Source organism: Gymnogyps californianus, chromosome 7 (genome assembly GCF_018139145.2).
Source record: "Gymnogyps californianus isolate 813 chromosome 7, ASM1813914v2, whole genome shotgun sequence".
In the NCBI taxonomy this organism is placed as follows: Eukaryota; Metazoa; Chordata; class Aves; order Accipitriformes; family Cathartidae; genus Gymnogyps; species Gymnogyps californianus.
This window is the reverse complement of record NC_059477.1, coordinates 14,597,530-14,669,618: the sequence shown is the minus strand read 5'-3', so window position 1 is coordinate 14,669,618 and position 72,089 is coordinate 14,597,530. Positions and strand designations below refer to the sequence as shown.

At 44.4% G+C, this 72,089-nt stretch overlaps 1 protein-coding gene across 1 annotated transcript; it reads right to left on the bottom strand.

Annotated features, from left to right (window-relative positions):
- Positions 1 to 11,734: 11,734 nt before the first annotated feature.
- On the bottom strand, positions 11,735 to 68,147 carry KLF7 (KLF transcription factor 7). The gene is made up of 4 exons (XM_050899911.1): positions 68,046 to 68,147; positions 37,198 to 37,810; positions 18,733 to 18,856; positions 11,735 to 11,786 (listed from the first exon to the last, which is right to left on the bottom strand). Exons 1-4 carry the CDS (start codon positions 68,145 to 68,147, stop codon positions 11,735 to 11,737), a joined length of 891 nt encoding a protein of 296 aa, XP_050755868.1.
- Positions 68,148 to 72,089: the final 3,942 nt, after the last annotated feature.

The following is a 72,089-nucleotide window of genomic DNA, read 5'->3' as shown; positions in this document are numbered from 1 at the left end:
ATATTTCAGGGTCACAGGAAAGAGGTGGAAAGAAATGTGTATTTTAGGGACCAAAATATTCACCTCAGAAGGCCAATGTTCTCATCACTGAATTTTAGGAACTTGTATTTATTTTGCAGCTTTTTGTTGAAAGGGTAAGAGGCTTTTGTTGAAGGGCAGGAAAGTTCCTATTTCTCAAAGATCCCTCCTGAATATCCCAAAATACTTTAAAAATGGTATCACTCAACCATACTTCTCTTTACTTATGGGATTAGTAATGGTCCTAGGTTTGCTAACACCAGCTAGACCGGATCCTGAGGGGAAAAGTGCCTTCTGATTACCTCAGTAAATTAGAAATACTACATAGGAGCCTTGGACAAGAAGGCGTTTGCCTGGATCGGGACTCTGGTTTCTAGTCCCCACACTCCATATTATTTGGGGAACTCAAGTTGAATTTGAGGTACACCTATCCCGTTCCACCTGTTTGAGATGCTTTTGTTCAGTCTGCACCCCCAAAAAGTCCAGCAGAAATCCAGCAGATGATAGAGGTAAATTTGACTGAGTTTGGAAGAGCCTCCGAAGCCCTGAGGAATTTTAAACTCAAGACTAATTAGGTACAGCACAGCTTCATCTTGCTCAGTTTTATTGCCTCTCCATCATTGAACATTAACCAGCCAGAACATAAGCAGACAATGAATCTGAAACCATGTGTAGGGGTACATGAGGAAGGGTCTCTGAGAATAGGATGTGTCCGTTATGGTTTCAGACAAAAGATCTCCAGAAAACTGAAGTCAATGGGCAAGCCATGGACACAGAAGGCCCCTAGAAGCAATAGTTCCAATAACCCTCATCAGCTCTCAGCACCACAGAGGTACACAATGAGGCACGCGCGCCCTCAGTCAGCAGACATGGCTTGCAACTGGGCCTCTGGAAAGACTTCCAGCCAGGTGGTCAGAAACTGTTCATGAAAAACTGCTTATTTCATATCAAAACTGACTGCCATCTTTAGAAAATAATTAAACCCAGAAGTATTACAAATATTGGTAAAAAGCACTAAAATAGCATAATTCTGGTGGCAAACTCTCAATTTCATTCACTTTTAATTCTGCTCTCATTATTTACTCTCACTAGGAAAAAGTGAGGTAAAGCCAAAAATAATACAAAAAAGAGGGGAAAAAAATCTACATTTGTAAGTTTCATAGGAAGCATTTTTCTTTTTTCAGCTCAAGTAGCTTGGAAAAGAAGATACTTGAGGAAACTAATGCATCTGGCAACCTTCTCTGTTAGAGTAAGCTGCCCCATAAGATAGCCACGTGTTGCAGAGTCATGCCTAGACAGCGCTGAGCTCGCTCAGCCTCCTATAGCCTGAGAAAGGGGTAAGGACTCCTCAGCCCCTCTCTGCTTCAGCTGAGATGCATTTGAAGGAGAGGAACTATATCTGAAAAGTCATGCAAAGTTTGCACATGATGAGTTTGCATCAGATGAGCTCAATAGGCTGGTCATATGCAGTCTAACCCCAGAAGTGAATAAACTTTTCTTCTCTTTCCTTAGAGAACTCGGCACCCCAGCAGTGGGAGTTGCCCAAGGTGTGTGACTGTGTGCTACCTGAACAATTTCAGAGGGAAGGAGTTCTTTCACAGTATCTCTTTTCCCTGGCCTCCCCAGCCTGGGGAAGTGTCTGACAGCTATTACTGCAGACTAATAACCTACTTGCTTCTGAGAGGAAGTGTATGATAGTACAGCACTGTATTTTCTGAAAGTTCGTGGAAAACAAACTGGTTATATGTTTACCTGTAATTGATAATCCTCCTTCCAATTCATGCCAGTTGAATATAGGCCAAAGAACCAGCTGTGCTGCCCCAAAGTTTCCTTCAAAAAGGTTGTTGCAGAGCTCTGTGGAAGTCCCTCTCATAGGTGGAGAGCAGAGGACTAATTTAGACTAGAAGTACCTTTGTCTAGACATACAGATATATAACTGTCAGAAAGTTCAAGGTAGGTGAGATGATGCTAAAAGCTTCCAGAGGTTTTCAAGGAAGAGAGAAAGTGAAGGAACCTGGACCTTGTCTTTACAAGAAAAAAGCTATAAAGTCAAAATTCTATTTGCAGAAAGAATTCTGTGTCGTACATAACTCCATTCATACCTCCATCATACAAATACTTCAATCTGCAACAAAGAGACCATTTTTTTCAGCCTTACATTTTCATGGTGGGATGCCAAAAACTCTATGACAACTGACTGCCTCACTCACTCACGCTCTATATGAGTGACACCAAGATATCACTGCCACACTGAAGCAGCCAGAGCACCGTGCAGTTTTGACCATTTGGAACACAAGCCCAAAATTTTGACCTGTGCTGAAACCTTTTCCAGTGTCCAAGAGCTGTTCATTAACATACATCCAAACACTACAAATTATGTCCATCATCAAACATCTGGTACAACCTGAGTGACCAGAGCAGCCATGGGCATCACTGGAACTTTTGTCTTCCAACTTACCATGTGGCTTTCCAGAAATGCTTGATATCACCTCAGCTCCTTTTGCATTCAACTCATCCCCTGGAGTGAGTCACCTCTGGATATGTCTCTCTTCATTAGCTACAGAGGGAGTACAAATGAGTAGGTTAGAATGGTCATCTGGCTTCTGGATGCAGATGTCAGGAAGGGAATCCTACCCTCTGTCTGTCTGACGTAAACAGTCCTAGCAGGTTTCCCAACAGGGCAAGTGAGGCACGTTGTCCCAGAAATAAAAGCCAGCAAGTTGGCATCAGATGAGCCCTATAGGATGTTCATAGGCAATGCCCATTGAGATTGCTGCAGCGGGTGAGCACAAGACAGCAAAAACCTAAAGGGATACTGGCCTGACTTGAAAAAGTAATTTCATTTTATGCCATGACACTGCAAAGTAATTGTGCTCAGAATGACTGTTTTTACTGCCTAAATACATTTTTAGTACTTGAGCATCCAGGTGGATTCAATTGTGCTTGCAATTTTGCAGACATTAAAAAGGGAGGCTAAATGACTGAGGCGGGGGAAAGAGAACACTACTGCACTCCTGCGAGACAGCCTGATACACGGACTAGAGCATAGCACTAGTGCTCAGGAGCCTCAAAGTCTAGTCCTATTTTGACCACTGACTGACAAATGTTTTAAAGCTAGGCAAGGAAAATGCAATGCAAGTGTTCTCTGTGACTTTTACAAAAATAATACTGGCTGAAATCTTCAACCAGTGCAAACTGTCAAATAACAGAAGTCACTGACTCCAACAGAAGCAGTATTACAAGCCAAATCTGGTCAGCTTTTAAGAATAAGAACTTCCTGCTTGAGCATCTTTTCCAAAAGCAACATGTGATACAATACGAATATACGTAACACTTGAACTGCTATAAATACATTAAAAAAAAAATTATTTAAATAAAAAAATGTGATTCTGATAAGCTAAAGCATACTTAGAAGTTATATATTTTATGTCAATAACTGTTTACAGAACCATAGCCTTAACTGATACTCAAAAGCCATATCACTGTTCACAGAAGTTTTCATAAAGAAATAATATACAAGGCACACTAAAGACTGTCGGGCCAAACACATTCTACTGTTTATTACACATATTACATTCTTAAATAAAAATGCGTCACATAACATTTTTGCATAGATATCTTACAATATACCAATTTAAAAAAGAATTATGAAACAGACCAGTAACAAAAATAAATTTTTTCTTCATTAATAATTTTGTAACATTAACATACCACCATCATATAATACAAATAATATTTTTAAATCTTAAGACTTTTTGTACAGCAAAAAAACTGACAAAGTAATATATTTATATATATATATATAAAAAGCTTAAAAAAAATAAAATGTCAAAAAAAGGCAGAACTGAGGGCTACAAGATTGGGTACTTCTGTGATATATTAGAAATACCAGAGTAGGCCTGAGAGAACGTGACCGAGGGCATCTCCAAAATGCACTTGTCAGACACATCTGGTAAAAGAAAAATTATAGTGCAAAATGAAAGTCCTTCAAGCAATGTTGTTTGTTTGTTTTTTTTAAATAGGGAGCATTCATACTTTTTTTTGTTGTTGCTAAAAAAAATTCCCCCAAACAAAAATCTAATGTGTAGTAGAGAGCAAGAAAGGTTTCAAAGGACAAGAAAGAAAACAGGCCGCTTTGCAAAGCAAGGAAAAACATCTCAGCCTGCATTATTATTTTTTCAACTAGATGAGTTGACATGCTAAACTAAGGCCTTGTTTCTAAGAGAAAAGCTGTCATGGTTTATATGCAGTGATTTCAAAACCAAGTACTTAAATTGGTGCAAGAACCTTCCTGTAGAGGTATCTTAATTGGCTGAAGCATTTCTTACACTTCAGCTTAACTGCATAGGATGCCAATGCAAACTCAATCCAGGCAATCAAGTAATAGGTGCAGCTACAAAGTGATTTTAACTAGACTGATATTTTAACGTAGGGCAACTTCCCTGGCAGAGACATGGCCTTGGTAACAAAGTAGTGTTTAAACCAGTGTTTTGATCTACTTCCAGAATCTGACAGGCCTGGGGTTTAAAATACAGAGCAACGGATAAGATGTATGTTGCAAAATATAAAGTAAATATCAGCCCTTCAGCCATCAGGCCTTCCAGGGACTGCGTGTTAGCTTTTTGTTTCCCCGAGAGCCCAACAATAAAGGCTAAAATTGCCACCTTTCTGTCCATTCTAGTTCACTTTTAGTGGGTACATGCTAAGCCCTCGTCCCCCTCCCTTCCCACCTCCCCTCCCAATGCCCAAATTTGCAGGCTACCCATTCACAGTACACAGCAACATGTATTTCCCAGCATTGTTGAAAACTTCCCTACAGAAGCTGACATGATTCCTAAAACGCAGTGGCAACAGCAAGTGCCCTCCCTAAATCAAAGCAATAGGCACGGTTGGCTACTACAAACTGTAAGTCAGTAGCTCAGTTTCCTCTTCTGTGTAGGTATATACAGTATACTGTTGTACATCCACACCCACACAGAGCCAGGGTGGAGAACCTGTTTTCTGGCAGTATACAGAAGTTAGGACCAAAGCACTTAAAAAAAATCATCAAAGCTTTCATTTTGAAAATCGTGAAGAGTTCCAACTTCAATTATTACACCAAAAATGCCATTAACAAGCATTAAGGAAAACTATAAAACCCTGTTTGAAAAATGACGCCTGCATTTCAAACTTTTCAGGTAGGGAAACCCATTCTTGAGGTGATAAAGGCAGCCTACCCCCCATCTCCACATTTTTATGTATATAATTTATATATACAACTATATCATTATATATATAACTTATATAGCACGAGTATGTCTTGGACTTCTTCCTCTAAGGGAGGAGGAAAGTCTCAGCTTTATGAGACAGATCTTAGTACCTGGTAGGCCAGATCCTACAGTTCTTACAATGCTAAATCTTGCCACTGAAGCCAGTGTAGAGCTGTGGAGGAGAAAGACTGCAGTAGTCATCCCTAAACTGTTAATAAAAAGAGACACAAATGTAACAAAAGGAAGAAGGATATCCAAGCTTTATCTGGAAATTATCATTCAAGAAGGTGTAGATTTAATGCTAGTGAAAGACAGGCAAGACTTGTCAATGAGTAGTTGTAGTATCTTGGGAGGAAATAATTTTTCAAGACAGAGTTAAATAGAGTTATTGTCAACCATTGTTTTTGTTCTTGGTATGTGGGGATCTTTGCAAGTGCAGTTCTATCTGAAATTAGCAAAAAGTACTTTAAAAGAGTGTTGGGTTAGAGGCGTCACCCAGGCTATGAAAGCTTAAAAACAGTCTTACTGGATGGAATGAGCGGATGTGCCAAGTCCTGAATGAAATCAAGAATAAAAGCCCTTGATCCACTGGGTGCTGGCCTAGTAACATTAAATTATTTACAAAATTTTCCTCTTTTTTTATTTTTTAAATTTAAAGATTTTGACACACATTAAGGGAACAGGCAGAGAAAAGGAAACACTTAAGCAAGTTGGATTTTCATCAGTTTTGTCAAAAGCACCAATTATGACCTCTTTTGTACACAAATAAACAAACTATGTTAAATAGGAGGAGCAACCTTTGTGTTAGAGACAGTTAAAAAGCCCAAATTGTCTAGGGCCAGGTAAAAATGAGGGAGAAAGCCTGATTCTGTAGATTTCAGAAAGGTCACAGATAAGATACACTCAATCACTGCAACTATCATATTGTTCAACTCCATTTTAGCTGTACACCCTAGTGATTAGTTATCTTTTTACTCCTGAAGTTAAAACAGTTCCAAAAGCAAGGACCTGGGGGCTCCTCTTGCATTCAGGTTCTTCTTCCCCATCTGTGTTTGGTCAGTGCTTTCCATGTATTAAGTGAAAATGTGCTAATCTAAAAAACCAGTAAACCCAATTCCAAAAAGTCTGAGGAAAATAAGAATGAATGAAAAAAAAAAGATTTAATGTTCACCTTTGTAGAAATACACATTGGCCTATATTTCAGGTCCTGGAAACCATTTTTGAGACATCACATGGGTCTTCCAGGCTAGCAAACTTGTTTCCATAATATCTGGTTGGTCCCTGCAGCTGACACATCTCATGGTATGATATTGCTTCAAACTGGTTTGCTAAGGGGTTTGGTTTTTTTTAAGATTTCTTCCTCTCTAAGTCTCCCTCATGAAGAAGCCTTATAAAGTTTAATAAGGATGAAACTATCAGAGTTTGAGAGAAACCCTACAGATGTGTCCTACAGTCTGTTCTGCTAGCACAAGACTGGGAAGAACTAGAACCAGTACACATTTAATCAGTGAGAGCTCTGAAATGAATCATAGAAACACAGAAAAATTAATGTTGGAAGGTACCTCTGGAGGTCACCTAATTCAACCCTCTGTTTAAAAAACAGTTTATTTAGATCAGGCTGCTCAGGGCCTTGTCCAAGACATTGGAAGAATCTAGGATTTCAGTCCGTCCTTTCTCTTCTTCATTTGCCAATTTATCCAGGTAATAAAATTTTCTAGACTGAGTACTGGCTATTGAAAAAGAACAACTCTGGGATAATAAAAAATACTCTGGACTTTGGAATCCCCTTTTCTGTTAGACCAATCTTTATAAAATACATGTGATATTTTAGGTTGCTCTTTATCTCCTAAGGGGAGAGCCAAACAGAACAAAGATACCCTGAAGTGTTGTTTTGGTCTAAAAAGTGACTAAAATACAGCATCATGTGTCTTCATATTTGATATAGTATGAGTGAAACAATACATTTTTTTAGTTTAAGTTAAAACAGCAATGATTATGTTGGAAAAACATAATTTTGCTTGCCAGGCCTCAAGCTGGCAGTAGAGAAAGCTATTTCTATAAGCATATTTTTATACACAGATTCAGCAAATCTGATTAGAACAATCTTTATACTGGTGCTTCCTAAATGATTTTTCATAAGTCAGTTTTCAAAACAGAATCTTGTCATAGAGTATAGCTTGTCTCAATTAGATAATGGAAAAATCCAGAATAAATAAATTATATCAACACTGTAACATATGAAGTACATCTCAATCTGGAATATTCTGTCTGGTTTTGGTCTCCCCATTACAAGAAAATTATTGACATATTGGAGCGAGTCTAGCAGAGAGCCACCATGGAGATCAGGTTCTGGAACACGATGGATGAAGAGAGGCTGAGAGACATGGTTCAACCTTCGGAAGAGAAGGGTAAGGGTAGATCTTATTGCTGTCTACAAATACCTAACAGATGGTGTAGAGAAGAAGCCAAACTCTTCTTGGAGGTGCATAGTGGAAGAGGCAATAAAAACAAGTTGGAACATGGAAAATTCCTACTTGACACATGGATTTTTAATTTTTTTTTTTTTTACCATAAAGGTGGTCAGATATTGGACCAGCTTGCACAGAGAGGTTGTAGAATTTCCATCCTTGGGGATATTTAAAACTCAGCTGGATGTGGCCCTGAGCAACCAGCTCTAGTTGGAGGTTGGTCAAGACAACCTCTGGAGCCGCCTTGCCACCTGCATGAGTCTATGATTGACCGCTCTGCTCCAAAATATTATTTAGCTATTCACAAAAACACATTTGCTTTAGTTGCTTCCTCTATGTACACTATTTTGTGAGACTTTTGTCTCAATTTGTTCTCATCCTATAGTTCCATGGCCTTGGAAACCACAACCTGACTTTCTTATAATGGCTTCTGTTTTGCAAATAGGCATAAATCTAGCATTAAGCAAACAAGGCTAAGCTTCTCCTTTCTACAGCTGGATAACTCGGTCCTCAATTGTCACCAAATCATCTATTTATGGGTTTGCTTCCAAGAAGCCTTACAGAGAGGATTAGCCTTTCCTCATTAGTCTGTTTCTACTCATAGTTTACAAATAGAGGACAACTGTACAACTTTAGCAAGGAGACACAGGCCCAAAAAGGATCTAGCTATAACAGATTAGACAAGTTTGAAGTGCACAGCTTAAAATAACTGCGAAGAAACAAAATTTGTCATTGTAAAAAACGAATCCCGGAATGTGTCACTAATTATGCCTTTCCAAAATGGAGACTCCTACAGAATACCAGCTATGGTTCAAAATTTTAGTAATGACTAAGACACTTGCATATGAGCACCCAAAAACTGAAGTCCAGAGATGGACTGAGTACACCATGTATACAGGTGAAAAATATTTCCCTTTACAAACAGAAGAGATGGTCCCAACGCTCAAAATTTGGCTTCAGAGTTCAAGACCTGCTACAGAGAGAGACTGAGAAATCTGGAATCTGGTTAACTCTCTTATCCCCCTTTTCTCTATGTTTTTTAGGCTGTTTGGATCCATGATTTAGATGTAGGCCTGCCTCTAGAACAAAATAATCAGACATTTCAGCATGTTTTTTTCCATGGAGCCCTTGTTCTGCCATATTTAAATAACATGTCAACAAGACCATAAATGACCACTGGAAGTAAACAGTCTTGCTTGATTTTTTTCAATTTTAAATAGAGTCTGGTACTTAAACTGTCACTTAATAATTAAGCTTTGTAGGCTACTGATAGCATGTCTAAAGGCAGGTGTGTTCAGAGGTCAAAGGAGGATATTTATGCAGGTTCACAGCCAATGAATATCATAGTGGTGGGTTTGAGAGCACACACTTTAGGACACTACAGTAATGAAATTCTAGGATTCTCTTATCCTTTTTTTAATCTAATGCACTCACTGGATGCTCTACAGTTTCACACAGCTGAGGTTTCAGTTCCCATTAGACATCTGGCGGATGCTCTATATATTCCAACACAAATTGGATTCTAGGGCCCTCAGTCCCAGTGGAACAGCTGGGTGGAATGGCCATAAAAAGTATGCAAATACAGAAGTAGAGAAATACGAGATTGTCAGCAAGCAGTGCTCCGCAATTTTTAAATGTATACATATATATTTAAGCATATATATATATACACATATAGAGTATAGTTAGTTTTAAATCTTTGGAATAAACTCAATTTTTGTTCTCTCTCTCTTTCTCTCTGTCTTTCTTTCTTTTCTTTCTTTCACTCTCTCTCTTGCTCTCTCTCATGCTCTTATCACGAATGTTACATCATTGTCCCTAAAAGATGGTTAGATTTTGGTCCATATTTCATGCCATATGGGCCAGCCATCGTATTTCCCCCCTGTCCCCAAAGCGTTCATTTGACAGTCACAGTGTTTTGTGAAAACTGTGAGGAAAAACAGCATCTTTTGAGTAAATTCAATCTCCCACTGGAACCAAAGGTTGCAAAATGCTGAGAATTCAAGTGCCAAGGATCCCGGTGACGGCTCTTAAACATCTATCGAGTTTCTTGTTTGTTCTTTTTTCCTCTAAGAGTACAGTTTTACCTCCCAAAACATAAATTAAGGGAAATATTTAACAGTCAATGAGTCAAAACAGTCAAAGAAGGGCAGTTGGCTAATACAGTATAAAAGAGCAGCAACCATTTGTGGACCACGCGCCATTTTGTTTCATTTCTAGACACATCTTGTAGGGATGGTCCCAGAATATACAAAATATACAACCTAACGACCACCTGCCTGCTTGCACAGGCCATTTTTATGGTCCTAAATGCAGTCTTTGGAGTCAGGGCCAGTGCCAAATAGTTTCAAATGCAAGTTATGGTAAGATACATGGTTTTGTTTTTCTTTTGTAATGAAGACTTTAATCCACTTTGAGCCAACGAAATCAAATTATCAATAGGGCTGAAGGGTGAGCATGAGACCTCCACTTCTCCTTGATGGTTCACACAGTAGGCCAAAATGGACCTCTAGGTTAGTAATACTTTAGACCAATCATTTGGAAAAGCCTCACTGCTGTATGTAAAATCCAACCCCTCCTTCACCGTTCACACTGTTACATTTTTTCATATAGGAGTGGGCTACAGCATCAACTTGATGAATGGAAAAGGAGGACTTTGATAATTTCTTTAAAAGGCTAATGCTGAATGAAGCCATTGTACTTGGAAGAGGTTCGCGATTTCCCACTCAGAGACTGGAGCAGGATTTTTGGCTTGGTTTTTTTTGTGTGTAGGATGCTCAACAAACATTAGCTTTAAATTAAAATGTCTGCAGGTGCTCTTTACACAAACAAAAGTCTAATGTTTTAAATTGGTTAATAGAAGAACAGCAAGAAAAAGCAACATAATTCACCACTAAGTCACTGTGGGTTGTGGCTAACATGCTCACATGATGTGGAAGGAATCCTGTAGTCATGCCTGTGTGGCCAGTCCCAGACCAATATCCAGGTGAAGACAAGGAGTTCTGAAGATCACTTGTTCGTGGAGAAAAGAGAAAAAATGTTTAAGCTTCCAAATAAGCTTTTAAAGTTTTTTGTTCAACAAATAAACAAGAAGTCCTAACTATGGCAATAAGGTGAGGCCAACAGAGATATTAGGTGCTGTTTCTCAGGGGTTTATCCCTTGGCCACTTAGCCATCATGGCAGCAGCTTCCAGAGTCCCTAGTGCATATGTTGTGCAATAGCCAAAACAAAAATTAAAATAAAAACAACCAACAAAAATATAGTCCTCCATGAAGTCTACATAAACTCAGGCCAAAAAGAGGATATTTGTGTCACAAGTGTCACTCCACAGTCTACTGCCATTAAGGCCACTGGTATTGACTTAAAAGGATCTCAATAGCTCAGTTCTAGGAAGAAGAACCAAAACCAAGACAGGTCAAAGTGTCTGTGAGAAGTCTGACGCACTGAACATTAGGAATTCTCGGACAAAGAACAAATGAACCAAGAGGTTAATTTTGGCTACCAAAATGGGATTTGGTTTTCTAGGTCATTGTTTTCCCCTCATCTATTTAAAAAGAAAGTTAGTGCTACAAATATGCAACTTCAAGACGACATATTTTCCTATTGAGTTGCACTGAGAAGCAAGTTAAATAAGCCCCTCCTACTGCTGTCCACCTGCAGGGAAGCCTCCTCTGTTTTCTTTGATTTCCATTGGCAAAAACAGGAAACAAATCCAAGAGGGACGAAGTACTGTAAGCAATTGTTCCTGCTCATTGACTTCACCTCTATACCATTTCCTCGCCTGCATCGTCTCCCATCCAGCTGGGGCAAGGCATAAAGAACCAATGTACGTATTGAAGTATAACTGGGTGCATGACAGTGTGAGCATGTGGTCTCTGTACAGAGGATTACACGTGATCAAGTTCTCTTCTCCTGCAAGGTAGTGCGTTGTAACTCGAGTTCCACTTTCATCTCACAACATTTAGCTCAGATGACATCCATGCCAAGCTGACTGATATTTAGATGTGTCTCTTCATGTGGAGGGCGAGGTGATCAGACCTGGAAAAACACCTGCAAAATAAAGCAAGTGGGAAATGAAATAAATACAGGATTTGGGAAAACAGGGTTCCTGCTCCTTCCTCCTTATGTACAGGAGGAAATATATATCCAAGTTTAGAGACATTCCTTAGGTTATCCATGGATCACCACCAAACCCTGTGTGATTGACCTCTGTGACAACAGATGGCTAACTATCCTGGCTCTTCGGCAGCTAAATAGCTCTTCTTTCTCTGTTCCTCTCCCTTCCTCCCTCTTCTTTCACTGAATCAAACATCAGGGAAGAGTGCTCATCTATGCACCTACAGTATAAAATGAAATATTTAGTATAAGTGTGTGTGTGCATATAAAAAAATGAAATAAAACAAGTCAGTTTTGCTCAAGTACTCAGCAACACCAGTTTAAAAAACCACCAGCTTTCTCAAGTGCCCAGTAACTGCAACAAACATCGAAGCACGATGCCAGTGTTGAAAGCTGAATTCTCATTTCTAACTCCAAACTGGAAGGAAAGCTGGTTCCGAGTTTGGAGGCTGACAATCCGTCAGGCTACATATCTTTCCCTTTCTCTCTGCTGGGAATCTGGGTGGTAATATGTGGATGTTGATGAACGCTATCTCCCTGAAGGATGTTGAGAGAAGATAAGGTATTATGCCTATTCTGTAAGAGTGAAAATTGAGAGACAGAGAAGGCAAGGAAATTCTAAATCACACAAGAAGTGTGGTAAAACCAGAAAAAAAATGCCAGGACTTCAGCTTTCAACTTCTGTTCTTTATCCACAAAGCCATTTTTCTCCGTCTCATAAGAAAATGGAATGTTTTGACATTCTGAACATGTAGATGGATGCTGATGAGACAGACTTAGAGTGGCAACCCTAGAGAACTAGTTGAGTTTTACGGCTGGTCTAAACATGCAGTTAATTGAGAATAAGGTAGGGCATGAATTTGAAATGAAGCATCTATTCTTGATTAACTGCCTCTCTAAAGGCTTATGACTGCCTTCTTCTGAAATGACTTAATCCACTTGGGAAGTGGGTTAAGATACTCAGAATAAAACACACTTACTCCAGGAGAAGAGCAACCCCACAAAGAGTTAATCAGGAATTACTATTCCAGAACAGCTGCCTTGTAGTAGACGTGCTGCAGGGCACTCACAGCAGCAGGAACAGCAGCCCAAATTCAGGCACTTCACACCACCAAGATATTGTCAGAGTGATCAGGGGAGTAAGTTCTCAGGAGGACAAGTGCTTTTCTTCCCTGTCATTCAATATATACCCCATTTTATCAAGACTGCCAGTAAACAAGAATATTTTTTCAACTTCATACCCATTAGAAATGGGATTGAAAGCACCAACCCATTTCACACCCACCAGCACAGTGTCATTACAGATACATATGGCACCAGAGAGCAAACTGCAGGACAAGCAGGCAGTGGTTCTGGCTGCCTACCCCAAAGCCCTAAAATGGAGCCTGACTGTCAGAGCGGCAGGACTCAGACACTCTCAGAAATTAAACTTCTACTAGATACTTGAAGTTGAGCACTAAAAAATTGGAGGTTTCCAAGTTCCCTGCAAATCTTGGCTTGCCTTCTTTCCACCCTAAGCCACAAGACACTGGCTTATTTATTTTTACTACTAGCAAAAAACATCTATTATAAATATCACACAAAGCCCCACATATCTGGGGCTTTTGAGTAAACTACTTTTGTAGGGTCCAAGGGCATCATGAAAAGCTACTTCCAGAACTGACTTGCCTGGAATATCTTTTCAATGCTCCACAGATTTAGAGTAGAAAAGAGCCACCGATACTGGTCTGAAGAATATCCAAATGGCTTATTGTGAGAATCTGGATAGCTCATACATGGGCACTGAATGCATTTCCAAAAAAGCAGTAGTTAAGTATTTCATATTTTTCAGAAAGAAGAAGGTAAAAGAACGAATTGAACTACTTGGCAAAAAAAGCCAAACCCCAAAGATAAAAAAAAGAACACTCAATCTAAAGGCAAACACCCAGAGGATAAACACCCTAAGCAGAGAAAGGTTGAGAAAGAGAACTATAAAAGTGAAGAGATTTTAAATAATTAGGGGATCTTTTCTGTCCTGCTGGTAGTATTCCCCTGCATGGGCAATCTATCTGCATCTACACGCAGAGATGAGCGATTGAGAGGTGCATTTTTAAGACAAAGAAACCTCATAAGAAGGCAACTATCTGCATCTACACGCAGAGATGAGCGATCGAGAGGTGCATTTTTAAGACAAAGAAACCTCATAAGAAGGCAACTTTCACAAGAAAAGCTAGATACTCATCTTCTGTGGGTGAGCACAGTTCTGCTCAAGTCAGCTGTTCTCTACTGATTTGTAGCAGCTTACAAGGGGGTTAATACCTTCAGAGTGGCAAAAATTAAAAAGAAAGACTTCCAAATAGGATGGAGGCTGCATTCCTCCAAGCTCCTACATGAAGCACAGCAAGACAGACGTGAATCTGACAACGGACACTTGGCTTTCTACACAGCAGGCTCAGCACAGCTAGAATTTTCTAGCCCTAGGGTGCCAAAATACACCCTTGGACCAACATCCCTCTCGTCAGTCTAAACTGAGAAAGCAGCATGCTCTGGCTACAAGGGCTGCCAAAACAAAACAACAGCTTGAGTGGCTGCCAAAAAGACATGCACCAGCTGGCACTTCAGTCTAGGACTAGTCATAAGACCACCACCCAAGCATGGCTTTTCCTCTCCGATTGTCTCTATTATAGATGCAACCCAGGAAAAAGTATGCTGAGTCACAGCACAGCAAGATCTGTTAAAAATATGGATTCAATACATTGTTTCACATCAGTAACCACAGTATTAGCATCTAGTGTATTTTTCAGCCCTAGAATATTTTTATAGCTAATAAAATAGTACCATATTTGCTAGTTTATAGCTAATAAAATGGTACAATACTAATTCTTCACATTCTCCTGCTGACTAATTTGGTTAGTTCTATCTCTTGGTAAGACTGGTGGATGTAGACATTTATTTTCAACAGTAAAACAGTCCCTACGAAATTTTGCAGCTAAATCACACTGCCAAAAAAAGTTATTGATCAGTGGACACATTTTTTTTCCTTCTGGGACTAGAGGCAGCAGTGGAAGAGGCTCCACAGGATAAGCTGTCAAGGGAAACTCCTTTCTTCACAAATTAAGAAACAGCAGCTTGCTGGTCTCCAGTCCTGCCCGTGAGAGAAGACCTTGCTCCACACCTCTGGCTCTGCACCTCTTCCAGTTCCAGACCAGCTCTGCACATTGTACATGGGCCCATCACAATCTTCCCCATTATCCCTCTCCCAGTCCAGCTCTTCCTAGAAAGGACAGTTTATGCTAGAATAAGACATTCTAATTCTGAAAGTCACACAGTCATGCGTGATACATAAATTCCCTGCTCCCAAACACGATTCATTCCTTTCTCTTTTTGCTCTATCTCCTTAGCAACACAGTACTGCTCGGCACTGAAGCCTTTGCAGGAGAAAGAGGGAAGGTAACTATGATGAGAAGAGAATATATTGCTCAGCCATCTTTCTTACCAGCTGTGGATTCTCCACTGTGGGATGTGTTCATTCCGGCTAAGTGCGCTCTTAGCTTGCTGTCAAAAAGGAAACCACGTGCGTGCATGTGCACACACACACAGAGGAATATATACCGCAATAGTCTGGCATTAAGCTGCTATCTCCTAAACACATATTTATGCAGAACAAGCAAGTGCCACTAGTAATTTCTCAAGAGCAAAATTCCTGGGGAATGCTAATAACCAGCATATCCAGCGTGTCTGGAAGGCACTCGGGACTTGTACACAGCTTTCCGCACCACTTTTGCTGATTCTCCTTTCTACCCTGCTGCCACCAAACCACACACCATTTGCAGTACATATGGTGCTACTCAAACCAGTGGTAGTTTGCCAGCTATAACTAACAATGTGATCTGTGGGCTGCATGGTGTTGGGATAGGGCTGGGACAGCAGGAGAAGAGAATCACGCCTTCTTATCTCTTTTGTTTTAAAATTGACCTGTACACAGAGGACATTAATACCCCTTTGATGTCAGCCAGAAGGTCAGAGACACAAACGCATCTGAAAACAGCCTGGGAAGGGAATTGCAGCCAGACTGTGTGCACAACATTCCCCTTTTTTGCTATTTGAATCACCACTTTCATGCTCTGATTGCCAAGGTATGGCCTTCACCTCTGAACAACAACAGGCATATGTTTTGTGCTACATCAGTGTTGTTAAAAGAGCTCCAAAAGGCTCCTTAAAGTTCAGCAAGCCAGGACGTCTGAGGGAGTGACCACAACTCCTGTCAATAACGGTGGGTGCAATAAAGGGTAGCAGTTCAAATACGGAGAAACTGGGAAGCCTGGCTCAGGAAGGAGTGTCTTTAACATTAAAAGTCTGCCTAAATAGCTAAGGACAGATTTAGGCACATGTTTCAGTGCTTGCTTGAGGTGACATCTGCAATAGGTGGTAGCAGAGAGATCTGTGAATGAGAAAAGAAGGAAAAATAGTGGTATGGCAAAGTGGGCCAAAAGAAGAACAGGCACTGTCTCTCTACAAGCTTGCAACAACTGACTGGGTAAGTAAAGACAAATCTGTCTCCTACCACCACACACAGATGGTATGTGCATGGAGTTTAACAGTGCACAATCCCCAGCACTCTTAACTTATTAATAGATATTTTTCCTTCATCTACAGATTCAGCTGAAGAGCAGAAAATGGTGATTGCAGGAATATATCTCTTGACTGCAGTGACTGAGTTGGCTGCCAAAGAAAAAACCTAGGTAGGAAGGGATAATATGTAGAGGGAGAAGAATGAATACTTAACAAAGGGCTGACACAGACTGAGGAGTTGAAAATACTGACTGTATTTCTTTAGATCTCTGCTAAAAATATTGTCTGTCCTGACACAGAAACCCTGGGGCTTTGTGTGTACGTGTGTGTGCGTGTGTGTGTTTGTGGGGCCAGGATGGTTAGTTTGTTCTTCAGAGGAAAGAAAAGAGAAAGGCAATGCCTTACATTTAAAACAGAGAACATAACTGTTATCCTTCACAGAGGTGCTTATACAAAAGCAGAACTCCAGAGGTCCCTACTTGGCTTATCCTGTCCCTCATTCTAAGCAAACAAAAGATAATCCAGGGATAAAACAAAAGATAATCCAAGAGGAAGCCCTCTATGGGGGAAGGGGGACGGGAAGAGGGAAGACAAGGGCAGAAGAGCACTTAAGGAGATGAAGCTCTTGGAAAGGCAGGATGTGAAAATGATCGAATTTCCTTCCCATAAAAGGATAGGGTCCCTTGTTTATGTCCCACACATCCTCTCTCCACGCATGTTCTCTGCTGGTCTGGTGTACCCAGAGGCTTCCTAAAGCCTTTATTGTATTACAAAACGTTTCCTTATCAGAGCAGAGAACCTTAGTGCTGCATTAAAAAGATGGGTAATTTTCTTAAGCCTCTTTCAAAAATATATATAAATAGGATTAGCTGGATAACATGTTCAGATGCAAGCACATTATTTGATTACTCACTAGTGGATCCAGGTTTCACCCAGGGCACTGCCAATCTCCAGCTAGGGGGGTGTGAGGGGGAGAAGTGCTCATTGTTCAATCCTGTCAATGCTGTCAAGAGTCATTACAGGGGTAATTGCTTTTGCTCCACCCTAATTTCTTATCAGTTGGGACTGGGGATGGGGAGGAGGGTTTTCTTTTGGTTTTATTTCTAAATTCAAAGAACCTAGCTTTCAAAAATGCTCAGCACCAAACAAGGATGACCAGATTTTTCGGACGAGCTCATCATTCATTCAAGCAGCTAAAGCAGTGAGGACCGCAAAAAGGAATCGGCAGTGAGCGGCAGCAACCGTGGCTCTCACTGGGAGCTGCTGGGTGCTCAGCTCACCAGGCAAAACTGGCCCCTCATTTCTGAGTGCCCAGAGGAGGACTGTTGCATGACAGTCTCTACAGCAACCCTGGCTCTGGGCACCTATCAGGCTTTTAAATCTGGGCCCACACAGAATGAAGGTGCAGAGTATTTCCCACATCAAACAGATGTCAAGGGTGAGATTTAAAACTGTAGGAAAAGATTCACTAATTAGCAGGAATGTGCAGAGATCACTGATCCTACACAAAACAACCCCACGAACTTGAACTGTAAGATGTACCTAAATCACTCTTGTGCTTTTGAAAATGATGCCCTTTGCTGTCTTTTATTGACTCTCCCGTTACATCTGGGGAAGCATGGAGCCCTGGACTCAGCGGTAAGAGAAGAGAATGATCATATAGAAATTAGGTGCTTTTTTCCTAGAGGTTTCCTGTAGATTTGGGGCACTTGTGGCACAACAGCCACACACACTCCCCATCCCCCCTTGCTGTACACCCATGTATTTGTGAGGCCCATCGGTTTTGTGAGGCCCACGCTGCCAAAATGCAGGCAGCCAACAGTGGTGCTGGGGTAGTCCTTGAAGCAGAGCAAAGAGAGGGAGCTCTGCCTTTGTGAGGGCACCAGGCTCATAGAACCAGGAGACGGAAAGCTGTGGAGATGCTTTGTCAAGATGTCCATCACTGAAGTGGTCTAGGGCCCTCTGGATGTCTTCTCTGCTTTAAGCTTATTAACAAGTATTAACAAGAGCTGCCCTATGGACTGAATCCTGTGCCCACAACAGACACCGGCAGGTTTCAGTCAGACCTACACCTAGTCCCACATCTTCCTCTGTGCTGTGGGATGGAAACAGCTTAGGCTGCTTAGGAAGTATCTCCCCTCTGCGAGCCCGCCTGGCCACTGAGGCAGAGAGGACAGGGGCAAAGTGGAGGGGATCGAGGCAGGGGGACAGGAGGCCAGAAGGGGCCCCTCTGGTGGGAGCCAGGTCTCTTGTCTCAGGGAGCTGGCGGCTCCATGCCACTCACAAAATCCACATGTTGCTTGAACACCATGTTAGGAGGCTGCATTACCTGTCACAATGGTTGCATTTAAAGGGCTTTGCACCCGTGTGCTTTCTGTAATGCCTCGTGAGCTCGTCGCTCCGTGCAAAACGCCACTCGCACCCTTCCCACGAGCACTTGTAAGGCTTCTCACCTGCAGAGGGGAGGAAAGAACAGTCAGCGTGGCAGCAGGATTACTGAACACTCAACTTGCAAGCCCTGTGTCCTCCCACCTCGCCTCTGTCCCGCTCGGGCAGGTTAGCCCGTCACACAATTCATAGCCAGTGTGGGATGGAAACAACTTAGGGCTTATGATGCATTGTACTGAGGATAGATCCAGCCGAAATTTTACCGCTGCTAAAATTCTTGCACAACCTTATTTCCCATTTCTAATAAAACCAGTCAATTACTCTTCAAAGAAGCCCTCAGAATGTCCCCAAATGCCTGCCCTGCTGTGTGGCTGGAGCCTGATTTTCAGTCAGCTCTTCAGCTCACTCCACCCTTGCCAGATGAATTACTGTGGTACCTGCGAGTGGCTGTACTAACACCTGAACACACTGCAGGTGTGCACCACTCCAGAGTGACCACTGCCACTGCATCACATGCTTTACCCCTGCTGCCACTTACCCCTCATGTGGCCAGACTCACATCTGTTCCCCTCAAGCTTTCATGCCCACTGCCCCCTAGGACTGCACTTTCTTTAGTTGCTTCTGACAACAGAAACTGTTCCTTGGTTCAAGAAATTATGCATCAGGACAGTGAGTGTGAGAGGAGAAATGTTTTCTTCTTTAAATCAGCTGGTCCTTCAGGCTTTTTGCACCTTTATCAGCTGTTATTCTGCCCCAAAATATTAACCATAGCACTGAAGGCAGTGAAACGGTGCAGTGATAAAACAGGAGAGATTCTGGTCTGCTGTGTTCACATCTACCTATCTTCTAATGCAAATCAGTCTCTGCGGATCAAAGTCTGCCACGGTGTAACATCCGTGGAGTCGTTAACACCTTCTGATGAAGAACTCCAAGGTCTCATGCCTCTCCTTTTCTTATTCAGTGCACATATATTTGTGTGCATGCAAATTTATCATCTCCCCCCAGAACAAATGCTCCAGTGCATCTCCTCCTATATAAAATCCATGTCACTGTTCCCTATGCAGTCAGCACCATATGGATGCATTAGAAGAGGAGGGAGTTGAGATAAAATGCAGACAAGAAATCACTTTCATTACCAAGCTTCTAAGATGGGAATTATAAACAGAGAGGGATTATTACTTATTTGTTCTTAAAATTGCTAAGAAGGTGATCTTAAAAAACCCACCACTGACCAAACTGAAGTTGCAGTCTGTACGACCTCTCTATGCCAGTCACGTCAAACAATCACTTGGCCACAGCAGACAAATTTCTCAGTGCAGACACGCAGATTTCTATATTTAGCATGTCTATTCAGCAAGTAAAGGAGTGAGATCTGATTATGGGAGACCTATGTATTTCAAGGTGACAAATTGGAGAGGCCAAATGAGCACGAAAAGTGAAAAGGGCAAGAGAATTGCATCAAAATACATGGGAAAAAAAGCTGTTCTCTGGTGAGTTTCTGCAGACTTCTTATTGCACAGGCAGCTCTGCTGCACAGTGGTCAATCGCCCCAGAGAGAACAGCAGAGTGGGCTGAGACATTAATTGGAGTTGAGCCATTTTACTGGCCTCTGAGAAGTTTCTTTGGCTCAGTAGCTCAATTAAAGGATTCGTTGGGGTGAAGCAATGAAGAGCGGGCAGCATCCGGCAAGACTTCGCCAAAATATCCATTTGTCCCTCAGTCCCTGAATGCAGAAAGGCCAGCCTGGATGTCTCTGTTGTGTGCCGCAGTCCACCATGGGAAAATGCCCAACAGGACAATAGACTGAGCCAACAATAACACCACCCCACTTCGATTGTGCCTGCCTGGTCATCTCTGCAGACTTGTCTTTTGTTCTTTTTTCTTTTAATAGGATTTCTTCAGGGAAAAAAAAAGCAAGGAACTTCTTGTTAATGAGCCAAGTCCTGGTGTCTTGTTTCTGGGCTGGTTACTCAACTGTAATTCAAACACTGTCACCAGTGCTGGCCGCAGACACTAGAGCTGCAGTTGCAGTGCTCTCCCTTCCCAGCCCTTGACATCCTACCTGGCATACTGCATCTGCTCTCCCCTTCTCAGAGAAAGGGATTTCCCCAGCTCTGGTCATGTCTATGATGGCGCATCAGTTTTGTCTGAACAGTTCATGCATTATTTTTAAAAGCTGTCAGTAAACAACTCTTGATGATAATTCAGCTTCTTCAGTTCTCTGACGCTCTCTAGTGCCTACCTTAGAGTGCAGACAGCAAGGCAGACAAACTGCCTTGCATTGCATGTTTGCTACACACGCTGCAAAGCAAATGCAGAAGACGACTGCTCAGCCAAATCTGGCAGGTACAGCCAGTCTGAAGGATACAGTCGCCTACAGAGCAGAAGGGTGAAGGAAAAACATCCTGGGCTTTCTGTGAAACAAGGGCTATTAGGACTGAAGCTGAGTTTGGCTTGTTAACATTTGTCAAGAGCTTTGAAAATGTACAGTGCTGTATATAGGTTACAAGAGACAGAAATGCCAAGCACGATTACTGGTAAACCCATGGGATGCCACATATCTCTGTTACTTGCTGCAGGGGCTCCTCTCTCAAGTGTTCCTGGTCTGGCCTTGCACAGCCCTGAGCTGAGTTTTGTTTTCAGATGCTTTTCCTCTGTAACCCAAGCCCCGTTCCACAAAATGTCAGGCAGTACCTCTTTGTGCTCCAGACAGCATGCTAGCATACAATGCTTCACGTAGCACAAGATAAATGCAAAGGAGCACGGTGACCTTTAAAGCCATGTCAGACAGCTCCTTGACCCAGAGACCTCAAAGAGGTTAGATTTCCTGCCCTCCTGCAGCTACTCAAAAACATGAGAGGGCAGGAGGAGAGACCTCCATATCTCTGCACGTGAAGACTAAGAACAAACTGCTTCTTTAATGGCTGCTTTCACCTTACCCAAAGATGAAATGAAAGCATATCTTGCTGAGGTGCACATATGTAGGAAGCATGGGAACGGAGAAGGGGGGGAGGGTCCTCCTACCTCACTACTGGCAATGGCAGGGAGAAGAAATGGGAAGGATCCTTTCCATGTGCCAGGCTGCTCTTCTGTTGTTGCAGAGGATTAGCGACAATAAAAGGATAGATGGTGAAATCCTCCTCTGCTGAAGGCCATGGCAAAACTCCCACTCACTTCTACAGGGCCAGGATCTCCCCCTTTTTAACAAATTAATTACGAGCTTCAAAATCCAATTAAAAATAGGAACATCAGGAGCTGTGCGACACTGACTTTTTTCAGGCTCTAATTCCTCAAAATTAATAACCGCACTTAAAACTCTTGCCTGCGAGCCACTCCCAGGAAGGAGGCTCTACTCCTTAAGTCACCTTTAATCAACACAAGGATCTGTGTAGTGCTTAAACAAATCCATAAATCCACATTTATACAAATGCACTCAACAGAGGAGCCAATGCACATCCGAGAAGAAGCCGATACCCAGATATGCAGCTGTTAAATACTCAGCTGTTTCAGTTCAGAACGAGCTCCACACAGAGGGGCCGGTTCAGCTTTCACACATCCACAAATGCACCTGGGAAAGGCAGGCAGCCAGCAATGCAGACATACGTTCAAGCAGTGAATTATGCAATTTTCTGAGATGAGCACTAGTGTTAAAACAGTGTACCACTTGCTTATGGAAAGTCTTCTAGAACCGACCCAGAATAGTGGCTTTCAGCTTTTTCTAATTTTTTCCCTGGGAGGTGGAAACTGCTACCTGGTGATTTCAAGCTTACTGATCACATTCCAGTTTCCTTGGGCAGCATGTGCATCGGAGAGCAATGCAGTGCAGTAGAGGCGAGCTGTAGAGTGAAACAGTGGGTACGCAGGACCCAACATCCACACCATGTGCATTTGAAGGGTGTTATTTCTGGCTAGCCACAGCCTGGTCCTGTGGCCTGAACCCACCCGTAGGTGAAGTGTGCCAGCTGTGCACTCGCAGAGCACCTCCTGGGACAGGCCATCCAGAACCACGTTTGCACTCTGGCCAGGCTGAACCGAAGCACAGTGAATGGGGGCAACCAGGAGTTTCACCTCAAAAGGGGACGCTTGATCACCAGAAAACACTCACACAGACACATCCTTAGTTGCCTGCTGAGGATCCCCGAGAAGCAGCCTGTGCATGCCTGCAAGTGCACAGAGTGCTGTGCTGAAACCTACTGATCTAGAAGGACCTTATCAGAAAAGTTAGTGGTACGGAAACCCTATTAGCCCTTCAGATATGCTTTAGGGTTTCAGTCCATCGTGACTGCATACTTCTGTGAAGCAGCCTCTCTTCATTGTGGCTCTGTCCTGCAGTCTATAGCTCACTTCAATCTTTTCATCTTCCTGGAGCATATTTTCATACCCTGAGACTGGGATGCTTGGGAAATAGGCACCTCACGCAACCTAGCCCTTCTTCTAAAAGTACCTCCAAAGCACACTTGAGTACAGTCTGGGCCTTCATCCTCTTTATTTCATCCAGCCTGGTCCAATCTGGTAACTGGAGGACAAAGACCTTTGCAAATTTATGGGAAACATGCAATAGTGAAGCTAGAATTTATAAGTCATAACAAAAATCCATCAGACTTTGGCAGCCCTGAAATCGGGTCACTATTCCTTTGGTGACTAACACAAATGCAAGACTCTAAATATTAGGCATCTAGTTACAAAAATAAACAAACGATTGGTAGAGCTTTCTCTTGAAAGCCAAAAATTTATCATTTGAAAATATGAAAGAGCCAAGCACACAATCCCAGCAACAGTACCGTGGTAAACACGCACCAGGTTCCCAGCAAAACATGATTTATAGAGCTGGGCTGGTTCTGTGATGGAGACACTGCACTGGTCCTTGGGACTTCTCCCTCCATTTTCCAGCCTCAGGCAGTCTTGGTGAGTTTCATCTCATGCAACTTTAGATATCGAAAGCCATCATCTGAAATAGCCACCTACGGCTCTTTTTCAAGTTAATGGAGAGGCAAAGGCATGTGTGGAGTGTGACACATCAGACCCCAGTCAGACTGGAATCGGCGGTGAATTTCTCTCCTTTGATGGTACAGGGGGCTAGGCAAGCAGCTCAGCTGCAGGCAGCTGCATCTTTGCTCTCCAGGCACAAAACAGGAACATCAGGTTTTCTCTCCAACTCATACTTAGACTGTAAACCCTATACAAGCCTTCACAATAAATATTCCCTCACAAAACACAGCAGTGGGGATGTTGTCTCTTCTCAAAATCCAGAGACCCCCTATCCTTGCCACCTACATCCCACAGGCACCCTCTACGTGCCGGCGATATTTCTTTTGTACAAGGAGTAAGGCAGCATTTGCTACAGACATCTCACAGTGGCTGTTTCAACAGAGAGTGATTAGTAGAAACATTAGGTTACAGGACACAGAGGTACATAACCGAGATCAGCTGAGGACACTGTCATGATCACAAAACTACAGCACACAATGGATACTCGGCATATTATACATCTTATATCTGCATTATTTATTGCCAACCCCAAGGGTTAAAAAGTCATGAGTCCAGTCTCCCATCGAAATAATGAGATCTTAAAGAATAAAACAATAATATTTAGAGATCATTTGCCTTCTGCTTTGTAGATAAACTAGGGCCATGATTTTAAACTTCTCTTTGCAGCCCTGCAGGCTAGAAACATTTATTACAAAATACAGAGAAAGCAGTTTGCTTGCTATTCCCTGGATTTCAAGAGCACGGACTTTAAGAAGAAAACCCTCCAGATGTTGGGATATGCACGATAAGATCACAGAGTTGGCAATGCTGTGGGGTGAAATCCTGGCTCCATCAAAGTCATTGGAAAAATGCCCATTAAGGCTTGAGTTTCACCCTGTATCTTTACAAAATTAAAAGTAAACAAAGATATTATGATTATCCATCCGTATCTATTTCCTTATTCCTCCCCTGCACCCCACCTTAAATACCACACCACAAACATATGTTGATTACAGTGCACTTAGTAAAACAACCAAGTAGTTTAAGCTCCCAGTCCTGCAATGAACTTCAGAGGAGAATCACAGTCAAAATCCTTGCTGCTATCTCTCTGTGCCAAAACATGGTATAGTCATGGGACTTCGTCAATATGACCGATTTAGCCAAAAATGCTTGAAGAAACTGAGGGAAAAAACCCAAATCCTGTCTGTGTGCACATTTTGAAGGCCATTCAAATAAGACATTTGTTGTACTATTTTTTAAGAGCTCCTTAATATGTTACGTAACTACACAAAACTAGCATGCAAAAATATCTTTAAGAAAACAACAGAAACATCCCCTTAAAAATCACCGTGTGTTCTAATCTACTGTGAATTATTTACATATAGTTTCAGGATCCAAAAAAAAAGTTTTATGAAAGAAACACAAAACATTTCCTTCCTGTTTAAAATCTGTGATTTAAAAACTATTCAAAATGAAACTAGTTCTAAAAGCCTCAATGTCTAAAAATATGTATTGAAAGACAGCTTTAGCTATACTTGCTTGAAGACTGGTGATCCTGGAGAACCAGACAAACTGCAAATTACAACTGAAAAATGAATTAAATGCAAGATTTCTCACCTGGATTTCTCCTATAAGGAAGCTCTGGGGGCCTGAGCCATGCAAAGCAATATGTGAAGAATCAAGTAGTGCCACTGGCTTTTTAAGAAAGTGTTTTAATAACTTTCCTTGCCACCCTTTCTGAGAAATCCTTTTGGGACCTGCTGTTCCCGAGCTGGTGACTGGGACCGTGCCATTGCAGCGAGCAGTGGTGTCACTGCGGGATGACCCAAGGCATCCTTCAGAGGCCAGTGCCCATGGAGATGTTGTTGGTGCAGATGCAAGTCGCTCAGAAATGCCAGAAACCAGTGCTGTTTTCAGTGACGAGCAGCCCCCCAGATTGCCTTGTAGAGAAACACCAGGCAGGCATTCATATTTGCTTTGCAGTTTATTACAAAAGTCTGCCACAGCACAATGGGACGCCTAATGTGGAACATCACATTAACAATATTTTATATTTATGTAGCACTCTTCATCTCCAAGAGTCCCTGAGAGCTTTACAAGCTACATACATGGCATACCAATGAAGCCGAGCCATAATTCTTCTAATTAGCTGAACATCAGCACACAGCACATGGCACAACAGAAAATGTTACCGGTCACTCTTCTCTTCCTATGGAAAGACCTATGTGATATTTAATAGAAGCATGTTGCAGAAGGACATTCAGTTTTAAGGACTCCTGAAAAAATGAAATCTAACCAGACAGGTCTCCTTAACACCTGTGCCTGTCCTCCCTCATTGCATACACACACTTCATCAAATGAGAGACACAGAAGAGGAGTAGCCCAAGACCTGCTGCTTGTTAAATATCCCCACTTTCACACTAGATTCAGCAAGTTACCATCACATGGCTCAGGCAGCTGCTCTGCTGGTGAGGTTACAGAAAAGCTAGTGAGCAGCTGCAGTTCAGTGCATAACAACATCACCCTCTTTTTAAGATTAATAAGTTCATTTCTTTAGCAAAAAGGAAGAGCAGGCTATTTAATACACACATCCTCTGGAGATCAATGCTAACATCTAAGCGTATGTGCGTGCAACCCATCAACCAGTAAAACTAATTACAAAAATCAATTTCAGATACTTTTCTGAGCCTTTCATTCCTCAATATACTCCTAATTGATTTTTGTTGGAGAATAGAAAGCCTAATTATTATTTTTATTATTACAAAGGAATGCAAGGGGGGGCAGTGGTCAGCGCTTAAGTAGCTCACCAATGCCTTCTACCCAAAAAGAGAAAAAAGAAAAAAAACCAAGGCATTTTATTCACAGTTTTGCCACCTGCTGGAAAGATGGAAAAGCCTTTGAAAGGGTGACAAAGCACAAGAGAAAAGCTGGCAGGAGACAGTACGGGGCAGAAGAGGAATGTGACAGGACTGTGAAATACACAATGTGAGAAGGTTGTACCTATTTTTAGATGGGCAGGGATGATCAAGTGTAAAAGCAGTACATTTCCATGAACGATGTACAGCTCCTTTCATCCAAAAAGGTCAGCAGTGCCCTTATAGAGAGATGGCTGTGATCATGTCTATATTACAGATGGGAGAAAAGAGGTTAAGAACCAGACCCAATGTCCAATCAGTCTTTCTACAAACTTCAAATCTCCGGATTAGTCCCTGAGGGCCTTGCCAAAGCTTGTCTACTGAGCCAGCAGCAGTCTTCAGCGTGTAGCCATTCAGGACACAAAAAGAAATGAATTTTTGCAGCATTATGTCTTACATACACACAAGCACCTAACACACATCCACAAAGCCCACTTGCCTAGCTGAAAAGCAGAGAAAAGCAAACCATGTAGCAACATTCAAAGAAATGGAAATTTTCCATTCTCTACTCTACTTAAAAGGACGCATTTAACAAATGCCCGTTGCCATACATGCCAAGCACTGAAGGTGGGGAGGAACGCCACGCTTTATCTCCCTGAGTCTATGCAAGACTCCCATCGAGAGTGATAAAGCCTTCAAAATGCTGCTCCCCTTTTAAACCCCTTCTCTGCAGCTCCCCTCCAAAGGAAGCTCCTGGCTGGCGGGAAGCGGGGCCAGGGGACAGATGCCGGCGCCAGCCTGGGCGCACAACCCACACTTGTGCCCCATTAATTGCCAGCACATCCTTCCCCAGCCCCCAGCTCTGGGGACAGCAGCAGAGCGGCAGGCCCAGGCGGGCACCCAGCAGCAACACCGGCAGCAAAACTACCCAATTAAGCCTCCAGAATAAGTGAGTGAGGGGGGGAGGAAAATTTAAAAAAAAAAAAAAAGAAAAAAAAAATAAGGATGGAGTTGCTTGGCAACAGGAGGGCAGAAGCAGCTGTGCAGCAGGTCGGGCTGGTACCCAGGCGGCAGGCTGGCCCATTAGCACCCTGCATCTCATGCATTTTGTGCCGGGGTCTCCTAGTAACAGCCTGTGCACACCGGGCTGTTGTGCACTTCGCCTCCTCTCCTCCTGTTTCTCCCCATCATGCGAGGCATCGCTGTTTGCCCTAATTACACATTCTCCGCTGCTTCAAGCTGCCATTACTTCAGTCCCCAGAGGAGTGGCAAGAACTTTAAAAAGAATCTCCTCTAATAAGGGCTTTTAGTTTCAGATTCAGTGGAGCTCTGCAAGCTTAAAGATGCAAGGCAAGGTAGCAGCGGCAGAAGGAACAGATGAAAAAGGAAAAAAATTCAGCAGTTCACTGGGTCAGATTTTTCCAGGACCCTGAAATGTATTTTTTCCCTTTGTTTTTTGTAAGTTATCCCAGAGGGTGAACAATGAAGACAGCCCTTTATGGGACATGGCGCATATTTACATAATCCAGAGCAGTGTATCAAAGATGTGCTCTTTGGACACCCGTGTTTTAGGCCAAGAGTTTCTGAGAAATTTCAGGCAAAATATAAGACACATGTATCAGGAACTAGAACCGATGAAAAAAAATTAAGAGGAATAGACATCCCCTTTTCCAAATGCTAACATTTTAAATGGTTTTGCTCCATATTTTTGCTAACGAATGTGGATTTTTGCTTATTCAAATTATTACAGTGCTGATGTTTTTCACCATTTACGTGTCACTTCATTTTCTCCCTTTTGCCACTGAAAAGAGAAAGATGACAAAAAAAATGATGCAGACTGGCAGAGACAGCACAGGAATAAAACACAAGGGGAAAATAACATACATTCCTTTCTGTTTCCCAGTTCTGTCAACAACAAAAAGAAAAATGGAAGAAGACCCAGGATGCTTTCATTGATTTAGATACTGGATTTGATTTGGGGGTGGAGGCGGAAGGGAAATTGTGTGCTTGGGCTTAAAAAATACACTGGCAAGTTCTCCCAGTGAAGGCTGCCCTGGTGTCAGGGCAGGGCTACCTACATGGTGGCAGGCATGTGATGTTTCTGAGGGAGATCCCATCCTTCCTGGTGCTTTCTCCCTGTCCTGGGGCTGGAGGTGGCAGGCTGTGCCCGGCAACACAGGAGCTCCTTGCTGCTTCATGCTGAGCAGGGCTCCGTAAAAAGGTCTTGGCAACTTTGCTGGGTAAACCTTGGTGAACCAAGCAGCCTGGTCTCAAGAGCACAAGGCAGCAAGTAAAGATAATTAATTTTACTGGCTAGGAAGTTTCCTCATCTGGATTTTGGAAAAGGCACAAATCATTACCTGTCCTTAGCTCTAAGGGAGGTACAAGCACCCAGTTGGAAACCACTCAGGTCATTCATGCTGCCAGATGAGTGTAACTAAAGGAGAACACAAATGTACTATGAAATTCCATTGCTGGGTGATGCTGCATCTTCAGGGAGAAAACTTTAAAAAATAAAGAGGTTTTCTGTATGAAACACATTTCCTAACACACAGTCAATGCCAAACAAAGCCCAGGAAAAGAATCACCTTTGGGATTCTATGGGTTTCGCAAAGAATTAATGATAAAATTGTATCACATGTACCACACTCATATGAAAGTCAGTTTACAACAGATCATAGCTTAGTCCGTTCAAGTTAATTTTTACCCAGATATTCACAGATAGAAGTCTTCTACTCAAAGACTGTTTTCCACTACATAGGCCAAGTTTTTAGCTCAACTTGTTACACTGAGGACAGCTCTTTTCTCCCTGCCCCTCCCCAACACACATGCCACATTCTCCTAAAAACCAATTATTTTTCCTCCAACTTCTAAAATAACAAACAGTAACCACACTGGAAAAAGACCAAATGTAGGAAATTTCACTCTGAAGAAGGAAAAGCTTTGCAAAGTTACAGGTGACCAACAAGAACACATCCAAGTTTATGCAAAATTAACCATAATACAGTTCCATGCAGTTACATATTGAACAAAAGTACATGCAGGTGTGCACGCCTGTATTTTTGTAACATTCATTTCCAAGAACTAATACAAGCTTCTAGTGCACTAATGATCGCTTATGGTCATCATAAAAAACTAGAATGACATTGCAAAATTGTCCAACTGATCTATTAAGTTCTCTCTGTCGGTGGTAAGAGTCCAGACGTACAGGAGGAAGGAATAAATCCCCGCTAAGCCTCTGAATGTGCACTGCCATACAGTGAGGACACCTTTCTTTCAGAACTCAGCTGGGGATCAGCTTTTATCTTGAAACACATGCTTGTCATCGTTAGCTTAGCTAGCACGCCTGCAAATGTTTTTTCAGCATTCAGTTTTTGGAGCCCCAGTTTTCAGTCCAGGGTTTTGAAGGTCAGACACCTTCAGGAGCAAATCTGCCCAACTCAACATTTGGGTGCCTATCTACAAACGGGGACTGCTGGGATTGCAAACTGGCCTGCAATGTTTTAAAGGCTTTTAATTCTTCTTAAGCCTTGTTACCATGTATAAAGCTGACCAATGGAAAGATTTTGGTTCTGCAGTGACACAAAGGTTTTGGTCACTCTCAGAGACCTGTGGATACAGCAGGTCCCACGCAGTATTTTGTCCTCCCCTTTCCCAAATGGCTGCACTAGTCTTTGAAACTGCCCTCACTTGACAACCTTGTTTCTCATTCATTTCAATCTACTGCAGCACATTACCATTCACTGCTTGACATGTGGTAATCAACTGGCTTTTGAGACTGGTGTTAGACAGAAGTTTTCTGAAGACACAAATATACTTTCTCCAAAACTGCAGCAAAAGAGAAAGAGACAATTTTATTCATGAAATCCACCCTGCATTCTTTGCATCATAAGCTTGCCTTTTAGCTATCTTTAAGTACATTTTTTCAGCCATTATTCCTAGTGCTAATGCAGGCTGGTCTCCCCACTCACAGTTAGTCTGTGCTATACGGTGGGCATCACCTACGCCATGGTGCCCATGGTTTTGTTTGGGACCCCACCACCCTTGGCAGAAGCGTGGACACCTCTGCTGTATTTAGGTCAGCTTCCATGAAGCCTTGCAGTTTATCCGCTCCTGCTTGCAAGTTGCTGCTGCTGGTACGTAGGTATGTGGGACCATGTCCACATGGGGTGTGAAAGGCAGGGTCTGGATTAGGAGAGGTCCATCCAGGCTCCTGACTGCTTGCCCAGATGTGACTCAGACTCAAACACCCACACTGTGCTTAGGAAGAGTCTAACCCGGCACCTGCTTTTGAGATGAGAGGTAGCGCACTTGGCTTTTCTGGCCCAGAGCACTTCAGCTCTCCAAGGTTGCTCAGGCCCTTCTTTTCCAGCAAGCCCACCTTAGCCTAAAACAGCATCTCTGAGCACACATCTCCAATTCAGGCCTGGCGTGACCTCAAACACTTCAGAAGTGCCAATGCTTTGGACAAATGGACAAGAAAATCATAGCTTCTCGTCGTTAACCTGCCATTTGTATCCAGTGTGGGACAGCAGCAACACAAAGGGAAATCGGCAGAAGACAAAGTTGAAGGTTTTCTCTTCGAGTCTTTGTGATCCCTATCACAGAGCCTCATGGGGGCTCAGGGGTGGATGGATATAAAGAAAACACTAGATGACAAACTAGAGATGGCTCCTCCGTGCCTTACCGAGGCAGCCTGCCTTAACATTTGGAGGCGCCTGCACTCTCCCTCCTGCAGCTACTGAACAGACAGCAAACATCACTTTCTAGGTCTCCTTTGTGCCAAAAATCATCTCACATGGCAAACAAACAAACAAACTAACAAACAATACCTATTTACATATTCAAACCCAAACAGTAAGACTGTCCTGTGCTATTGATTTAGCAAACGACGGAGCAGAAACACAGGACTGAGCATTCAGGTATTGGCAACTAAGCAATGGATGAACACCACCGGTGTTTTAAACAGCAATGGCTGCTTTTGGCAGGGCCCGTCCTCCTGCTGCCTGGGAGGTTCACGAAGCTCGTTTCTTCAGCCTAAGCTCTCACTGTAAAAATGAAGTGAGGCTCTGGCCCTCCACAGTGAAATCACAACACTCCCCTCCAAACTTGCCAAATGGCTAACAGGCTTCAAAACCAGAAAGTTTTAAAGAGCTCATGATCAGGTGGTGCCTATTTTAATCAGCTTTGGTAAACTGTTATGTTTTTACCCAAAAAACTTAAAAAAACCCAACCCCACAACAAAACACATTTGCAACTGTACCCCAAAACAAATCCAGCCCTGAATGAAGGTCCTCCTCACACAACCCTCCTCCCTCAATTCCCTTGCTCTTGTTTCCAGTGGCAAATTCACCTGTTGCTTCAGCTGCTGCCATGGGAGCTTCAGCATCCTCCGTGTCCCTCCGTGTCCCCTTGCCAGGTTGCAGCCCTGCACACAGAGCTGGGGACTCACTACGAAGCCGTGGGTCTCTGTACAACAAAAAATCTTGGGCTGTGGCTTTCATTTCTCCTATGCTACCTATACTGTTCTCCCACATGCTTTTCCCTAAGTCATTATTCAAAATCTTGCATCCTGCAGAATTGGTGCTGTGCTTGGCTATTTGCATTTTCTTTCTCTTCACTGGCTTTCTGTTCACGGGTGCTACCACACTAACACAATACAGCAATGCAGCTTCCCATTCATGTGGTATCACTGACACAGATAGTCTTTATTTTTTCTATTATTCCTTTACTTTGTATTAATCTTCTTTATCTATCATCCAGCCTACTCTCCTCAATTTGGTCTTTTCCAATCATTTCCAAATTTTGGACGTTTCCTCCTCTATCTCCAACACTTTGGGAAAGCTATTCTCTGTTGTTTTAAATCCCATCTCAAAAACCTTCCTGTTCATTAATGCTCTTTCTAACACTCTTGTGTCTCTTGTCTTTTTCTTGCAAATGTAGTAATTTGTTTTCCTGCAGGGTGGATTTGTTTGTTTTAGTTACTCTCACCCAGCACTTTGGATCAAAGAACTATATCATTTAAAATAAGATGTCCTGACAATGTGAAACAAACTCCACTTAATAAAGTGCTATCTTAAGATCGCATGTAGACTCGTAACATCTATTTACATGGGTATTTCCCACTCGTTTAGGCTTTAGAAACCTAAATATAGATGTGAGGTGCCCAACTGCTGTTTCTCAGACTTGAGCTTAGGTTGTATCAGATCCTGATTTTAGATGGATAAAGAAAAAAACCCAAAACCTTCTGATACTCATAAAATGCAAACCCCAGCAGAACCCCCTAAGGGTAATTTTTTATCACCATCCCAATCTTAAGGATTTCCTGGTCACTTTATATGTGATGCTTTATCTCTGGCCAGAAAGCACCCACGCCATCTCTTACCTTCCCCTGTACATTACTGCAAGGAAGGCTGATATGAATGGTTTTGTCAGGAGATAGAAATCTCCTCCAGAGATCTTCGATCCAGGAGACACAGCCACGTCCCATGACTAATCTTTCCATAGGTCACAGGCCACCTCACTCTTAGACTTATTTGCATCCAGACACTCGCCAGCAATATCCTGCTTTCTAATTTAGGAAGTACTGATGACTACACATGGGTTTTGGCTCATTCGAACTTCTTCCCTCTCCACTCTCCATTACATTGGCAATTCATCTCCATGTATGTGTGAAGGCTGGACGAAAACTTCTGTCTCTCAAAAGAGACAAAATGTCATTGTTTGTACTGATGTCTGCTCCATGAATAACTGTGAGAGAATGCGCTAGGGTTGGATTACCATGCCAGTCCCAGTGGCTCCTTCTTTAGATGTTTTTACCTCACCCTCACATTGGCAGCGTGGTCCTTCCAAACCTACAGCTCACGTTTTCCTCCTGTTTACAGGCCCAGCTGCTATTTCCCCTGAGTGGCTTCTTTGCTGCCCTCTGACAGTCAGTCCCACCACTGCTCTTAGCTCCTTTACACACCCTTCGCTTTAGATGCCCCAGATTACTTTGAATTGAGTCAAATATTTTCATTTCCCTTTCCATCCAATGTTTTTCCCTTTCCCTTCCAGATTAAATTCTCTCCCACACAGATGATTGTTTTTCCCTCTCCAAAGGTCATCCAGAAGGTGGTTTCATAACCAGTTCAATCATTGATGGGCCTTACAGCACTGTCCTGATTCTCTTACGGATGAGATGCAGGAGAGTAACGTGGGGGATGCACCAAGTGCAATATGGAGTCTGACTGTCTCTGGGCTCCCCAGCAAAGTAAAGCCCTAAGAGAAGATCATCTCCAATCTAGCAAGCTGCTATCAGTCTATATTGCCTCCAGCCCAGCCTGGCTCATCATGCAGCAGCGAGGAACGCCAGCCAGCATCCGTCTGGTCAGCCTTACACACGAACAAAAAGAATGCAACCTCCTTCCGCCGACTTTCACCCTCCAGCTCCCCAGCCCATGGTTTTCTTGTTTTCATGCACTGCAGTAAATCCCTTTGATCCAGCAAGTGGACTTTGCACGTGCAAGCTGGGTGACCAGCCTGCATCTGCCTCCTTGCCTGTGAACCCCACACTAAGAGCTCTTTGTCTGTCAGGGCACTCACACCCTTTTACACAGAGCCCGCACTGGCAGACTGCTCTTGCATGACACACTAACAAACTACCAGCCAAAGGAAAATATCTCGCAATCATTTCAGACCCTCTGGCTCAGCCACTGACTAAGCCAAGTGGCTACTAGCCATTGGCACTGCTGGGTGCATTCGCAACCCACAGCACACTCAGCTCACCGCGTGAAAAAAACAAAGCGTCAATGGAGAAAAGGGCTCCTTGTCCCTAGCCCTGAAGGCGTGCATTGGAAAGGAGGCAGCCCTGCCATTTATAATTCAGTCCCAAATTTCCATAGCTATTCCTCTCTGTCCCTCTCTTTTATCAGAGGCAGGAGCTCCCTGCGGGGAAACCCCACTGTAGAGGCCAGCGTGAACAGATTTAATGTCTTGATTGTATCAGCTCTGATTTAAGGCATCCAACGGTCAGTGGTTTTTAAGGGAACAGGGCACTTAAGCAGGATGAAGGGGTCTGAATGACTTTGTGCTCTGGACTCAAATAAGCTAGTTAGATAAGCCTATCACACCCTTCCCCTCGATTCACTCAGATTGTTCCCAAGATGTAAATGTTCACAGGTATTTAGACAATCTGCTTTCCACAGAGAAAAATGGGAGCCAGGTGCCTACCTGCTCCCAGGTTCTGCATCTAAGATGTATTTTAACAGGGCTGCATCCAGTCCTCATCGCAAAATGAAACCATGCTTTCTACACAGTTACGCACAGCTAGGATGTGGTCAGGTGCAGGGTGGTTATATGGCTGCAAAGACAGGAGAGCTCCTCATCCAGGTTTGTATTCCCTCTTTTCTTTTCCCTTCCTGCTTTCCTAAGAAGCTAGACTATCTGCTTAGGACTTGGTGGATGGAAACAGGAACACTCCCATAAACTAGTACATGGTTTAGGGGCTGGTTAAACCACTGATGGTTTAACTGGCAAGATCAGAGGGGTAGCTGAACCCACTAGGTGAGGTGCTGGGAGTGGGAGGTGTGGGCACTGCACCCGGGCAGCTGCAGTCTCATCATCTGATACAGGTCTTCCTGATCTGCCAGCAAAGGTGGACTTGCCTTTCTCACCATGTTGAGCACTGCTGTGGACGGGCAGACACATACACGTCAATGGCACTATGTACAGTCTAAGGCTATTCAACAGAAGTATCACAGGGCCAGTGAGAAATGTTTCTCGTCATGGATTAATTGTAAAACATAAGATTCCACATGCTGATGTTACCAAGGAGAAAGGTTTTGACCTCAGATACAAAATTCAACCAGACGTAAGGCTGGGTTCAAAAGCATGCAAAATCTTGCAAGATTTTGACTCCAAAGGGTGGAGATGCTGAAAAAGTAGTGGTTTTTGCAAGTGCTCTCTTGGGACTCCTTGTCCACATCCCCACCTACTGGGTGACAAAACCAGAAAAACTCCACAAGTTCACGTTTTCTAGGCAATCGTGTCACATCTCTGACTAACTTCAGGAACAGCTGTGTAAGACCCATCACTTCCAGCTTGAGGAGGAACGCAGGGGTCACATCTGAACAGACAAGACCACCGCGTCAACAGCTCTCATGCTCTGCATTTGTGCCTTCACGGGAGCCCCGTTGCCTGCTGGAAGGCCTTGGCTGGGACATCCCCCCGGACAGCCCCGGTGGGGGCCAGCCTCACAGTGGCACTGGAGCTACGAGGAGCCTCCTGACCATGTTGCTGCAGATTTTAAAATGACTGCACTATTTTCACTGGCTTTCAAATCACTGGATCACAAGTGAGGTCACTCCTGGCAAGGTGGCTATCCCCACTAAAAGCACTAGAACACCCATATAAAAAGATCAAAACCAATGCCTTTTATGTCTTAATATGATTTATACTTCAGACCATGTAACTTTTACGGGGCTGCCTAGTATTTGATGGATGCAGCTCTCTTAACAACCCACACATTTGTTTGATTTACTGCACTGGTCCAACATGTTATTTTCTACCTTGCAAGAACAACCTTGCTTCTAGGAATCTGCCTGCATGATAAGATCGTGAATTAAATGTGCAGTTATCGTAAGAGACCACACATTTTACAGTAAAATTGAGAAAACTGATTACAGCAATCCCTCTGGAAACAAGGATAATCACATGATAAGACAGTGCTAATGGGAATTTATCATCTCTCATCACATGTGAAGCTTAGAACAAAGCAGCAATGTGCGCAAACTGCACAGATATTACTGCCAATGAATACCAGCTGAAAAGCTACCGGGGACTATGAACAAATGACAGGAGAGTGGGGATCCTGAACATCCAAACCTAAGCCAATTCGGTATGCTTCAAGAAGCTTACACAGTGGAGCTTATATGCAACATTAGTAACTATTACCCAAAATAACAGCCTGACATCTTTCCATACATCCTGTTCTCTCTCTACGTGCACTATTCCATTCAAACTCCATGTCATTCTTTCATTTGGTTTCACTGTATTTTATCACCAGAGAAGTCCAAGATCATGAGTATCTCAAGGGTACGTGCATCTGCGTACCTACATGTCTGCATCTACACACATATTATTCCTAAACCGTACATCTCAGATCTGAAACACGTTTTTCTTTTTCCCCCATACAAAAGGCAACAAAAATGTACGCACGCTATTTTCTATTTGAAGCAATTAACACTTGACTAAAATTAACATTTTTAAAGTTGTTTTGGGGAAGTGAGTGTTGAAAACCCAAACTGGCATGCCACAGTTTTAACATGAATGATACATCTACATCCCTTACGTATCCTAAAATTACTCTGCATCAAGCCCCATAAGACATATGAAACCCCAACAGGTTAACGGTAGACAGTGAACTCATCTGTTCTATTCAATAATGGGTACATTTGCTGGCCTACCATATTTTTCCACTGCCCTGTTTCATAGAAGCTTGGACTTTCAGAAGAGATTTTTTTCTTTTCTAAATGAGAATAAAAGGATATGGTTACGGTTAGGTGGCAGAAGGACAAGATGAGAGAAGCATCCTACACAAGTACCTGTATGAGTCCTCTGGTGAGCCTTTAAGTGGGAGCTCTTTGTATAAACCTTCCGGCACCCATTAAATTGACAGCGATGAACCCTCTTCTTGTTTTCTGGGGATGCTTCTGCCCCTGTACCTCCTTGTTCACTGTCACTTTGCCCGCTTTTTATCGTCCCTGCGGTTGCTGTTGCTACACCCACTTTCACGGAGCTGAGTGAAGTTTTCTTGGCCACCAATTTCAACGTCACCGTGCCATCCACTGCTGAGAGAGTCTGTGAGGTTTTTACAAGGTGGCGGCTGAGCTCCGGAGAGGAAGGGGGCGTTAATGAGGTTACTGCATTGAGTTGGGCCTGGTTGACGGCTGTGTAGCCTTCTGTGGAAGAGCTGGTGGACTGCAAGCTGAGGCACGTCTCAGACAGCAGCTTGTCCCGTGAGAGGATAATGTCCATGTTGGCGCTTTTGTCACACGTGCTCGTCTCCACTGGTAAAAGGATGGGGTCCAGCCGTCGGATATTGTCCTCTGCATCTGGGGCTGAGGAGGCATGAAGGAAGCAGTCCAAATCCTCACCAAAGGTCTCAGAGATCTTCCGCGGTTCAGTCTGAAGGTATCGCTCCAACTCCAGGCATGTCTGCAGGAGGGGAAGGGAGAGGGAGAGAAACCACTGTTAGAGAGAGATTACAGCATAGCTCCCACCTAGGGCAGGAGAACAACGTGGTCCAGAGCCATTCAGAGACAGCACTCATGCACACAGCAGCACCTTCTCGCGAGATGGTCACATTTTGGGAGACATGAGGATCTGGCACTTGTTTGATGCTGCTCCGAGACAGAGTGTGCGAATATCCACGTACAGTAGCGGATGTTATGGTAGAAGTGAAGATATGACAACCAGAAAACATCCACTACATTTTCATGAAAGTCTGTACATTGTCCCATGGATGCCAGGCCCTTCCCAATTTTAACTGTAATCTGGCCAACAGTCACTTCCATATGAAACTATCCTAATGGCCCCACTGCCTGGCCACATACAAACAAAAAGTCACCTTTCCAAAGAACTGCTTCCTCTTCCTTCACAAACATTAACTTTCACTCCAAATTTAACTCAGCGTAGTTGGCTGGGGCCCAATCTGTTCCTAAAACAGCACAATTCTGAAGTGTAGCATTTTAAGATAGGAGACAGAGAAAAACTTCCAGTGACACCACAGCTTTTTTAAAGGGCCTGAGAGAAGGAAAGATGTGACAGAAAAAAGGGACCTACTGTCAGTTTTAGAGGGTTTTTGGCACACCTGGTCAAACAGGGCTTCCTGTGTACAGGACATCAGACTTGCACACAAACATACACACGCACCTTATTAAAAAGTAGGTGAAGTTGCAGTCAAAGAGGCTGCCGCATAAAAATGTGTTCCTGCATCTCCACAGCAGTGATCATCAGCACGAGGATGGGGTGAGCCTCCTACTTGAATGTACCTTATTATGAGGTGCCCTGAGCTAGCCCCAATAAAGCCTCCAGGAACCATTACACTGCCCAGTGCTCTCCATAACCAACATTATAAACTTTTATTGTTTATAGAAAACGGTTTGCTGTAGCTTCAGGAGCTTTTAATGGAGTTTATTAGTGCTATTTTTCATTTCTCGCTGCCTGAAAGGCTAGCTGGTTTAATACCATCACTGCGATTTTACAGGACTTGGAGAAAGAGACATTCTAGCTAATACTTTTTAGAAACCTCTAAAAACTACTCCTCAGAGAACACTTCTAGAGATATTGAGAAAGGGATTTTAGGCAAAAATTTTCAGCCTATGGGAGCTGGCGACCCAACTACATCTCAACCTGGAGAGTCCAGCATCTGATCAAGAAACAAAAGCTTCATATGACCGGAAAAGAGACAGAGACTCCTGCCTTCTGGGTACAAAGGTCCCATCAACAGGAGTGTAAAGAGGCCCCACTCACAGCTCTCTAGGAGCTGCCAGGTAACTCAAGATTATTACTTTCAATGCACCCAGGAAGCAGCACTGCTGGTTGCAGATACAGTGTGGTGGGACGACTTTCAGAGTTCACAATGGAATTTGCCAGACGGTTATCTGTTGTTTCTTTTTAAAATAATAGCTGATTATAGACCTGAGCTGTAGAGATGGACTTGGACAAAAAGCAACAGAACAGCAATATATGCAAGTGAGACGTGCTATACTTTAGCGTGCAGGTTATTTTCAGGGGCATGACACTGTATGTATGATGTGTCTGCACACAGGCCTGGAGGTGGGACACTGATCAGTTAGCACTTCCCTTAAGCAACCTTTTCATTTTCTTTTTAAAATGCATTTCTGAGACCGTGAGGAATGGCTTTAGCTGGGGATTTGGTCTCTCCCCAGATAAATCCTAACATGTTTTGGGAGCAGCTTTCCAATGTGCCCCACAGTCTTTCAGGAATAACGCCCCCCACCAGGGGAGGCGATGCTTTTGAGTTCCCCACATCATGTAATTTAGGCTTTTTGGCCCACTTAGCTTTCACTCAGTGAGGCAGAAACAGGTTTAGGGGGCTAAAAAATAAAAGGCTTCCAAAGGAAAGAGCAAGCATAATCAGAAATTAGGGGTGGAAAGGGGAAAAAAGAAAGAAAAAAAAAAGAAGAGACAGGGACTCAAGGCCATTAAATCTGATGACAGTGACACGAAATTTCAATTGCTGTGGGATCAGAAAGCTGCGCGCCGGCTGCGGGCTGCCTGTGGAGGGAAGGCAAGCAGGAGGTGCTGCTCCTTTAAGGCATCACTACCCCATGACAGCAATAGTGAGCCTGACAGTTTTTTCCAGCTTCACCATTAATTTTCCATAAAGAGCAGTTTCTCGATGAGCCCTTTTCAGGCAAAGCCTGATGCTTCAGAAACCTGTAATTATTCCTGGCTCCCCCCTCCCGCAGCCATTGCACCTGTGCCATTTCAAGACACCAGCTGGTCATGTCTTGCCTTCTGCCTGTGAAATCCAAAACCAGTGGATCAAGCCCATCTCCCCATAGAGGGGGGAAAAAAACAACTCAAAGAAACAATATAATGCAGTGCCTCCCTCCCGCCCCCCTCAGCCTCTCCACCAAGTCAATAGGGGGGAAGAGCCTAGCAACACTGAGCCAGAAAAGCCCTCCACCTAATCTGCATGGCAGACAAAGCCTGGCGAGGGGTTACAGCCACAGCCCTTCCTTTACCCCCTGCCAGGGCCCTACCTGCTGCTGCATTTGCCAGAGCAGGCAATTGCCGGCAGAAACAAAGCGTCTTTCCCCATATGCACTTTCCAGCTTCTGCCAAGTACCTTATGCGACCTTCCCTCCTCCTGGCCCAAATCATTCAGGGAGTGGTGAGGCAGGGTTTTTAAATCAGCCTCCTTTCTTCACTCCTGCCCTCGCAAGACAATTTTTAGGCCAACTAAGCCCAACCCCTCATCTTGCGCTCTGACCTGCAGAAACCAGTCAGGCTGAGACCACCAAGGTCCCCAGTCCAGCCCAGTGGACCATCAGGAGGGGCAGGAGAGTTCTTTGGTCTCCATTCCCACAAAGTTATTTGCCAGCAAATGCATCAGAAACTACCAATTTTTTGTGGGAGCAGCAGGATATTCACCACTATCCACAGGGATATGAACCCAAACCGCTGGATTCAGATGACGGTGAACCCTGTAGATCTCCTACTTCCACTACCAGCCTGGCAGGAAAATGGTCCAAGGATACCTAAGACAGGAGCAAGTTGCTCTTGTCATAGTTCTGTTGGATGTCCAGCTTCTCCTTAACCACTCATGCAAGAGAGGGGGAGCTTTGTGTAATGGATGTAATACATGTCACTTGCGACATTAAGTCTGACTATCCTTTGGTTGCTATGTTGCAGGCAACTTGGTAGGTATTAAACTTTCTTACCCAGTGCCTGTAGGATTTACAGCAATAAAGACTTCAAAAATTGCAATGGGAAGAGGAAGATGGCTCCCTTCAGGAACACAAGAAGAAGATCCATAAGATTGCTGTTTGCTGTCAAGCTGGTTTTGCAGGCTAGGGATAAAAAGTGACCCACTACTTCAACCCATCTGCCCTGATTAACGAGGGTCATTCTCCTTGCACCTTGCTCCTCAATTTAGCCAGTTAAAAGAAATGATGATTCATGGCTGACAAATAATAGGATGTGACTTTGCAAGACCCCACATTCTTGCAGAAAGCCAGCTAGAAAAGGATGGCAGTCTGGCATGTGGACAATCCCGACAACGCCTCAGTCTGATTTTTCAGTTTTGGATACAACTGCAAAAAGGCTCACTTTCCCAGCAGAGGCACATTTCCATCACCTGCAAGAAATGCTGTGTGTTTCCTGCCTACACACCAGTAACTCATAACATCTCTTCGCTCCCCACATTATACGATCATCTCAGTCCTCTGGGGCACAAATAGCAGCAGAATACATGTAAACTGCACACCACGACACTTCCACATGCAGCACCAGATCCTTCAGACAGTACAAGACAGCCACTGTAGTGCTGTCCTATGCCTGGTAAGGACCTAATTCTTGTTAGTCTTTTCAGAGTTTGCAGTAGCACTGATCACGGAAATTCAGTGTTTAGTACATCTGTCAATTCAGAAAGGTATGATCTCTACTCTACCTGTATTCTTACCTCTGGAGCTCATCTAAAGGTCATCTACTGAAAGTAAAGATTATTTACCAAACACGTTGAGTATGCTCACCACTATGAAATACAACACAAGAGAAACCCAGCGTGTGCCTCTGATAGTAGAGATGTGATACGTGTACCATTTTCAGCAGAGCTTAGCACTCACTTAATTCTGCAGCCAGCAGAAATCAAGACAGTTTTGCTACTCACTGCAACAACAAGAAGACAAACCCCAGACTTTCCAGTCCCTCCAGACTTGCAGATACTCGGTTTGCCTCAGACAGCCTAAGTTTTAGGGTGCTTGTCAGCTGTCCAGGTTAAAGTGCAACCCAGAACATTCAAAATCCAGATATGAAGGAGCTGGAGTCCCCACTCATCATGCTGACATTTGACTTCATCACTCTCCCCCAGAGAGCAACCAGCAGGAAGGCTCCAGCTGGGACCACCACCGTCATCAATGTGCCAATCCTCTAGGCATTGTAGGTACCCAACGTCTCTGTCTCCCCTTTAGAGAATGATGGGGGAAGGACATGCCCGTAGGCCAGGGGCCTCTGCAGGGACACAAGTTTGGCATCTGGGTTCAGGTCCAGACAGCTCTGGAAAACCTAATTCCAACTGATGACCCAAAATGAACGCTCAGTTCCCAGGGTACAAATCTTAACTTGCTCCAATGAATTGCAAAGAACTGGTCTCAGTTGGCAGCCATGTTGTGTACCAGAATTTGACCCATACATACAGGCTCTTGAAAAATCACAGGTCACTTCAAAAGCACCTGCCTATGCTGTGAAGTCTTTACAGCACTCAAACTCCTGGGCATTTTGCACAGCTAAAGACAGGACACTGTGGCAACCGTGAAGTTCTGCCAAGGGTAAAACAAAGCCCAAACACTTATAATGATTTGAGGACAGAAAGTCAGGGAAGACACCTTACCAACATGTTCACTGGGTTCCTCTGTTTTATTGATGCCGAAGTATTTCATAACAACTTGATTTTGAATTTTTCTAGCAGATCATGGGAAGTTCTTATCTGGAAGTGCTAGTTACTTCTAAGTGCCATTTTACTGCAGCTATAATTGGACATCAAGCACCGATCTTGGAAGTTATCCAAAACCTAATTAAGAAGTTGGATACTTAGATCAGGCTGTGACAGAGAATGAAAATGTTGAATGTGGTTGACAACAGGTCTGATCTACCAGCTCTGTTTACAATACTTGAAAGGATTCTCTTTGCAGCATAATTTATACGAGCAAAGCAGAATTATACATGCAATAGTGAAGGTCAAATTCCAACCACCATCATGACCCCATTGCTTTCCACTGGCACATAAAAAAGGGGCCTCATCTCTAACTTTAAATAATTGTGAAAGTCTCAAGACTGCAAAGGAAGAGAAAGCATCCTCAACCTGAAGGCAACCCAAAACAATAATTTTAAGGTCAGTGCCACCGTAGTTCACTCAAGCTCAGAGCAAACAGCGGCACCAGGTCCAGTGGCTGGTGTCAGTATTTCATTCTTCAGCAGAACAGCGAAAGCTTTGAGCTACAGTGGCACTTGCATTGCTGATACCAGAGGCAGATATTGAACTGGATGTTGTGGGGCAGCCCTGAAGTTAAGAGGAATCAGAGATTCAAAATTCATGTGCCTTCCCTGAAATGCCATGCTCTTTTTGTCCTTAACACTACAACAAGGTTTGAAAGATGCATCTTCTTCCCACTGCCAAAAGCCTTCATTACTTTCTGAACAACAACAAAACCCAATACTCTTGCCCATCTATTCCACGATTGTCATCTGTTCCCACCCAGCTGCCAAAACCTCCAGCTTTTCCTCTTGGCAACCTCTACTGGGCAGTTGCTAGTTGTCAAAAAGCTGCAGCACATCAGAAGCTCAACATTTAGGACAGCATAAAATAAACAGAGTTTTAGTATTAAAATAAGTAGTTTTGCAAAATACACTTGGGAAAATGGAAAACCGCAGTCTGAAATGAATAGTAAGAAAAAGTTTCAGGCGATAGCAAATCATTTCTATCGCAAAGGATTTAAGACAAAACTCCTAAGTCATGTGCCAGCACATCTCGCCTACATGTTATATAGTTCATTGAAAAAAAAGACAGCTAAAATCACTTTTTAGGTACAACAATAAGACACTTAATGACAGCTAATTCGTGGTAAATATCTGCATGCATGTTCTTAATCCCTTGTATACATGAAACAGATCAAGTTAACTGTATGCTCAACAAACAGGCTTTTGCCAAAAGCAAAAAGCAGGCACACACATAGCCAGCAACGATCATCTGATATGCAAAGACTTGTTTTCCCGTGGTAACTTCACCATATGCCTGAGCCATCAGGCTAGTCCTCTCTAACACCAGCTGAATGGGTCTCACCAGCCACCAGAATCTGCAATGGACAAGTCTATTAACTCTTGACTACGCTACATAGGACTCAAGCCTCTGCAAATTTCTTCAATATAATAATGGCCTGTGCCCATTTTGCCCCTTGGTCTCAGCCCAAAGAATGAACCTTCAAGGAAATGTATTTAGCCAAACCAGCCCATTCGCTGTTATTCATGCACAACAGCACTCTCAATGAACACTTTCCTATCACCACCCAGATGGCTTTCTCCCTGGATGTTCTCCACAGCATTTTTCTTCAGAGCATAAAAGATGCTGAAATCAGAAGCCTCAACCACATTCAGCAAAGATACATTTTAATGTAAACATTTCTGCGGATTTACTTAAAGGACAGAATCACTTCCTTCATATAAACACAAGCCATTTTTCTGTTGCTCTGGGGCATGAGGTAACCAGGGTTATCAAAGACTTTGATCAGCCTCTAAAGCTCAAAGCATCAAAACCAATTTTGCCATAAATCAGCAATTTTCACCAACAGAAATGGGTGGTAAAACAAATGTCTCAAACAGAAAAAAAAGTCTGAACCCGTAACTCTAACCAAGGAGTCAAAATCAAGATTTGTTCCCAAACCTAGTGATAACGAAATATATCTAACAAATATTCTTTTAACTGGACAAGCCAAATTTGTTCACTAAAGATCTGTGGTATTTGGGCTCTAAGCATAGAGAATTTCAGTGCACTGGTTGTGAGATATTGAACAAAGGACTGCAGCTAAGCGTGGCTGAATTTGATAGGCATCTAGATAAAAAAAAGGATGAAAGAAATCTGCAAACACTGAACCAGGGCTTTGGAGGGCTTTTGTTGTTTTTTGACTGTTTAATAAAGATAGAAAAAATATCTGCAACCAGTCACAAGAACAAAAAATAGCATCAATGTCAGCAAAGGAGTAAGGATAGCCAAATCAAGAATTCAAAAGTGCAGGCAGCCCATTATGCTAGCACAAAAATATGATAAAACCCATGTGTGCTTGTACACCAGCACATGCCCTGCATGCTGCCATGCAGTCCAGACAGCAAGTAGCCATACAATGACCATTTGAGAAATGATATATATGTAACGTAAGTGTGTTTCAAAATCTTTCTGAAGAGATCATTTATTTATATAACAACCTTGGATGGCTTTGAGTGAGCTGGCTAGTGGCCCTCACTGCAAACTTTTCTCCAAACTTCATCAAGTGTGTATTTAACCTGTTGCCATCCAGTTTGGAAGCAGCTTTAATTTAGCATTATAAATAGCAAAAAAGCACAATTAGCTCCTTGAATTGCCAGTCCTAGATCCCACTGAAATCAAAGGATCAGGTTCAAAGCATGCCCCAGAGTGTGGTAAACTTCTCACAGGAAATGGATATGCAAGAGCAAATGCTGACGGCTGTGGAATGTACAAAGCAGAGCAATATTTTAGGTCTCGATCCTCAATTAAGATTCATCCTTACAAAGTATTGCAGTGGGGTTACACAGCAGAATTGGATTCCTTGTAATTACTCTGGATAGGATCATGAATGAAAAAATGCACTCTTTAGAGATGTTTCATTAACATCCAGAGATAGCTTAATATTTCCTCCTCAGCAGCTGACACAAATGTATACGCCAGTTGTGTTCGCACGCTCTCAGGCAACAGCATATTCGTAAGCGCTATTCTTCACAATTAGCTTATTAAATCAAACCTGGAGAAGAGATTTGATCGATACACTCAATATATGGTACGTTTCATAAGAGTCCTGGGTTGTGAGTCATCTCTTCTGCTCTGACCTAAAAACATATTAAACAAGAGGATGCATAACACTGAATTCCTAACCCAAAACGTGCAATTCCTCATCTTGACTTTGCGTGATCAACTTTTTTGCGCTGGGACTACTGTATCTACCCTGTACACGATGCCCATTCATTATCACATCTCATGGCTCAAAAAACCTTTTGTATGTTCCCTTTTGTATTATTTTTGGCTGTGGGGAGGAAGAGGTGGGGACCTGTCTGGGAAACAGGAAGCACGAGGAAGGAGGGGAATGTGTTGTAGAATAAGGGCAGAACAAAAAATAATAAAAGAGCATTTATACCATTTCTAAACGATAATAAACATACAGGACCAAAGCCTGCCTCCAGCCACGCGGGGAGCAGTGGGCTGCTTGGCTGAAGTTTAAACTTTAACGTGAGCACAGCAACTGTCCAAGCACATTTACAAAGCCATTTGCTGTTTTTTTCTTTGATTTTTTTTTTAAATCATTTGGGGAATTTGTTATCTTACAAGAGCAAGAAGATCCATGTGCTACTGTGACAAATATGCCAGTCTGGGCAAGGAAAAGAGAAGACAACAGACTTGAGTTTCACCGTTGCACCGAGAAAAAAAACTCAGACTAGAAACAAAGCGATGGGAAGCACAACCGGATTCTCAGCTGGGGTAAATCAGCACAGAGCAGCCCTGATTTCATGGTTCCTGTTTACATCAGCTGAGGACCTTGCCAACACTCAAACTCCATGAAATTCTGCTCTTGATTAGCGCCATTTAACTCTGTGGCTTATGTGAAGCAGAATTTGACATGTTCTTTGACAGCTGGAGATGGTTATTTTATATTACAAATCTTGTCTACTTTATTAGGAACAATGTGACCCAAATGGAAAAATGGGAAGAATTTAAAAACACCACCACTTCAGACATCCTGATACTTGGATTTGTTTCTTTTTTCTCTTTTTTTTTTTTTTTTTTTAATTTGGGCAGTCTATATGGAGGTATTCACCAACTGGTTTCTGCCACTTTTAGGACAGAGTTTTCATCATCTATGCACAGAAACAACAGCCTTTGCACTTGAACGTCCCACTGCAGGTAACCTTGCCTCTCACTTAAAAGCCAGGTGCCCTCCAAAAGATGCTCCCTTACAGCCAAGGGTGTTTTTGCCTTGCTTTTCTTTTCTACACTGCTCTGCTAAGGCGCTTGTTCCAAAACTCTAGCCTTCAGGGATTTTGATCAGCCTCAAATCTCACAGGCAGTGCACTTGGGCTGCTACGCACCCTGATAAAAGCAGCACGGTCCTCTTTAAAAGCAATTTGCTAGAGCACATTGGTAAAGCGCCTGCCAGTATTGGCCCAACCGCTCAGAAGCAACCCAGGCAGCTGCCCACAGGCATCTGAGGAGACCTGTACCCCCAAAATGCATTAGATCAAACAAAAGGAGATCTGGCAGCGCCTTTTGTGGATATCATTAGCAACTCAAGGTGCGCTGCCAGAACTGGACGCGGCACTGCTCACTCCTCATGAAAGGATCAGGAGATCAGCCTCGTGTCAGTGCGGTTTCCAGCAGGCTGTACAGCAACTGGCTGCAGCATGGCATGGGAAGCCGGGAGATCCCATTAGGAGCCCTGCCATTTATTGACTTGAGAAAGCTCGGCAGGTCAGATCACCAGCTGCTCAGAGTCAGCACACCTCTGTGAGCCAATTTACACAACCACAGCTCTCGCACTGGCTCACTTTCTTCGGTCTGTTGACTGTGGACACCCACCCAGTTGTTATGGATTTTAATATGCTGCAATATGAAAGTGCTATTTCAGGACAAAGTTATTAATAGCAAAGCAGCCAGAAAATAGCCTAGAAGGAATGCAATGTCTTGGTATTCCTGGAAGATACGACAATTTCCCAGCATCCAAGCAGTCACCATGGTTAATTCAAGATGTTTCTGTGCACAAGACTGTCTTTTGTTAGAGGAGCTAACTGTATGATAAGCCATCGTGACATGCCTTCATAGAAATACCCTGTATGGGTACCTGCAGAGTCCCAAGTCTGCAGACACTACAATGCAGAAAGGCCCAAAGGGTGGCACTTTGTTACTCTAAGCAGGCTGGTGAAAAGCAGAGGCTGGGCGCTGTGATGAAGCATCAGCAGAAACAGAGGCCAGGAGAAGCTCTGCTCTCCCTCAAGGAGGTGGAGGATGGGACGGGACCTGTTTGAGCCCTGCTCAGAAACCTGTCTGACTCCAGGACCTCAGAGAGGCTCTTCTTTTCAGCCTCTCTTCCCCTACAAGCACCCTCTCCTTCCCTTGTTTCTTCACACTGCATCTCCTCAGCAACACTCTTTACTTGGGCAGGAGCCTTGCAGTCAAGGCAAGTCACTGTCCCTTTTCATGCTCTCTCTTAAATCTTCTGTTTCTCCTAACAAAATATCCCCGGAAACATATTGGAGAATACTGTGCAGAATCACCAGACCCTGCCTCAAGTTTATTTTGGCACCCTTCCCCCTAAAATTAATTGGGAGGGTTCCCAAATTAATTCCAGATACTTTACCGAACACAACATTCAGCACCACCTTGTGGAGATGATACCAGACGAAGGCATCTCTCCGCTCGCAAGGCTTTTAGCATCCCTTCTGCCTGCACCCGCGCTGCTGAGACGCTCTCTGTGAGGCCTTCGGCTTTCCAGCCCCATCCCTAAGTATCCTCCTTGAGCAAACCGAATGAAACTCAACACTGCGTCTTTCCCTGAGACGAAAAGGCCCACATGATGATGCCAGGAATTGGAAGATGTCACGTTCACAGCACTACAGCCTTACCCATTAAACTGCCATAGACAGCTCCAGCTCACTACCAAACATGCACTGCAGGGAACTGTGGTCCCTCACCACTCTCCAGAAAGGAAACAAACAAAACCCACTTACCAACAAGGAAAAGAGGAAACATATTGTAGTCATTATAATCCCAACAGTGGACGTTATCGGGCATATGTCCAACTCAGATGCTTAAAAAATGTAGTTAGTTTACCTTATGTGTCCTATTTTCCTTGATTTCCCTTTTCCACTCTATTTAAGCCTATATAGCATCTCCTGAGATAAGCCTGCCTTTGTGGGTTGGCTATATACCACTCCTTCCCTCTATTGTCTTTCTGAGATGGGATGGAAGTCTCCAATGTCACAGCTTGGAAGACTACAGCCAGGCTCTCTTGCCTTGGTTTGTGGGAAGGGGAAGAGCGGGAAATGAGGAAGGACAGCCTCTCCCACTGCAGGAGGGGGGTCCTCTTCCTCGTGGTACAACCAATCCTCCCTGGCATTTTGTTTATCATTGATTTTGCTTAACTAAAGCTGTTTTTAGTAGCCCCCAAAAGGCGGAGTCTGTTGGCAGCTATCGTCATCCCAAACACTTCAGACTTCTGTCACTGTGCTTTGGTACAATCCCTGCAATAGCTAAATACAAACATTATGTTCCCCCAAGTACGAATTATAGCTTTCAGGAGCTGCTATTTTATTTTGGTTATAAACATACAAAGGTAACCTTTATACTGGGAGAGGAGGAGCCGCGCGAGAGACCACAGGCTGAGTCTCTGCTTCACAGGGAACATTCCTGGGAGCACTTTGCTGCTTCGCCTCCAGCCAGCCCCTCTTCCCAAGCAGTTGTGCTTCCCAAGCGGTTGCATGATATCAGAGCTGAAGCGAGAGCCAAAATGCCTTGTGGTGGCCGGGGCTGCTGGAGGGATCTGCTTCAGACCCAGCAGTCCAGGAACTGGGACTCAGAAAGGGAGAGAAATGCATGCAAACAGTGCTTCTTTAGCTATAGCCGGCACTATTGGCGGCCTACGCATTCAGGACACAATTTTCCAGGCATGACTTGTGACTTGGTTGCCACCCTGAGCCCCTGCAGAATACATCGCAGCACTTCTGAACACGTGGGCTCTGCTCAGAGCACCCCAGAGGTGCTCCCACCATCACCAGAGCAAGGTTCAGGGGTTTTCCTCCATTTCAAATGTCTCTAACCCTTCCCTGCTCTGCAGATGTCCTATCACTACCCAGCACCAAGCTCGCGACACCTGTCAAAGCAGCATGATGTCAAATTGCCCCTGCAAGCCCCCAAGTGCCCCTAGGCATTTCAGTCCTCCTGTCAAGCCTGCTAATGTGTCCCTTCCCCACCACGAGTAATGGTGCATTCCTGGAAGCAAAAACTGCATTAAAAGTCTTCTTTACATGCGAGCTAAGAGCTTTCTTTGCCTCATACCATTTTTACTCATAAATATAATATCAAGGTGATCGTGTTCTTCTCAGACTACTCAGAGTGTTCTGTAAGTAAAACCTGCAATTGGCAATTTATCAGATGGAAAAATAAAAGCCACATTCGGTTTCTCCCTACACTTAAAAATGACCACGTGCAGTCTCTGAAGCAGACTGATCTTTTTAACAAGGTCATGAATATCAGCTGGGGGGCGGGGGGAACAAAACCACCCTGCACATGTTTTTCCTTCTACGCTGCTTTCTTACTGATGTTTTGCTCACTTTCTAAGCAAAGAGGAAGCCTCTCCTGTTCCCGTCACCCTGTGTTTATCCACATTCCAGCAGCCAGCGGCTGCTCCTCCAGGCGCTCTCCAAGGGCAAATAACTGGATCTCACCACAATGCATTTTTGAACTTAAGACACGTCAAGCTCTGAGTGGGAGTGAGGTGGGAGCCCTGAGAGCAGAAACGATAGAGGCAGCGGATGGTGGGACACCATGAAATCTTTTGAAAGCATCGCTCCTGCAGGCTAAGACAAAAAGCACAACACACCCTTCGCCTAGTCAAAGGACTGGAAAATGCACTTTAGGAGGCACAGCCTTAGGAGTCAGAATAAATCCTCCCAGATGTCCCTGGTGACAAAGCAGCCCAATTTGATCAATACAGCAGCACTATTAACACTGCGCTACCTTACATGCGGATAGTCATATGTTCTTGCCTCTGCTGAGCGTGGGGGAAGGGGTGCAAACTCCTACAGCAATTCACAGGGGAAACATCTCTCTCAAAATGATTAAGATTGCACAAAGAATCTCTTACCCATTTCCATGCAAGCTGCTTTTTTGGGGGAGCTCTGCTTCACTAGTATTGATCAAGCTCAGGTGGAATCTCAGAAATCGTGTGTGCTTTATGGTTTTCTCAAAAACAAATTTTGTTTTTAATGACTTTAGGATCCCTATCTTCAGGCTTTTTTCTGCAGCCATGAAGACCCTTCCTTTTGAGGGCTGGGTACAGACACATAAATGTAGGTGGTTAACAACAGAAGGTAGGACTTTATGATTAGCAAATTTTGTAAAAATGATTATAAGGATTAGAGGTTGAGTTAAGTGCATTTGGATTCAAGCAGAAGTAACGGTAGTAAAAGCGTATATATCGCTGCTGCTCCTGAGCCCCAGCCAGAGTCATGGCCTTTCTGTGCTTGGCTCTTGACAAACAGAGTTACAGACAATCCTGGTGAGTAACTTGGGAATTGGCAAGAGAATGGAAGGGGAAGAAAAATAGTCCCAGCTAATCACCTGCTTACCCACAGCCAGCAAATCTGAGGATTTTGTAAAAACTAGGTCCTGTGTGTGCCTCGTGACGAGTCTGAAGAAGGCTAGAGAGGTACCACCCCTATGCCAGGTGACTCAGTGTGGGAGAAAACATAGCAGAGAAGCTAAAGGCTGAGCGGTAAATACTGACGGCATGGGAGGAAGGACTGACTGTAATAATAAACACAAGACCAGCAAATGGCCTTTAAAACCAGGAGAAAGACCTTCCTACCCACAAAGAGAGGTGTGTCATCCATTGCTGGAAAGAAAAACTACCACAGAAACGCTGCATCAGCACCAGCCATCTTTCTCCAGCACTCAGCTGGGACAACACATCATCAAAAACAGGGAAAACAACAGACTCGCTCCCCCTCCACAGGGAAGAAATCCTGCTATGAATCCCCTCTGCCACCTCTCCACCAAAGAACACCAAGACTATCAAAGCCAAACCCTGCACCAAGGAGGTGAAATGCTGAGTTTGAGCACACCAGGCCACCTCCACACTGTGGCTGCTAAGCGTTTCTCACCAGAGAACTGTGGTGCTGTTCCAGAGCTGCTGGCACAAAGTCCTCCCAGAAAGGGGTGCTGCAAAAGTGTCTAGACAGACTAAAATTAAAAAGAACAAATTATATGACACTGCCCACTGTCTGCAAACCAGGGCCAGATTCTCACAGGGAAGAGTAAATTGCTAGCACCATAATCGTAGCTAGTGGAGTCATCTTAATTTACACTAAGCAAGGATATGGCCCAGAAAAATATTCCTGTCAAGTTTGCAGCCAAAAATTCCTCTGCTAGACCACATTCCACCAGTTAAACTGCCAGGGAAGACAATTGCAGAAAGAATTTAATTAAAATGGAGATCAGGGAGCTGGTATCCTTTTCAAGCTCTGCTCTTGACTTCCTCTCTCCAACAACTGAGCACTTGGGTGTCCCAGTTTCCCAGCCTGTAAAATGGGCATGCTACAGCTTCCCTGCTTTCTAAGGGCAATGGCTGTGAAGCATCTTATCTGTTCAAAGCCCAACCATCAAATCAAACAGACATCTGAATGCTCTAAACCTCCAGGTCTTGGATGAAAGGGTATGTATTTTCCTCTGCTGAAAGCTCTGTCATTGCTCTTGGAAAATTTGAGCTTCAAAAAGGCAGCTTGCAAGTTTTGCTTCCAAGACTGTAGGTGTCAGGTCCTCTGACTTACTGGGGTACTGCTGAGGATTTTTGCTGCTTGAGACTGCACAAATTTGCCGGCACAGTCCCTGGTACTGAAATAGAGGTAGGCACAGAGAGTACTGCTTTCCCACAATTTTCTCATTCATATTTTATTTCTGAACTTCGACTTTTGTACTGATTAACATCTGGATGGACAGTGGATTTTCTGCATAACCCTCTGTTTTCAACTCTTCCAGGAAATCATTAGATGGAAGAATACACCCAGGATATAGACCAGTGCAATCATACCATCAAGTCATAAGGATGGTGCCACGTGGTGCCTCATTGTAGCAGGTCCTTTCTTTGTTTTCACTCCTTAATTTCTGTTAAAACATTTGGCTTTTTACATGCTGGTCTGCAGGATCATTAGCAACAGCACATGGTTTAGGACCTGTTTCTTTACAGTCCTCACATTCCACACAAAAACCCCTCACGGATACCCACAGCTTAAGAGCTTGCTGAATAAAGGGAAGAAAGATGACAGTTCCTGTGAGAAGTTTTCACAGAGGCAGAACCAAGCAAAAACCAGCAGAGCCCTGCTGCCTGCAGCCAGCTGTGCACCTCATTGCTGTCTGGCTAGGCCCCACTGTTTTGTTATAACCCCAGCAGACTCTGTATGGGGTGAGCAGCTTTCCTCCTGCACAGGAAGGAAAGGGAATCACCCACCTTCTGAAACACCAGGAAAATATTTTTTTGCCGTGTGAGCAGCCCAAGCTGACTCAAAGGAGCGGAGATGGTTAAAAGCAGCACAGCAGACAAACACAGCAGGAAGGTCCAGAGCCCAGGGTGACCCGCCAAGCGAACCGAAGAGTGCCTTGCAGTCCAGAGCAGCTAACGCTCCCCTTGGCTCAGGCAGGCTCCTTTGCCTTACGCTAGCAGCTTTGGCAAATCCTCCTTTAAGGCGGTGGGGCCAGGGTGGCAGGGAGCCACCCTGCTCAAGGCCACCACAGCCACCCACCCCAGTGGGTGGTGGCAGAGGGGGGGACCCTCCAGAGAGATGGTGGTGGGACCCCGCCACTAACCCCGCAGCATTTTGGGCAGGCCTGCTTCCTGCCCGCGTCAGGGCAGCCCCCTTTGCTGAAGAGAAGGGCAGAGGTGTGCTGGGTGGGCAAAGAAATTCAAGGGGCCTTTACCCTTCAACCATGATGCAGGTTAAACACCCACCTCGCATCCATCAACCACAAAACCAGTGGTCTTCAACTAACTAACTAACCACCATATAGATACTGTTTCCCAAACAAAGGGCAGCAACTCACAGCAACCCTGCTTTTCCTGATACTAATACCACCACGTGATTTTCAACCCCATGGTTGTATTTGTGTTTTTAGGCTCTTCAAAATGCTGAGATCTTCCATGACTCGCTGTCAATAGCCAGCACTTAGAACCAGCTACCATCAAGTCAAGTCATCAGCACCGACTTGTCTTCATCCCGTTTAAAGCCTGATCTGTTTCATTACACAAACAAAAATTTGGCATCAATTTTTTTTGTTTCCATTTACTCGGATGGATCACAGCCCTCACTATAAAAACATGCTTAATAAAAACAAATCGGAAAACTAAGGAAACTGATAAAAAGCTTTCATTGTGAAGAAAAGCAGGGAAAAGGGCTTAAGGAGGAAATGCTAAATTTTTTTGTGATGCCAGCAGAGAGAGGCAGTATATAAAGAAAACCATGCAGAGGCAGGAAATAAATCCTTGAGATTGAATTTGGAAAAGGACAATTAATGCATTTATGGAAGAAACAGCAACACAACATGCACACTCAATACAAAGCAGAGATCCAGTAAGGCTGAAAAGAGACCTAGAACAGATAAGACACAGAGAAGACCAATACAGCTTTGAGGCGCATTCTTAGCATCTGATACACAGGAAAATTGGAAGGAACACAGAGACGGAAAGTATGACAAAACTGAACGGGACATGCACATTTATTACTATTTATCACGTCTGTTCCACAGTCAGTGTTATAATCTCCAGTCAATGAGCAGGGGTCTCATTTCACATTTAGATAAAAATCCTTGAAAGAGTTAATATAGATAAAGAAGGGAAAAAGCATCACCGACTGTGCAGCTATGAACAGGGCGAACCCAAACAAAGCAATGGACTTGTTCATGGAGAAGAGAGAGAATATGGGAGGGGGAGGAATTAGACTCAGGTAGGAGAGAGAACAGCCTGTTAGGTACTACTCCCCTAAATCAGGTTTTAGCACATATTTCCAAGGAAAGCAGGGCCTCAGACTAGGTGGATTTCAAATGAGACTGGAAAGCACCACTGAAGCATACAATAAGAAATGGCACCTGGGCAGAATAATTTCATGATCTAACAGTGCTAATTTCCAAGCTTATTTGTTTCTGGACCAGATCTGCTTATATGCACAGTTTATTGTTGCTGGATGAAGGCAGTGACCAAAAAAGCATTTTCATCATGTGCACCCTGCTCTTGAACCTCATTTGCCTTCAAAATTAGCCAGTAAGACCGTTTGCTGAACACAAGGTCTTCCCTGACCCTGCTCTAACCTTAGAGGCCAAGTTGCACTCAGAATGTGGCCCCACACCCTCTCCGTGACGTGACATGACGTGACGTGACATGACATGGACTCGCTTCTGATTCTAGTCAACACAGGAGGAAGCCCCCACCTCCACAAACCTGGTCTCTCCTCTGAGACACATTTCCAACCTGACACACAGTACGTGTGTGATGGATTCTCAAAATGAAACATGTCTGGCCGCCTGTATGTGCACACGCAGGGACCCTCATGACTCACATTTACACTACAGCTTTTTGACATCATTAAAACAAAGCAAAAATGTCTCGAAGAGGACTTACTTACAGAAGCGGAATTTAAGGTCAAAAAGGGCCATTCTGATAATTTAGTCTGACCCTGGACGACACAACCCGCTGAATTACACAAAGGGCTCCTTTAGACGCTCATTTACACCCACTTTCAGGTTGGTTTCTACTGCTGGATATGAAAGCCCGAGGGTAAAAACCTCTCTTATCTGTCTTCATTTCACAGATGGGTATTACTGTCCTGGGGGAAGCAATGCCCACACCAGACATCATCCTACCTTGCAGTGTTGGGGAGAGCACATTTAGCACTTAGAAACATCTTCTCATTCCCTCCCACCCCCACATTTTCTTCATTTGAAAAACCAAAGAAAACAAATCATGCTACATCCTTTGTTTTATAGAGGGCAGCTCAGGACCTCCCACTCTTTCATGGAAAGAAAATTTCTTTCCGGTACAGTTTCCATTATTTATTAGCTGAAGGTAGGGGGAGAAATGGTATTTATAGGATGCCTAAGGCCATGCTCACTATAAAACAGAAATAAGTCAATATAGCTAGAGCACAACTTAGTGGCCTATTGTGCAACATTTTAAAAAATGTACTCTCTCATTATGGCACTTGAGAATATCTCCTCCCCCCGACACCAGTGGAAATACATTTATGAGAGCCATAGAGCAGCAATATTGTTTTAATCAAATCATTAAATTGGGTGTGCTGTTTTCTGCCCACATCCTGATATTTATTCCACATCCTGACAAGACCTGGGATTTGTATAGACCATTCTCCTGCAAGGTGTCAAGTGACTTCGTGGACACTGGGCCAGTGTAAATCCGCATATCGCCACTCTGACTTTGGCAGATCTGTATCAGTTTGCATCAGCCCAGGATCTGACTCATTGACTGATGTGAAATCCTCAACTTGATGTGGGTACTATTCTTCCCATTTACAAAGAGAAAAAGCATTCAGAACTGAATGTCAAAGGTTTCCTTGACCTTTTCCACTTAAACATAAAGAAATGGAAAGGAGACAGAAAATCCCATCTTATACCACAGTGCAACAACATCTGACCAGAGATGCAGCTAGCTCAAACAAAACACTGACCGAATTACAAGGTCTTGCAGCTGGTACAGCTCTCACTGCACAAAGATAATCCATGTGAGACAGTCCCAGTGAGGAGGAGTCTTCAACCTAGGGCATCCACTCAGTGTCCAGCTCGACAGGCACTCAAGACTTGGAAGATGCGTATTCAGCATTTTCTAAAAGTCACATGCGCTGGAGGTATTTGGGAGTAAGAAACCACTCACGCCTTGCTTCCCTTGCTCTCCCTCAAATATGCTCTTCAAAGAAATGTAACATGAATTTCTCATGTTGGAAAAAGAAACCTCAATGCAGCCTTTGTAGGGCTCTGTGCACCTACTGGTATTCTTCTCAGCGCTGAGAAACTATGCTGAGAAGTCACCTGTTTATCAAGTCCTTCACACCAGAAAGTCACTCTGCACTGGCATTCTGTTCTCCCTCAAACAACTGGGGCTTATTCATGTTTTAAACAAACCGCCGAAGCTCAGAAAGCCCAAGATGAGCTAGGCACACTCAGCAAAGAGTATTTAAACTGGGTACCCTGAAACTCATTTGCCAGCATCCAAGAAAGATTAATAAAGGAGTCACTCTCAGAAAACACAAAACTGTCTTGAGTGAACAGAAAATCAGGGCTGCCTGAAGAGACAGCACGAGCTTTGCAGCCAACTCAGAAATACAGCCTGGTGCCATGGGACCAGGCTGTCCTGGAGGCATGCGAACCAAGCAGACCAAGGCCCCCACATTACCTTCTTTAACCCCTAAATCACCCCAGCTCCTGAGGCACTGATTGAAGCAAACATCTTCATCCAGAGAAGCAATGGAGACAGAGATTCCAGCCTGTGTCTGGAAGGTTTCATCCTGTAATCAATGGAAGAGACAGCAAAGCTCCTTCTGACCCTAACTGTACAATCAAACACCAAAAGACTCACTCCCTCTAGAAAAAAACTCACAGATTAAACCAGGCCCTTCCATTTTCAAACGTTGTATACAACAATCTTTCTTTTCACTTTAAAAACACAGGAGAGCTAAAGGATGTGCCAATAAGAGAAGTCTACGCTATGTTCCTGTGGTACACAGTAGGAAACTACCCCAGGTGACATCCACTTACCCTGAAATTCTCAAACCTGCAAGAGAAACACCTTACAAGCCCTTTCACTGGGTCACGTCAGTACTTACAGCAGTCTCCCTCTTCTTCCAAGATATTGGAGACCTCCGAAACTGTAAGTGCTTCCTTCCTCTGATCTCATCAGACAGAAACACCCCTTACTCTCACTATTTGACTGCAACCCCCACTGCTCTTTCACATATTTCCCAAAGCCCCAACTCTCAGGAGCTTCTGGTTACATCAGAACCACCTTTCTCAGCACCAAAACCAAGCTCCTGGTTTCCTCGATTGTGCAGGAAAGCCTACAAACATGATTTTACACTATCCCGAAAGATCAGAAACCAAAAACAAACAGAAGGAGCACGCACCTTGCCAAGAACCTGATGTACAGCAACCTTCAGATGTTCACAACCACTCTGAGGTGCTGGCACAGCTTACGAACAGCTGGGGGAGGGCTCTGACACCACCAGAGTGAACTGGGACAGCAGTGTCAGATGGAGACAGAAAACAGCTATTTTGCCCAAACTGGCTGTATTCTCAAATCAGTCAGTCCAGTGGCCTTTGCTTCTTCCTTATTATTTTAAAATGCGGACAAATTTAAAAATAAAAGCAAGACGCACTGAAGTTCATCCCCATCTGATCTAGTCACTAATGAGGGAGGTTTCTTTTCACTGGCACCGATTTTCCACTGAGCAGCAAATGCAGCCTCTCCACTGTCCACGTGTCGGAAACAAAGCCACTTCTGGCCTGATGCTTTCCATATGAAATACCAGCTCCCATCTTTCTTCTCCCCTCTCCCTTCCTCCTTTCCACACTTTATTACTCACACGGCAGCTGTAGTAGCTTGCAGATGAGTGGAATGTTTTCTTCGGAGCAGCATAAATTTTCCAGGCTGACAGGGGCAGCCAAAAGAAAGAAAAGAAAAAAACAAACCCCAAACCAGGATTATTTAGTACTTTTCATCAGCTCGAAGCAGGCAGCAAGCTCTGCAGGGCTGGCACCCTTCAAACCACTGTGCAGCCACAGGAAAAGAACAGAGCCCCTGAACATCTCACCTTACCCTGCACCCTGGGATGTGGGGCACCTCAGACCCAGCGGTAAGCCAGAGGTGCCACGGGAGGGTGAGTGCACTGACTCCTTGCCAACAAACCGGCACAGCACCTTGCTGGCAGCAGCTGAGCAGAGGAGAGAGGAGTGACCGGCAGTTGCGAGGAGCCGAGGAAAATGTGTGATTGCACCGCTCTTGTGCATCTCGTGCATCAACATGCCTTGCCAGACCCTTGCCTGGAGGGAGAGCAGGCACCCAGGTTAGAGACCAGACATATCCAGACATTGCTTACGGCATCATGTAGGGTTGTGGCTGCAGTTCTCAAAAGATGCAAGAGAGTCATAGGATGCAGAGAGTCTGGATACCTTTTACTAGCCAAATTGCTAATAGCTGGGAAAAATGAATCGAGTTTTAGGGGCACAAGCCCTGAAATAGAAGGCTAAAATTGACAACAAAGCCAAAGATGTTAGCCAAACCAAGTCTCTCACACCAAAAACAGGGCCAGGCCCTCAGGAAAACTTCTAGAAAGTAGAACTGGTTGAAACATTCCTACCAAACATTCTCCAAAAAAATCACATTTTTGTCCAATCTAAAGTGTTTTATTGGAATATATTGGTTTTGGAGCCACTATGTCATGCACTAAAATTTCACACATCTAAGGTATAATCTGGAAGGGCAGACCTGAATCAAGCAAAGCAGTGTCTCAAATCTAGGTCTCTAACATCACACCTAAGTGCTGTGATGTGGCCAATGTCCATTTTGGTTGTAAAAAGTAAGCAGACAGGAGCACCTCTCACCCCTTCTACTCTTCCACCCACTGAACACTTCTCACCGTGGCCTTTGCTCGCTGGAACCTTTGTTTTCCATCCAGCCCTGGTGGAGAATAAAGGCAGGCGATTAAAGGCAGTCCCCTACTTCACCCCCACCAGCACAAAGCAATTCAGTGCAATGCTGATTCCCCTCCTGGGCTGAAGACAAGTCAGCAGAAATTGCAAATGTTTACAAACCCAAGAACTGTCCTTATGCTTGAAAGTGAACTTTGCCCACTCGAGAGTCAGGATTAAAACCAAATGCCTAACAGCATAGTAGCCTATTAGTAGTGAAAGCATTTTTTAAATCTAATTTACTTGTCATGCCACATGCATTTTTTCCTCACTGCACAATCCAAACAAACAGTCATTTTCACTTTGATTTCCAGTCACTTCAGTTGCATTGGAAGAATGCTGCAGTGCAAGAGCTGCAAAGGCAGCAGGTGGGCAAGATGATCCTGTCCAAAAAACACAAACCCTGCTTCCAGGGCTTTTTTAATTATATAGATGGAGATACTTCCATTGATTGCAGTTTCTGTCAGAACCTGTTGGTTTACAAAGGTCCATCATGGTCAAACATCAACCCTATGCCAGCGTCCCTTTAAAACTGACCTTGGGAGGCTGCAGGTTTAAGGGCAGGATTTGTAAATCAGGACACTAATTGGAATGTCTCAGAAGAGCCTCTCACAAGCCAGCGTCCTTCTCCTTCGCATCCTTCCCCATCAATCACACTGTCTCCCAAGCTCGCCTGTGTCACTGCCTACTTCTCTATCCCTTGCCGAGTAGGAGCTGTTGACCCCCACGTATGATTTAAACCCCAGCTTTGCACTCGGGTCCACAATGCTGGGAAATAACCAAGAGAATTAGGACATGTGAGACATGGTCTATAAGCACCACGTTCAAAACCATTATGACACTTAAATAAGTATGCCTGCTGGACCTTCAGCAAGCATTAATACGCAGTCTGTGCATAAATGACTCAGACTCTTCAGTGTACATTGTAAAGTATGCTACATGCATCTTAATAGTTCTCCAAACAATAACACATGTAATGAATATACAGTTGCACTGAGCGGAAATGCTCTGGATTGGAAAAGATCCTTCACGTGCAAGAACAGGGAGAGGATGGCTACCTGCTTTAAAAGTATTAAGAGCATCAGAGCAGCTTAATATATCAGAGCTGATATATTAAACCTTTTAAACAAAAAAAATCCCATTCCGTTCTGCCCGACCTTCCTACACCCAACTCCAACACCTTTTAAAAACCTAGAGAAGGGGTCAAATTAGTGCTGTGCACAGGCTGTCTCAAAGACAACACAGACCTCTGGGAAGGGGGATTCAAGCTTACCTTTCAGATCCTTATTTTCATTTTTTCAGAGAGGCAGTGCCGTGCTCTGCCGAGGGCTCCCTGCACAGGAGCTGTCCTGCGCTTTCAGCACCGGCCGGCTGGCATGGCAGGATTTGGGCCGGCAGCTTCAGAGGGGCTGGCTGGCCATCTCCCCATAGCCTAGTGCAACCCTCTCCTGCCCCAGCCGCTGTGCCCGAGCACCACAGACCCGTAATATGAATCGTCGCAGCAGCCCTATGAGAACGCAAGAGCTGCCAACTCATCTTGAAACCGAAGAACTGAGAAGCAAAGGTTTGGCGTCCTGATTAAATCCAAGATGTCTAACTACCTTTGAGCATAAAGGCTGAAACGATTTCTTCTAAGAAGGGACATGAGACATGAACCCTGCTCTCACAGGCAGCCTAACAACCTGAACAGCCAGGCAGCCTTCCTCACCAGCTGCTGCCAGAGCAGGGATGGCAAATACAGCCTGGTGAACGCAGCAATATGCAAGCTTTTTCTGATGTACACACCTATCTCTGTACTGCCAGCTCTCAAAATGCCACAATAGTGGCATTTTCTTAATGCTGCTGGAATCAAGTAAGTGTTGGAAATCCCAGGGTTTTTATTTTTTTGAATAAAAGACAATAAAACAAATCTTCAGTGGCTCAGAAGCAAGGAAAGTAAAAAGAACATCAAATTAAAAAATAAAGTTGGTGACTTTAAAGACAATCTCAGTGTCTTGGGAACCAGCCACATCATTTTTTAACTCAAAGTGGCAATGCTGGGAAGGAGACACAGCCAAGAGACTACCAAACTCAGACACTCAAAACACGTGTAGCGCCTATCGAGACTGAAGCCAATGGAAGAAAACTGGGATGGTCTCAAATACAACAGCATCAAGCTGGGAAATATACCTGTGTAACATCATCTGTACTCCAAACCTGTTCACTACCCAGAAAAATTTGGGAGAAGGGGAGGCTCTTTCCCTGGCATGTGTGTTTTGTTTGTTTGCTACAGAATCAGCTGAACCCTGCAGTTCAAGTGAATCCAGATTCATCTGGACCAAGGCAGAAGCACCCATAGTACAAAGAGGACCTGTGGGGAGAAGAAATTTAGCAATTCAGGTGAGTGATTCCTGCAACTTGAGCCTAAAAGACACCACAAAAATGGCACTCCCAGCTCCTGAGTGTTGCTGGGAGTTTGGAAGTCATGGGGACATTGTAGATGAATACATAAGGGAATGGGCAGGAGGCACTTGAGAGTCCAGGGAAACAGAAAGGAAAGTAAGAGGGACTCAGCACCATTCTTGAAAACACCTTTATTAACTCTCCAGAATTCAGGTTTACCATCAAAAAGTAAAACCGCCACCAATTACAATACCTGTGAATAACTTTTTATGAGGTTTTGAGCGTGGTGATCAAAAGCCTACAATTCTTCTTCCCCTCTGCAGAATGTGACAAACTTGATAGGAGATGAGGTGTACTATTACCCCATTGCTTAATGTACTGAACATCAATGCCGCTCTGCCAGTGAGCAAAATCCCTTTGTTTTATAAGGACAATTACAATCAAGGTTGTTCATATGCAGCTACAGAGTCAAACAGAAGCAGCTTCCTTCTCACTTCTCTATAACGTTTCCCCATGCAGAATGAAGAAGCAACACACTGGATGTTTCTCAGTGGAGACTCATTTGACAAGTCCTCAAAAAATACAACAATATCCGGAACATACCATTTGCCTCCATCCTGGAGAGCTTATGTGTGAAATTACTGCGTGGAACTGAAGACCTTCTGCCATTTCCACATGGAAGTATCACACTGCAGACTAGCTATGTATCATGATTTTTATGTAGCCTACTCTAATCCATGCACTGCCTATTCAATAGGACATACAGAAATGTGTGGGCTTGGGGGAGGGGAGGTTAAAGCATCCCAAACAAGAGAAAATATTTTCTAGTTGAGTACCCACATTATGACTGTGCATTGCTTAAAGGTATTTACCCCGTTTCAAAATCACTTGACACAAGTCACACACATAATCAGCTATTTAAGACCTGTAACATGGATTGCAGGGCTCTGCACTTTCATAATGCCAAGAAATAATCTCTTATAACAACAGATTCTGTAAATAAGGAATCATGAAACAATAGAGACAGCAGTTTCAAGCTGTCTTTCCTCTCTTTCTCCGTCTCTTTCTGTAAGGTGATAGGAGCGTGCTTTCAGCACATGGAGCAAGCAGAGAGCCTGCAGGTATAAATGGACCGGCACTTAGAGTCTGAAATACACTGCATTACACATGTGGCTGTTCTTGGAAGTCAACCATTTCTGCAAGTTATTCTCAAGAGGCATGATGTACTATAAGCACTTAAGAAATGTGTTACACTGTGACTGGAACCAAGATGAAATAGCAATATTAAAAGAGATGGTTTAGTTTATGTAGTGGCCAACTATGCCATTAAACTAGAACAATGGAGACGATGGGGAGGCAGGAATGTTCTCCAGTGTGATTTATTCCTTTCCAGTAGCAGTGGAAATTTTTCCTATAGGCCTGAAAATGACCCTGTCTGCCAAACAGAAGTCAGCATTAAGATGTAAGAGTTCTGCTGGATTAGTCACCTCGGGATACTCTGCTCTCACACAGCACAGGGATCTCAAAGCACTTTGCCAGAATGTGTCAAAACTCAGCCTCCCAGCCCCGCAAAGACCATGCCTTAGCATCGTTGTTGTCAGTCACTTTGGAAAGAGGGAAATTGAGGCTTGAAGAATTGATTAAAAATATGCAAAGAAGGCTCTACATCAGAGTCAAGAGCGAAACAAAGGCTTCCTTGATCCTATGCTTTACAGGAAACGTGCATCTTCCTTGGAAGGATCATTGTTTGTTTCAGCTGAGAGCAGCCAGGTCAGCCAAGGCAAGAGGAAATGTTATCGGGCAATGGTTATCAGGCAAACAATATAATGCCATTTCCACTTCTGCCAGCCAGTTAGACCTGTTCTGCCCGATGACACACATGGCAAAGGCTGGCTCCTTTAGAATAAGCCAGGGTTTTGGACCTAAGCCTTGCTGATTTTATACACCTGCATCAGCTACACACATGGTGACCCTGTGCATCTACCTGCTCTTTGTGCTCCTGTGCTCTGACACTACGGGAATTCCCATGCTAGAGGCTGCCCTACGGAGTATGAAGAGAGCCCCAAAATGTCTCCTGATCAGACCCGTTCTCCACACAAGGATGGTGAGTCCAGAGTCCTCCAAAGGGCCTATGGAGAAGGACAATAGGGATGGTTTGAAATGTTAAGAGACATATCTGACTACAAAAGATGCATTCTGCACGCTGATCTTTTAATGACCCCCCAAATGACATTGTGAAGGCCGAGCAGGAAGAACAGACAGAAGCCCCATGTCCAGCCCTTCCCAATTGTCAGCGCTGCTCTCTCCCTCTTTTCAGCCTGGCACACTGAGAATGGGACCACGTGCAGCTGCACGGCCTATGCTCCTCACAGTCGCCTCCCTCAAAAACAGCCTCCTACCCACTTCCTTCCTCTGCAGAGTAACAAGGCGCTCTTCGGCCTCGTGCTGCCTCTCCTAGCAGTCTGGTTCCAATCTCGGGGATGCCACATCAGACAGCTACCCCCAAGCAACGGCATATGTGGCCAGAGGTTCTCCCGCTGCACCGCAGCAGCCACGCAGGTGCTGAAATCTCCTCCCGCCCTGGTCCTGAACTGCAGAGTCAGCTCGCAGGGACAGAGAGCAACTAGGACGGTTCAATCAGAGCCAGGATGAAGCGCCAGGCAGAAACACACAGATGCAGAGATACCAGTCAGCTGACGTGCAGCAAACGCCTCATTTTCCAATGCACAGAGCCCACCTCTTCCTTTAATCTCTCTCAGTGCTGTGGCAGCTCAACACTGCTGGAAAAGCTAAACAAAGACTAAACAAAGTTCTCTCTCTCCTGATGAAGTTGCGCTATGAATTACTCATTAGATCCTGATCTCCCCACTCCAAGAAAAAACCCTCCTGACCTCAAAAGTGTTTTGTCTGAAGGACTACACCCAAAGCTGATATAGTGAGGCTAAGCTTTTGCTGCCTAAAAACCAAGCCCTCCCTTCCCAACATGTATTTTAAAATAATGTGAAACACATCATGGATTCAGTTCCAGCTTCCACTTCAGGTATTTCCACTTTTACAATGTAAACTATGTCCAGGGCAGACTGAGGGGGTTTTTTTGTTTGTATTTTTTCATCCTAAAAAAGAAACCTACACAAGAGATGACAATCTCTTCCTACACAAAATCTGTTTGTTTTGTACATATTGCTGGGTTGCTCTCATTCAACTCCAATGCTAATTGTCAAAAGCACAGACACCAAACTTGCTCACACTTCTCTTGCAGTGGGAAGGAAAAAAGGGAGAGATCAGCTGACTGCGTGCAAGCATTTAGCAACCTGCCTGTGCTGTCGGTGCCCTCCGTGAGTGATGGGTGTTTCACAATCAGAAATATGAGCAACTGCCCCAGCTGTGTAGCCTTCAGCCAGCAGCTACAAAAGCGTGGTCCAGACTCAGGAGAAAAGGAAGACAGGACTGTGTCAACACTTTAACCCCAAGGTATGCTCTGAATTTCAGTGGGGCAAGTGCATCTTTTATGGTATCACAGTAGACACCACTTCTAGGAGCAGGAACTGGCACGGACTAACTTCTCCACATCAAGCACTAGTAGCTGCTGCTGATCACAAAAGAACTGGAGCTCACAACGTGACAAGGAAGCCTGCTCTTGACCCACACAACTACCTCCCTCCTCTTAAGAGACTGAAGTAATCTCCCGGGCTGCTACTTTGCTGCTGGGAGAAGCACTGCTCTGGAGCCTCTGTGGAGCTTGGGTATGGCACTCTTCATGGGAGTGGAGGCAAGACCCATTCAAGTGTTTTCACTCAAAATTAAAGCTGCTGCTTCCCAATTCTGACACTTCCCACAGGGATCAGTCACTGCCCTGTCAGCTCTCTTCCCTCGGCTCTCAACTGCAGCCTGGGAGTTTTAAGGGATACCTTTAGAAACACACACACACGTGCACACAACACATCCCTTATCCCCAGGTTGCTACAGTTTGCCTAAAATAAATAAATCCCCAAGATCTGGCTACATTTGCAAGTGATTCAGAAGAATGAAATTGGGGTCTCTGTGTCAGTGAGTCTGCCAAGCTTGTGTGACAGCATGCTCTGTACAGCCAGCTTCGGCTGCTCCCACCATTGATACATCAGTTTTGCTGCCCGTTGTTTGCAAGGAGCGTCCAGGCAGCAACAGGGGAATAAAAACAAACTGTAAATACAGGATGTATTATGAAACATCAGGCACTGGTTGGAGGATTTGAGGGAAAATAAGGGAAAATGTAATAAATTATCTTCAACTTCTCTTTTCAAACATATGTGGAGAATCAGTGGGGTTTAACTAGGAGAGTGTGAGTTTAAATTTCACAATAATAACAGTGGGCTTGGGTAGGTACATTGTACTGACAAACTGCTGCTCTTCCATGCATAAAAGAAGGCAGCAGGAGACAGAGTATCACACACAGTACTGCCTAAAGCATGCTGGCTATGTCAACAGATTATCTTGCTTTGGACTGTCTGGACTGTTACTAATATGCAACTGAATATGCAACTGATCCAACAACAACGATGCTACGAAATTATTTTTTTAATGAAATTATATTAACCACTTCAGTTTAATTAGCATGTTAAAAATACAAAAGGAAAGCAGATGTGACCATCATGGATGTGCGAGCTGAATATTAATAACAAAAACCATCCCCTCCCCCTTGGAGGATAAAGCAAACTTGGATCGGTCATTCTGCAAATTAAATCCTGAATGTGTTCGCACTGTAGCTGCCAATAAACCTCTTGTGTGTGTGCATATACACACACAAAGCTGAAACCAAAACAATTTTACTAGGGTAAACCTTTAAAGATCCAGCCTCGGTCCAGCTGGATGACAATGCTACAGCCCGAGTGCTCCCCTGAAGCCCTACCGTCACATTTCTCCCCACGCACACTTCTAAGGAAAAATTAAATGAACATCCCAAGCTGTCACTTACTGGAGACCTAACACACGCTACCCTTACGCTAGCCAAGACTAAGGTGAATGCTGGCAAGATGAAATCCAGTGGCTCGTTATTCTTATACTGATAGTGCCACGGGTCCGTGCACTGCATTAGCACCACATGTCATCCCAGCCACACTCCACTATTCCTACCCACCAGCAGGATTTTTTTTCTTTTAAAGAGACACTAGTTTCCAGAATTTCGCCTGGCGTATCACCTCTGCCAGAAAATCACATCAAGAAACAGGACTGTCTCACAATGTCCTGCTGTAACGAGGAATCCTGTCTGTCCTTTTCCCTCAGTATCCCAGCTGGTAACTATTTATACATCTATGCATTTGGGCTCATAGTTCCATTTTATACAACTCTTTTCTCTGTAACCTGCTCTTCTCCTTGGTCTTATTTATTCACATCACCAGTTATCATTTAATGCATTCGTAATACTTGATTTCCATCTTTATCCTAATTCTGTCTGCATATTAACCCTATGGTGCCTCAAAACACACTGGTTTACTGGAACCAGCCTAAGGCGTCATTGTTTTAAGATACAGCAAGAAGTGTGTGTTCCTCCCCACCTTCTTAAAAAAAAAAAGGAAAAAAAAAAGAAAAATAAGTCACCTCCCTAGTTACAGAATTTAGCCTAAAAGCTTTTGCTAGTGCTTCCACACAGCTGCCCACCCCCCATCTCTGATTTAAGCTACGATTTTTATTGACATATACTAATTACCTGAAAATAAGAATGATCTATTCCGTTTCCACCAGCTGCCAGTTGTCAGCACTGGCTGGAAGTGATCAGCCTTGTTTAAAAGAACGGAAAAAAAAAAATCTAAGCTCAAAATAAAAATAGTAGTCATCATAAAAACAAAACCCTAAAGAATGCCACCGGATCTCAGGTGCTGCCAGGCGTGCTCAGAAAGGACTGAAGGCAGACAGATTTGAATGGACTGCTCAGTTTGTCATGGCAAAAAATACAGAGATTTAAAGGTCTACCCACACGGAAAAAAAAGAACCACCAAAAAAAACCAACCCTGAATTAAAGAACAAAAATAAAATAAAGTCAGAAATGCAGCCCCAATGCATCGACTGTCTGCGCTTAAGAGATTTACAGGAGTAATTTAAATGATTCACCTGCTGCCAGTTTTCCTCCAAGGATGGCAAAGCTGAGAAGTAGCCGGTGTCGTGGACAAGCTGGAGTTCCTGGAATATACTATAACTAGCCAAGACATCCATGCTGCTGCTGAGCAAGACCCTTTCTTTCTGCTTTTGTGTGTGTTTGTTTGCTCGGGTGGGGGGTTGTTTTTGATCATAAAAAAAAAAAGGAGGAGGAAAATCAACCAATGATAGATCCAGCGTCCCTTTGGCTTTGTTTTGTTTCAGTCACACTTTAAAAAAAGAGAGAGAGAGAGAGAGAGAGAGAATCAGCGCGGAGGGACGGCGAGGGCCGGGGGCCGGGCCGACGAGGACGAGAGGCGCCGGCGCGCACCGAGCACCCCGCGGCCGCCGCACCGGGGCACGTCCCCGCCGCCGCGCACCGCGCAGCCCCGCGCCGCGGCCATGCGCGCTCGCGCCCGCCCTCCCCGCCCCCTCCCCTCTTTATTTTCGGGAACCACTTCCCCCCCCCCCCCCCCCGTTTTCCTCTCACCCTCCCTCGGCAAACCCGGCCCGGCCCCCCCCGCTGCCGCCGCCGCCTCGCGGCCGCCTCACTGCCGCCCCGCCCCCGGCCCCCCTCAGCGCGCAGCCGCGCGGCCCACTCAGGCAGCGCGTGACCATGTAGGGTAAACGGCGGGGCGGGAGGGGCGGGGCCGCGGCGCTCCTGAAGTCACTGCAGCCCAATAGCGACGCCGCTCAGGGCTCGGGGGGCAGTGCCGGGCCGCCGCCGGCGGCGCCGATTGGCTGGCAACGCGGCTCCCGCCTCCTCTCCGCGGCCCGCGAGGCGGTGTGCGGCGAGCTATTTTTAGGGTGCTATATAAGGGGGCGGCGGGGCGCGCGGCAGTGGCAGAGCGCGGCGCGCTGAGGGGAGGTGCGGCGGGCTCGCGCTCCGGGCCGGCCGCAGTTACCGGTTTCGGCGGAAAACCGCTGCTCTTGAGAGGCTGGGTGGCGTTGAGGGTGCTGAGCGGGGCGGCTGCGGCTGTCCCTCTGCCCGCCGCGGGGCTGCCCCGCCGAGGCGCGGGCACTGGAGGGGATGGGGAAGGAGCCGCGCACTTCGTGCCTGCCGAGCAGCTTGCCCTTCCTGCGCTGTGTGCAGCCGTGTGCCGCTCTCCAGCCACTAGCGCTCGAGTCCCCAGGGGCTGAGGGTGGCCAGACTGAAAAAAGCACTTTTTTTCTCAGTCACGGATGGCTGGGAAAAGATGGGCAGCTGATATGAGGGTGTTGGAAGGAGGCAGAGTGGGACTATACCCTGAGCAGGAGCAGCCAGCGTTAAGGAGCACATGCTCAGTGCCTGTGCATGGAGACCACAGCAACCCAGCTTCTGAGGCACAGGCAGTGCTCAGTGTTAATCCAGCCAGACTATCCCCAGAAATGCTCATGTACTTATTAAGGCATCTATCGTGGCATTTAAGCAGGCTTAACTGTGAGCTGAGTACTAGTTTGGGTTGGCTAATGAGCTGTTTGACCTTAAATGGTTAGTGTGTTCCAGAGCTTCCCCAAAATTGCACTGGGCATGGTTGTGTTTCTGCTTTTGGAAGGATTGCAGAACTGAGTGTGCTCCTGTAAAGATGATGGGGGGGGGTGGGTCCAGTAATAGAAGAAATATGTTCTCTTTGTTGCTCTCAAATTTGGAGGGCCCTGTGGTTCCATCAGATGCATTGCCAGGGCCATATCTAGCCACAAGGCTGCTGGACAAACATCCCACGGTGCCTTTTTATGGTGGGTTGTTGGCTGTGTGAGTTGGACTGGGTATCAGGGCAAGCAGATGCTGCCAGGGGTTGTTAAATTATCTGATTTTAGAGCAGTTGGCATCACACTTCTTGCCTTAAGTGACTAAGATGTCTCTACTTGCTATTGTCTTCTTTCTGCAACCAGAGAGTGCCTGGGCCAGTTCTTAGCTGGTGTAAATTGGTGCAATGCCACTAGTACACACATGTCTCATCCCAGGTGTCCCACTCCGATTGATGTGAAAGTATGAGGCAGCAAAACTCATCAGTGCTAATTAGTTCATGGTGTGTTTTCTTTCTTGGTGACGAAGACAAATTGCCTTTTCCAAGACTGCATCCATGTTAATAGTTTTGAAAGCCATGTTTGAAGAAAGCTGCTCAGAAAAAAACTCTGAAGAAAGTCCAGGTAATGGCTGCACCAACCCCAAATTCTTGTAGGTGCTGGCAAGCAACACTGCCGTAACTTCAGAATAAAGCAGAGTAAGTGCTGCACTCTAGTTTGAGGAGACAAAATCTAGAGGGAAAGGGGGAAATGAAGCTGTTGCTGAAGGAACTGCAGTAATCGGGAGAGACTGGATGTAGGCAGTTTTCTCAAATAAATGGTCTCACTGCTGCAAAAACACTTTTGTTTGGGTGCTTGCATTGCAGGAGCAGCAGGGTGGCTTGTGGGAGCTGTCGCTCAGGCTTTGACCCTGAGGCTGCAGGTCTGGACGGTCCAGGGGCGGCTCACTTGAAGATGGCTGTCTCCTGTGAGCTGCTTGTGAAAACGATGCCTGTTTCCCAGCCTTCGCCTAGGGAGCCGTAGGCTGTCTCAAACAGGACCATCTCCGGCACCTTTAGTTTAGCAGAAACGCTAGGTGTGAGGCTGGATGTGAATAATAAACTGCTCTTTCTCATAAATATACTCATAAATGTGTAAATGTATGTTAGTGGGAAGATGAGAGGGAAGGTTAGTGCAGCTATCACCGCTGGAGAGGTCTTACAGACTGTTGTCACCAATTCCAAGCATGCCTCAGTCTGGCAAAGCAACACCTTTCCTGGACACCTTGGGAAGGGAAAACTTAAAGACAGGGGAGGAGAGAGCTGGACTAAGATGGTCAGATCTGGAAAGAAGCAGCACTAGGGTATCATAACACAGCTCCCATACCGAGAGGGTTATGCAAGAAATACCTGTTTCAGAAAAAGCTTTCGATAAGCATTTATCCTTAAGAGCTTGTCAGAACAAGGCCATACGTATATGCAGAGGCTTTTTCTGACCTAGGCAAGGCAATAGAGGACAAAAGCAGCAAAGGTTTATGGTACAAGCTACTTATACATTTTTGTCTTCAAATTCTGTAATTCCTGTGGCTGAAAAACATTTTGGTGCTATACTTCTGGCCTTGTTAAGGATAACTACCATTTTAATATGTAGAAAGTTTAGTGCTCTGATGTCCAAGCTCCCCTCTAACACTGGCGTGAGAGGAGACCTGGCCTGTGCAAGCTGTGGTTGCTCATGCTTTGGTTTATTGCAAAGCTTGGCGTATACAGGCAACCCAGGAGTCCCCTCTGCAGTGATAGTCACCTATGCTTGCTACTGACTAGCTCTCATTTGAATCAATTAAAATCTTTCTACTTGTCTATCTTATCTTGAACTTCCTGCTGAACACATGTCCTGTAGGAACAGCCACTTTTCCACCCTCGGGGTGAAGGTTGTTCTCAGTTGTGGAGCTCAGTTGCTTTACACCAGCGAAGAGTCCAGCCTGTGCCCAGGTTGCACTGTAACTGATGGCCAGATCTGGTGAGCAGATGCTGGTCTGCTGCTCTGGCTGGCTTCGGGAGGAATTGTGTCTGAGGGCAGGATTTTGGCTGTGAGCCTTGAGGTGAAGAGCTGGACTAGAGATCTGGCCGCTTGCCTGGGTGGTTTCCAGGCAGACGTTGCATTTTTATTGTCTTGGATATTCTGCTTTGGAGGTCAGTTGAGACAGCAGAATGGGGTTGTCACTTGGCAGAAGTAGAAAAGTCTAGACAAAAAATGAATGTGGTGATACGCTGGGTATAATGCTGTTGGTCCAGCACCTGAGGTAGCATCTACCTGTGCTAAACCAGAGGTAATGGAAGGCAATTTCTGTCAAGCTCTCCTTTGTTTCCTAGGCTGTACTGACCTTACTCTTGACAGATAGCCACTTTCCCTGCTCCTGCCCAACCACACCACCCATCACGGAGAGCAACGCGATCAGACGTGGAGGAGGAGCAATACTTCGCCACTGCTATATGGCTGGGCTCAAGGGCACAGAGGACTACACAAAAATTCAGGCAA

Coding starts and splice junctions, on each gene's coding strand:
- KLF7 (XM_050899911.1), bottom strand. CDS start 68,147: ATGGATGTCTTGGCTAGTTATAGTATATTCCAGGAACTCCAGCTTGTC. Junction 18,857..37,197: donor TCACCAGAGGACTCATACAG/GTACTTGTGTAG, acceptor TCCCCTCTGCAG/GTGAGAAGCCTTACAAGTGC. Junction 11,787..18,732: donor AAATGCAACCATTGTGACAG/GTAATGCAGCCT, acceptor TTTATTTTGCAG/GTGTTTTTCCAGGTCTGATC.